Here is a 72,089-nt window from a genome sequence, read left to right as displayed (position 1 = left end):
TCAGCACGGGTACCGTCCCCAGCACCTTCAAAGAGGCCATTTTAGTGCCTCTCCTGAAGAAACCTGGTGCGGACCTGGTGGAACTCTCCAACTACCGTCCCATATCGCTCTTGCCATACTTTTCCAAACTAATGGAGGCCCACGTCACCCGGTGTCTCTCCAACTTCATCGAGACCTCCTGCCACCTGGAGCCTAACCAGGCTGGCTTCAGGCCAGCCCACTCCACCGAGGCCGTCATTCTAGCAGCCCTTGACACGCTGAGGAGGAACGCTGATACAGGGATCCCTCAGGCTCTCGTACTCCTGGATCTGTCGGCCGCGTTTGACACAGTTGACCACAACATCCTTCTTCACCGTGTCGAACAGGCTGGCATCCAGGGTCCTGCCCTCAAATGGACTCAGTCCTTTCTGACCGGCAGAACACAAGCCGTCCGCTTGGGCCCCTACACCGCGCCCAAAACTTCCACGACCTGTGAAGTCCCTCAGGGCTCCTCCCTGTCACCCCTACTATTCAACCTCTACCTTCGGCCCCTGATCCACTCGCTTCAAAACTGGGACATCACAGTGTACAACTACTCTGACGATCTGCAGATCATTTTTCCACTCAACTCCCCGAACGCTGTAGACAATTTCCATTCCGTCATGATACACATCCAGGAGTGGATGAACTGCAATCAACTAAAATTAAATTCTGGAAAAACTGAGCTCCTTCTCCCTGGATCCAGCTCCTCCTACTGGGGCTCGCAGTTCTGGCCCAACAAACTAGGTCCCCCCCCCCCGACCCCTGCAAAATCAGTAAAGAGCCTCGGTGTGACCATCGATGCCGAACTCTCCCTCAGACCTCAAGGTGGCACCGTGATCTCATCATGTACGTTCCAGATCCGTAAAATCTGCAAAGTCAGTCATTTACTACCACCAGCCGCCCAGATCCAGGTAATCATCTCCCTGGTACTATCCTGACTGGACTTCTCCAATTCCCTGTATCACGGACTCCCAAAATCACTACTTCATCGCCTCCAGGTCGTGCAGAACCAAGCAGCCCGTCTTATCTACAAAACCCCCAAATGGCAGTCGGCTAAACCCCTGCTGCACAAGCTGCACTGGCTACCTATAGAACAAAGGGCGGCCTTTAAGCTGGGCTGCCTCACGTTCAAATCCCTCCACTGCACCAGCCCCGCTTTCCTGACTTCACTCGTCAACCCACACCTCCCAACTCGCAATCTCAGCTCAGCTCACCTCAACATGCTTGCTGTCCCCAAAACCAAAACCAACAAATTTGGTGGCCGTCGGTTCGCCGTCCTGGCCCCCAAATTCTGGAATCTTCTTCCCCTGACCCTCAAATCCAGTACCTCCCTCCTTCATTTCAGGAAGCTGCTTAAAACCTTCCTCTTTCCCCCACCCTGCTAACTCTGCTTCTTCCGTCCTCAGCCCCCCCTCTGTCCTACAGCGCCAGGAAACCCATGGTGTCAGCGTGCTTCACAAATACCATTTAACATAACAACCAAAAATGTGCTTACCTTTGGCACCAGGCTGTTGCTCATTATAGTAAAGTCTATTGTTGATTTCCGCTTGCCGCTTAAGAAGGTTATTGATGCTGGTTTGTCCCCGTTTGCCTTCCCATTCAAGATTGATAGGCCTAATTCCCCGAGCTCTTGAGTTATACGATTGTCCTTAACTAAGTTGCTGTTAAAATCTCCTGAAATAATCAGGGAATACGATTCGTGTGAGGTTTTTAGTGCTTGGATCAAGGTCCTTAAGGTTATAAGTCTTTCCTTCTTCTGTTTCTTTTCTGGGTGTACATAGAAATTGAGCACTAATAAGTTATGATTGTGCAAGTTTGAGTTGGTTCTTTCTGTAATTTTTGTTGCTTGCAACCAGTTTGCCCCAATATCTATTTCTTCCACTTGCCATCCATACAACTGTGTGATATATGTTGTTAGGCCTCCTCTTGGGTGCCCAAATTTTGAGAATTTTTCGGCTAGGACGTGGAACTCTATGTAACCGGGGATGGATACTTGACTCAAATTCCAAGTTTCTTGGAGTAATATTAGGTCATGTTGTTTACAAGAATTTCGTGGTATCGTGGTCTTGCCCCATATTGTTGAAACCGTGGACGTTCCAAGAGCAAATGCTGATCGTATGTGGTTTCCACGCGTTGGAGTCCTCCCCAGCTTTTTGGATATTCCCCGGTTCCTTTTGGTCATAAAGTGTAATCTGTAGCTGTGGTTTTTTGTTCTCATGCGGCCTTTTGCGATGGCTAGGAGCTCTTATTGCTTAACACCTTTGCGACCCAAGACCAGTCTGTGCTCTTCTCCAGAATGCTTCCTTGTTCCTCTGTGGTTGCCTTGCTCCTTGCTTTTTGTGATGTTTTTTGTGGGGTTACTGAACATGCACTCTTTAGGCATGATTTCTGGGAGGTTCCGGCTTCCTTTTCCGGCCTTTCCCTTTTGATATTTTTCAAAAGGGGAAATGGGTATTTTTCCCGTTGATGCCGCCTCAGTCCAATGCCCCAAGCTTCAAAGGTTTGGCTTGTAGCGAGTATCCTTTCTACTAAGGCTTTTGAAGACCAAGTAGTTAAGGACTCTTCTGCATTTCGATTGTTTGCGTTGGTTATGAATTCTACAGACAGCAGGTCTTGTGATGATATTTCCTCTAGTTCTGGAACTTCTTTGAAAAGCCGCATTATATTGCCTCTATTCAAGTTGTCTTGTCCACTTGTTATCTGGTATTCCGGTATGAATGAGAGTTTTTCAGGGGGTTTCTTCCTGTGTTTTGGCTACTTGTTTTTCATCTTTTTCTTCTTTCCGCTGAATTGTTTTTGTTATCTCTCCCTTTGCGTTTATTATTCTGCCTGGCCCTATAATGTTTTTTGTTGTTTTATCAGTTAGGTTAGATTTTCTGTTTGACTGAAAAATGGGTGCAGTAGGCCAACCTGTATTTGACTTGTTCCCTTTGGTCATTAGATCTTCAAGTTTGTCATTCTTTGTATGTTTGGGTGTCTGTGTGTACAATAAGTGCTCATCTTTTTGTTGGAGGTTGCAGGGTCGCCCGTGTCCTTTTATCTTTATTTTTATCGGCGTTCTTGCACTTCCATCTTCGCTGTCTATTTTTATAATTTTCCTTTGGGTGTTTTTGTCGCCCTCAATCGGATGTTTTTCCTCATTCCTCGTGAATTTGGGATCTGCTTGTCTTGTTTGGCCCTTCTTACTTCAGGAGTTGGGGTTTTGTTTATCCGCTGAATCGTTACTACCTGATCTCCGTAGTCCTCTTGTTTAGCTCTTCTTTCTTTTGGAGTAGGGGTTTCGTCTTTCTGCTGTATCATTACTACTTGATCTCCATAGTCCTCTCGACATGAAAGCCTATCGTCACCTCTGGCTTGTATCCAACTTTTTTCTTGTTGATGAGTGGTTTTGTGTTTTTGTGTGGTCAGGTTTTGTCTACCTTGTGTTTGATTTGGTTTTTTGTGCTATGGGGAGATCACAGATTTGTTAAGCGAGTTGCATCCGTACTCTTCTCTTGACTGGTTCGATTGATCCTGGGTCTTGTCTGTGTGATTTTCAGCGTTTTTTTCCGTTGTTAATTCCTCTTTCTTTGAAGTTCATTGATTGAAAATAGGGTAAATGTGATCATTAGTCAGAGGTGGTTCCTTGAGCTGGGTCCTCCCCTTCCTGGCGCGTTTCCTTTGTCTTTTTGTTAGCTTTGTTTTTAAATTGTCAGTTGCGCTTTGCGTGTCATCGAATTGAGGGGCTTTCCGGTCTGGCTGTTCCTTGTTTGTCTTTTCTTTCCCGTGTTCCTGGGCGTAGTTTATAATTTGTTCCTTATTTCGTAGGGACTCCCATTTTTCTCTTCGACCTCCTCAACCCTTCTGGGGCTGCTGATTTTTTTGTTCCCTATTGATGTCTGGACTGCCCTAAGATGTCTTTTAAGATATCGGGTAGGTTTGACAATTTATCTTCCAATTTGCCGCATACACAGCTTGGCTGGGAGGTATCGGTGTAATATGCCATGTCTGCCCTCCTTGGTAGAAGGGTTGCCATGTGGTCTAGCCTAGTATTTATACCTGAAATGTGCCCTGCAATAAAATTTATTAGGCCAATTTGTACATCCATTTTATCATTGGAAATTCAGGGCCCTAATTGCCTGCTCCAAGGTGTTGATTAGTGTTTCACTCCACGGGGCTTTGTGAGCCTCTACCGCTGACACTTCTTCTGACCTGCTCACAGAGGAGATCGTGATTGGGAATGTCAGGTTTAGTTTTTTTGGCCATCTTGTTTTTTGTCCGGGCTTCTCTTTCTTTTTATCGGGATTTTTATCTGGACGTAGTGGTGTTGATTCCAGTCTTTCCTCTCCACCCAGTCCCTTTCCCTGATCTTGTGCTGGTCTATGTCCATCTTGCTGACTTTGTTTATTCGTGGAGACTTCTTGTCTGTGGTTTTGAGTCAAGTTTCCTACTTGATTGTTGGATTCCATGAGCCTATCCAAGCTTTTCTCATTGGGTAAGGAAAAGGAGGTTGACCATACGTCGTCTTATGCGGTGGTGTGCTCTACCCCGGTTTTGTTTCCCTTTATGTTGGGACTGTTGGCCTTATCCTTATTCCTATTCTCTGTTATCATGTCTTTTTCCAGAACAGGGGGACTGTGGCTGTGTATTTGGGCTAATACCGTAATTGGCTTGCGATCTTCTGTGTTGCCATTTGACTTGGCAAGAACTTGAGAAGTTTGTAACTGTGGGGTTTGCGACTGTTTGGATAGATTAATTGGGGAATTGTTCTCAATAATGTTTTTTGTGCCTTTTTGTCCTCCTTGTTATTTGTTTGTGGTTGTTCGCTGCTATTTGTCCTTGATGCGGGTGTGATTGGACTTGGTAGGTGGACTTGTTCCTGCGTTTGACCATAGATGGCCGCCATAGGGTCCTTCAAGAAGAACATTTGATTTTTTTCGGACTGATTGTCGATAGTTCTGGGGCAGACACTAGACTCTCTCTTTGCTGTGTTGTTTTCTTCTTTTTTTCCCGGTCTTTAGTGTGCCCTGGTCTTTGTTTTCCTCATTTCCCTTTATCTTGTCACTTCTCTCCTGCCGCACTTTCCCCAATCTCATGGTTTCCTGTATACTTGCGAACGTGCAAACGAACTCCCGACTCCCGGCTGCCCGGCTTTTACTCTCTGGGTTCGTGTTTTGGAATGTTGCTCCAGTCACATGGCCTTCCCACGCGTGTCCGTAACACCAATTCGGCAGTAATCCTCAGGCTGCCGCTCCGTTCCGGCGGAGCTCTGTGCGGCCCTGCTCCTCACCGCTCACTCGCTGCTTGTGCCTAGAAGCGCAAGGCCCCCAAGCCTCCCAAGCCTGTCTGCTCCCTTTGTGTCCTGCCTTGCGCCCACTACCCGCCAGGCCACCACCTCCACCTCCACTGCCTGTGACCTCAAGCAATGATACGGTACAGGATGGTGTAGGGCCGGCAGAGACGCGGCGCACAACGTTGGAGTAGCTGCCGTCACGGGGGGGGCACGTTACAACAGAGCCGCAGTGTGGCAGCCCAACTCTGGCCTGAGTTCAGTGTTCAAAAATGTTGAACGGCCGGCACGGCCACTCTCGGTTCAGTTGTTAAAAGTCAGGGATTTAATATTAATTTCAGAGTTTATGAAGGGGCCCTTCAAAACTTTTTTAGGTTTGAGTTTTAAGGTTTTGACCGTGCAGGGGGCTGTTCACAAAGCTGCAGCAGCGTTGGATTGACAGAGCCGTTGCTGCTTCCCTGCTTCCCTGCTTTAATTCACTCGCGTTCGGTGTGATCCTGCAGGTTCTCCTTTTTTTAAAAGTTTTTAGAGTTTGCTCCTGCGTCTTCTCGAGGTCTCGATCACCACTTTCCGATGCTGCGCTCTGCTGCTGCTACTGCTGCTGCTCTCTCGCAGTCCTCTGTTGCTCTCTACTGTGCAATGGAATCCGCAGGCAAGTCCAGGCAAGGCCAGCGGGCATCAGGCAGCGCAGCGCCAACAGCTTACGAGGCTCACAAGAGAACACAGGTGAGTGGACAGTGAGAGAAGTTCACAAGGAGAGCTGACCGCGAGCGGAGCGCACAGGGGGAACCTCGGCTCTTACTTCGCAGCCTCCTCTAACGGCAGCCCCGCTCGCGTCACTGACCCCCCCCCCCGCACTGCTCGCGCAACTCGGAAGCAACCTCACCTCCTTTGCCGGTGTGGTGAAGGTGAAGATGCAGCCACTTCAGCCGAGCTTTCCGGGGGAGTTTTGCGGGGGTGAAAAGTCTGCGCGGCCACGGTCGCTAGTGAAACCCGCTGGCGAGATCCCGCTGCCTCCGCTTCGGCTTTTGGTGGCTCTGTTCTCTTCGCACCCGCGCTCGCTCGGTTTAATTTTGTTTATTGTGAATTATGTATTTCAGTACAAGAAAATATCTTTTATGATGAATTCATTAAAATAATAATGTTTTTTAGCAATTGTTGATTCCTTAATGTCTTTCCCTTTGTTTCTTGTTTCCTTTTATCAATTGCCTAGGATATTATACGCATAACATGCGTTGTAATGGCATGCAATGTAATGTAACCTGCAGTGTAAAAGTTTTGTTGTAAAAAGCCTTACGATGTAGTACCTGCATTGTAATGGATGTTTCATGTTCCGAGGGGGCGGAAGGCACTGACATAGTCAAAAACACAAAGATCACATGGTACCAGCTCTCTAATCTAAAGAGAATTAACCTGTTACTGTCAGAAAGTAACTTCAGAACGGCTGTTCAAGCCCTTGGTATCTCACATCTGGATGGTGGTAACAACCTCCTGCATCGCCTTTCAGTCTGGCACCCCTTAAGGCCATCCTACAGGATACAGCACAGCACATCATCTAGGGCCTGGAGAAATAGGGTAACTTCACCCTAATCTTGATGAACTCATTGCCTCTCCTTGATGGCCAGCACCATCTTCAAAACAAGACGTACATTTAGAAAGCCAGCACAAGCAGCATCCCCACTCATCTTGCAGACAAGTTCACCATCTCTGTTGCTTTCAGCAAATCTGCAACTGGGAAACCAACCGATTGTAGAATAAGAAAAGTAATAAAGAAGAAGCAAGGCAGTAGGCCTTTTCCATCTATGCTCTCAGGATCTGCAATATCATCCCTAAATCCATCAGGATGGCCCCAATGGTGCTGCAATTTAACCATACCAGCTACCAGGGGCATAACGCAGGCCCCTGCAGCCCCTGTGGCTCAGAAGTGCCCCCAACCCTTCAAGGGTTGCCAAATGAGACCAGACACATATAATGCGATGCAGAGTATTGCATAATATTCCTAGATGCAAGATGTGTAATTTCTCAAATTTCCCAATTTACCTGCCACATCTTGAATGCTTGTCTTAAGATTGCAATTTAAGCTGGATAGGCAGCCTTGAGTACACATTTCGTGCAACACAGCAGGGGTTCACCTGTGCAGCACAATGCAACGCTTGGTGTAACGCAGATTTTTTTTTTAGTTTAAGTGAAGTCAATGATATCATCGGCATGCAACTCTTAATAAACGTAGCATTGAACAATTTTGTTTGGTATACACCTGTTACAACGCATTTTTTACTCCGCACTACCATTACAACGCGACCATTACTCCGCATACCATTACAACGCATTGCGCTGGGGGGCGCTCTAGGATAGGTAATAAGTATAATTTACTATCCAACACCTTCCCTAGGGTCCACGGGGACTGGAGTTAGAATAGTAAATTATACTTACCACTATCCAGCGCCCCAAGGCGCTATGCGTTGTAACGGTATGCGGAGTAAAAGTCGCGTTGTAATGGTCTGCGGAGTAAAAGTATGCGTTGTAACGTCATACATCCATTTTGTTTATAATTTGTGCAATGCAGCACTGTTGATTTTCCCGCGAATATAGAAAATTCTGGCTACCTTTTTTGGGAAGTATTTTGTCAAGCGTACTCAGGAGGTTATTAAACCCCCCTGGACATTGCATGTTTGGACTTGGTGGGGACTGGATAAGATTTCATACTTTACTTTACTTTTACTTTTATTTCATTTGTATAGCGCATAAATCACCCGAAGGTCTCAGAGCGCTTGCAGAGGGAAGTCCTATAGAAACCCAGACAGGTGTAGGCAGATCTAAAAAAGCCATGTTTTTAACTGTCTGCGGAATCTCAGATAGTCAGAAGAAATCATTTCTGTTTCTTCTTTCGACTCATTCAAGCGCGCTGCTAAAACTCAAATATCTGCATACGAAAAATCAATAACCACTGCCTGATATTTTTGTAACCCACAGTGATATTTTGTCATGCGCAAAGAATACCTTTACAAAACCCTTAAATTGAATTAAGTGTTGTCTTCTAGCCCTGGATATCTAGGAATGCTGCCAGATGGCAATCTCAGAAATTGAGCCATTTAGAGATGAGAGATTTTTCAGATAATGCCCAAGTGAGTCATGCTGCATAATTCCTTTAAAAGCCCCCGCGAGCCTCATTGGTAATTGAATTACAGTGCTAAGTGAGGAATACTAAATGGAAAATGACCAGCATAAACTATTTAAAGCTTGAAGGTCTTAGTTTTGTCCTTGTTTGGAAGTGCATCCAATGTTCTCAGCGGTCAACTATTTTATAACAGAGTGCATGATGGGTCATCCAAGTTGGTCAGTGTTTTTAGCGCTTGAAGTTCCGCACAGTGGGGTACCTCCGTTTCGTTATATGTCCCTTGAGCTCCTCCATCATTCATTATCATGGGACTCACATTTTTGTCTATTAAATCCCCCCCGACTCCTGTAGATAACATCAGTACACATTACACAAGTCACTACTTAAAATGCAATAAAATCAAACATGAAGAAAAAATATTTGCTAAAAATCTAGACAAAATAAGTGGTCCTGGTAAAAACCTGGAAAACTCGGAAGTGATCACACGCCTTGCAACAGGTGTAAGATTCTAAGTTGACTGATTGAGTGTTGCAAATATTGAGAAACTGAGACACATTTTGCTGATACAGTGGGAGACTTGTGTTTGTGTTACATTTTCACTCATCCACAATTCATATGGCACAGATCTGAGATATGTGTTTGCTAAGACTGCAGATTTACGCTCATATTTATCAATATTTCATTCAGCAAGCCACCTTGCTAGGCTATGCTGCGTGAAAGGGAGAGGGCAGGAATGCACTGTATTTCACATTATGTTTTTATGGCGGAAGGGACATTTTCCTGCACAAAACAGCCCTCAGAGGCATTTTTCTTTTTCTAAGTGTGCTGCAGAATGCAGCACACTTATAAAGAGTAAACAACAAAGATAAATATATTTCTTCTTGTTGCACCTCTGGTGGGGAGGTGTAAAATTCTGACGCATTTCAAGGTTTACCAGTGTTGGTAAATCTGGAAAACTGTCAGAATGCATGGGTGGATGAGTGGGAACACCCACACTCCACCCATGGCACACCTCCCCAGAGTAAAACAAGGCAATTTGTTTTGCCTTGCGTTACTCTAGATGTATCAAGCCATGCAGGGCCACGCAAGGTGGCCTTGCGTGGTTTGATAAATCTTAATTTGGTTTTGCGTCGCCCTTGCATCCACTTGTGTGATGCAAGGGTAACTCAAAACCATGATAAATGTGACCCTTTGTCACTTCATTTTACAAGTGCAGATTTATGTGTGTGTGTGTGTGTGTATGCGTGGGTGTGTGTGTGTGTGTGAGGGTGCGAGAACTCTAAATGAACAACAAATAAATTCGAGCTTGCGTTCAATTTTCTTTTTTAAAAATTACTTGATGGATAATCTCAGTAGGGTTTGGAGTTACCAGTGTTGGGTGGCAGTTTGCATATGCCTGTTGTAATATTGAATCAGTTTGCACACAAAAAAATGGTAATCATGTAGATCAATGTTTTACTAATTTCAAAAGCTATGGGACTGCCATAGGCATCTCTGAAAGAATGGTGCATTCAGCATATTATTCTCCTACTGGGCTCCACTGCACCCTCACACACTCACACACCCACGTATACAGAAAGGTACAGAAAGATTTAGAAACAGACATGCAGATACAAACACCCACCCACAAACGAGTAAGACCATTATTATTGACAAACTACACTTCTAAAGTCTCTAAATTAAAAACAAATAGAAAACATCAAAGACAAGTCTTTCAAATAACATCCCCTAGGAAAAGTTGCTCGATAAATAAATTGTTTTGAAAGGTAAAATAAGCGTATTTTGTTTAACATCAAAAATATACTTTTAAATAACAAATAATTATTATTTCATTAGAACATTTAATATTACGGTTATCTGAATATTAACATGACATTTGTTGTTTAATCCTCTGTTAAATTTAAAAATGATTTATATTAATTCTATACACAACTGTTAATACATTTTTATTCATATTACACCACACCATACATTTTACTGCAGGTAGGATTTACAAAACAAATTAAGAAACATGCACTGTAAAATTTTTGAAATAAATACAAAAAATGAATTTATATTTATATTTTCTATGAAATTATTTAATAACTTTTTAAAAAGATTAATGAGCTTTAATAATTTTCCCTTTACATTCCCATAGGGATCTCTCTGTCATGGTGTTGGTGATCTCAACCTACATGTGAAAAGTTATTAGTAGGATATAGTCACATGTAAGTCTGCACCTACACATAACATTACAGTCAGAAATGGTGAATAGCAAAAAAAAGTGCTACTAGGTGCAGTAGTAAATTTATATGTATGTAAATCTATATTTGTAAATAAGCCTCTGTGTCTCCCATTGCATAATTTAGAGCTTAATGTACTGATCCGTTTTCGTTAATCAAGATGTGCAATTTGCACAATCGCTGGTTTGCGAATAGCGATGTAATATGCCATGTGACCTATCCATAAAGAGGCTACATTGCACACTGTCCACTCGCAGATGGTTAAAAAATGACTAGCCTGCTGAATGCTAATTAGGCAGGCCGCTATTTGCGACACGGTGCAAGTAGCTGCAAATGCAGGCATGAGGGAGTGCAGCGGACAGCAAACTTTCACCCCTGCATTTGCATTGTGGAATAGGGGGAACAATTAAAAGCAGCCTGTGTCCCTCAAAGGAAGAGGTCCAATTTTTTTTTAAACCCCCTGGCTGCGGCCGGAATTCTGCGCCTGTGCGGCACATTCCGATCGCGGGCGTGGTCGTGACCACTGTGCCTGTAACAAGGCAGGGTCACCCCTCCTGCTCCTGACGTCGATTCCTGCCTGTTGCTGACCCCGAGCGACCCAGCCGCCGCTGAGCCGCCCGCCTGCCTGCACAGATTTCCCACCGCTGCCTCCCTGCGGCCCCGCCCACCACCAGCCCATTCGCCGCCCCGCTCCCGCCACCCAGCTGACCCGCCTCCCGGCTCCTTACTTAAGGGGACCGCAGTTGCCAGTGCTGGAGTGACCACTGTGCCTGTAACAAGGCCGGGTCACCCCTCCTGCTCCTGACGCCGATTCCTTGCTGTTGCTGACCCCGAGCGACCCAGCCGCCGCTGAGCCGCCCGCCTGCCTGCACAGATTTCCCGTCGCTGCCTCCCTGCGGCCCCGCCCACCACCAGCCCATTCGCCGCCCCGCTCCCGCCACCCAGCTGACCCGCCTCCCGGCTCCTTACTTATGACGCCCCCAGAGCGACCGCGCAGCGGAAGCGCGCAGCGGGAGCACCGATTGAGCGCCGAAGGTGCGCCAAAGGTAAGCCCGTCTGCGCCCGTCCGCGCCTGGACCGCGCCCAGTGCCAGATCCCCTGGCCCCTGTAGACACCTGCCTACCCGCCGGACCTACGACTCCACCGAACTCAACGCCCTCAACACCGGCCGGATCCCTGGATGCTACCGAGCCACCCTGAGACGCACCCACGGACCCTTCATCTGCCACTCCTGCAAGTTCACCTGCATCCGGACCTGCAAGGCACCAGCACCCACCAAACCGAGCACCAGCAGCAACCGCCTGGAGTGCATCCTGCTCAACACTCGCTCCGTCCACAGACACGCCGTCCAACTCTGGAACCTGATCGACACTACATCTCCAGACGTCGCCTTCCTCACGGAAACCTGGATGAACGCCTCCTCAGCACCTGACATCGCCATCGCCATCCCGGACGGATACAAGATCACCCGGAGGGACCGAGTCAACCAGACCGGAGGAGGCATCGCCATCGTCCACAAGAACACCATCCGCGTCACGACCAACACCGACGACACCCTCACAACTGCCGAACACATGCACTTCCAGATCCACACCGACCCCAAGACCACCCTCAGAGGCACCCTCATCTACAGACCCCCGGGACCACGCACACAATTCAGCGAAGCCATCGCCGACTTCATCAGCCCGCACGCCCTCCCCTCCGCTGACAACATCCTCCTCGGGGACCTCAACTTTCACCTGGAGAACAACAACGACCGCAACACCAGCATCCTGCTGGACAACCTCGACAACCTCGGTCTCAAGCAGCTGGTGACCTCCCCCACCCACTACGCCGGACACACACTCGACCCCATCTTCTCATCCAGCAAGCACATCGCCTTCAGCCACGCCACCAGACTCCACTGGACGGACCACAGCTGCGTCCACTTCAGCTTCAGAAAGAACACGATCCACCACCACCAGCAGCAGGTAGCACACAGAAAATGGAACAAGATCACAGCCGACCAGCTCGCCGCAGCCCTGAGCCAAGATCCCCCCGCCAGCTCTGCGAACCCCAGCCAGGCCGCCAACAACCTCACGAAGTGGATCAGCAACTGCGCAGACGACCTCGCCCCACTGAGGACCCCGCCCAGCAGACCCGGCAGCAAGAAAGCACCCAGGTTCACCGTCGAACTCAAGAGCTCCAAGAAGAACTGCCGTGCCCTCGAGCGAGCCTGGCGCAGAGACCCTACACCTGACAACATGACCACCCTCAAGCTCGCAACCCGAAAACACCACCAACTGATCCCTACCACCAAGAGAACCGCATTCAAGGAACGACTGGACAACAACGCACACAACAGCAAGGAACTCTTCAACATCGTCAAAGAGCTCTCCAATCCCAACGCCGGAAACAACGACATCACCCCATCACAAGACCTCTGCAACTCCCTCGCCTCCTACTTCCACAACAAGATAGCAGACATACACAACAGCTTCAGCACACAACCGACGCACCCTATGACCTCACCAACGACCCCCACCACCACCCTCCGCGCCTGGACCCCGATCACCACCGAAGACACCATCCGCACGATGAACTCCATCCACTCCGGATCCCCAACCGACCCCTGCCCTCACCACATCTTCAACAAAGCCGACGCTGTCATCGCACCCCACCTGCGGGACATCATCAACACCTCCTTCGACACCGCCAACTTCCCAGAGAGCTGGAAGCACGCCGAACTCAGCGCTCTACTGAAGAAACCATCAGCAGACCCCACCGAATGCAAAAACTACCGCCCCATCTCGCTCCTCCCGTTTCCGGCCAAAGTCATCGAGAAGACCGTCAACAAGCAGCTGGCCGCCTTCCTCGAGACGAACGGATCCCTCGACCTCTCGCAGTCCGGCTTCCGGGCCAACCACAGCACCGAGACCGCCCTCATCGCAGCCACCGATGACATCCGAGCCCTGCTCGACAACGGGGAAACTGCGGCCCTCATCCTCCTGGACCTCTCCGCGGCATTCAACACTGTCTGCCACCGCACCCTAGTGCAGCGCCTCAGCAACGTCGGAATCCAAGAAAAGGCACTAGAATGGATCATCTCCTTCCTCGCCGGAAGGACACAGAGAGTCCGCCTCCCCCGTTCAGATCAGAAGCCACCGAAGTCATCTGCGGCGTCCCTCAAGGCTCCTCGCTCAGCCCCACCCTCTTCAACATCTACATGAGCCCCCTCGCGGCCGTCGCACGCCAACACAACCTCAACATCATCTCTTACGCCGACGACACCCAGCTGATCCTCTCCCTCACCAATGACCCCGCCACCGCCAGAGCCAACCTACACAAAGGGATGACAGACGTAGCCGAGTGGATGATGAACAGCCGCCTGAATCTGAACTCAGAAAAGACGGAAGTCCTCATCCTGGGCTCCTCACCCTCCGCATGGGACGACTCCTGGTGGCCCACCGCCCTGGGCCCCGCACCCAAACCCGCAGACCACGCACGCAACCTGGGCTTCATTCTGGACTCCTCCCTCTCCATGACCAGACAAGTCAACGCCGTCTCCTCGTCGTGCTTCAACATCCTGCGCATGCTACGTAAGATCTTCCGGTGGATCCCCACCGAGACCAGGAAGCCGGTCACCCAGGCCCTCGTCACCAGCCGCCTGGACTACGGCAACTCCCTCTAAGCCGGAACCACCGCCAAACTCCAGAGGAGACTCCAGCGGATCCAGAACGCCTCAGCAAGATTCATCCTCGACATCCCCCGACACAGCCACATCTCCGGACACCTGAGAGACCTGCACTGGCTCCCGGTCAACAAGAGAATCACGTTCCGACTCCTCACCCACGCACACAAAGCCCTACACAACCAAGGCCCGAGATACCTCAACAGCTGCCTCAACTTCTAAACCCCCACACGCCAGCTTCGATCGACCAACAACGCCCTCGCCGCCGTCCCCCGCATCCGAAGAGCCACCACTGGAGGAAGGTCCTTCTCCTACCTGGCCACCAAGACCTGGAACTCCCTCCCTACCCACCTCCGACTAACCCAAGACCACCTCGCCTTCAGGAAGCAGCTCAAGACCTGGCTGTTCGAGCAGTAGCAGACCCCCCCCCCCCACCCCAAGCGCCTTGAGACCCTCCGGGTGAGTAGTGCGCTATATAAATGCTTTGATTTGATTTGATTTGATGACGGCTCCCGGCCATCATCAGCACACGCCCACCGTAACTGATGACGACCGGGAGCCGTCATCAGCACCGAAGGGGTTAAGCTTCATGTTAGGGAAGACATCAGGGGTCCCTCAGAGGCATCCTGGTGCCATTCTGAAAGGGGAGCTGTACTATGTGAACATCTCCTTTGCAAATTAGATACCCAGTCAGGTGCTGGTTTCTGATCCAGAGATGGTTTTAAACATGGCCAAAGTGGGCTCTGACCAGGGCCCCAGCCATTCAGGGGGCCGCAGATAGAGCCCGCTCTGTTCTGCAGAGTCTTGCCTGATGACCTTCAATAACTCTTAAACAGATTGTTGTAAAAACATTTTCCTTTATTTAATTTTAGTGTGTCGGATGTGTGAAAGTCTATTACACACATTTTGCAGAAATATTTTGGGTTTAAGTTTCAAGCAACATCCATAAAAAAGTTTATTTTAGATCAAAACAGGACCTGACATGAGACATGAGAGGGTGTCACTGAAATGATTTGGGGGTAATGTTAGTGAGCTGATGTTGTGTTACAATATTGAAAATACATATCACTATTCCTGAATATTAGATGTAAAGACATTTAGATTTTGGGCAAGTGTGCTTGTGCACTGTCAGTGACCTAGCCAAAGAGGGCATGAAAGAGCTGAAATTTGATCATATATTCAAAGCTGTTCTAAACAGGGGCCCCCAAAATACCTTTGGCCCAGAACCTTCCAATTACTTAAGATTTCCCTGTTCTGATCAATGGTTGGTGACCACAATTGTGGTCATAAACCATTGATAGATTTCCTTGCTAAACACAATTAGAAAGTAACGCCCGTTTCATACCCCCTCCTATTTTCAATTTGTATTAAGTGGCAGAAAGCATTTTGTAAGTCAGAAAGCATGTCCAACCCACAAAATGCCTTTGATAACAAATCCTTGCATACTTGAAATTTATTTCAAAACCAGTGATTTTGCGAATCTCAAACTTTCCAACCGCAAAATGCAATGATACATCGGATCCATAGTGGCATGTTCTTTGCTCAATGTGTACTTTTGAATTCATGGCAGAATACATTATGAACTTTAATAAACGGCAATGAAGTTTTATAACGAAATGTAGCACTCTGAACTCATGTAATTTGCTATATGAGTTGAGAAAAGAAACACAGCGTTTGTTTTCAGCGTGAACACTGAATGGGTAGACCGTAATGGAATATCTATTTTTCAGCAATTGTAAAATTCAGGAAGAACGAGGACTTCAACAGAAAAGAATCTAATCGATTCACCATAACCAGATTTATGTGTTTACCTGTCCCTTCAGCCTGACAGCTATTCATAATGTGTGATGTATGTCAGTGTCTCGACGAGAGCCAGTAAGCACTGGGATGTGAACAAATAAACAAGCTTAAGAAAAGCTTCTCTGGGTGTTTTTTCCAATTCCATTTTAAAGTGCAAGTTTGGGAGCACAGGGGAAGCTGAGAATCATACTGATAATTTAGAATTTCGTTGATAAATTCTAAAGAGCAAATGCATACAGTATTTTAAAGCACAAATATGCCTGCCCGCATTTAGGGGCATATTACCAACCAACAGCGATAATTATCGCTAAATAGTCTTAGCGCCGATTTTTTTATCGCTGCCTATCGCTGGATATGTTAGCAGAGAAAATATGCTATTAGCAACGTTTTTCTCCATTGTGCTAAAATATCCATCGATAGCGGTGAAATGCATGAAAATCACTGAGAATACAGCGATATTCACGCATTAGCGATGAAATGCTCTTAGCCATGTTATCCACCTCCCATTGGATAACATGGCTAAGAACTGGTCTGGGCAGGTGCTAGTATTTGGAGATATTCACGCTTAGCGCGAATATTTCCATCGCTACACCTGCCTTGCTAATAGGCGATAGCGATGTTAGTGACTGCTTTCAGTCGCTAACTGGTTGGGTACGCCCACTTTGCATGTCATTAGCGATAAACATTGCTGACATGCAAAGCGGGCCCCAAACCGCTCGCTATCGCCTAAAAGCTGTCGCTAACATCAGTTAGCGACAGCTTGTCTAATAGGGCAATAGAATTATCGCCGCTTAGCGGCTGAAAACGGCCGCTAAAGAGGCGATAATTGCCTATCGCCCTGCTTGATAATATGCCCCTTGCTTTGTAAGCGCCCTGTGGGCGGCAAGAAGCCTTTGACTGCTTGTCTTTGTTAATCTAGGAGCCAAGGGGCATATTATCAAGGACCGGTGTTAAAATTATCGCCGTTTTATCGGCAGGAAACTGCCGATAAAACGGCGATAATGGGCTTGATAATACGACCTTGTTAATTCCCATAGAAGCCCTTGTGTTAACATGGGCTTCTATGGGAATTAACAAGGGCGTATTATCAAGCCCTTTATCACCGTTTTATCGGCAGTTTCCTGACGATAAAACGGCGGTAATTTTAACACCGGTCCTTGATAATATGCCCCTAAGTGCGGAAATGGGCCAGTGATCACTGATCTCGCTTTCACAGTCTTAACCGGCTCTGGTGACTCAGTGGACTATGTATTCACATTTCGTAATTGGTGGGGTTCCCTGTTCTAATTGTAGCAGACTGGGATCGCTGGAGTGAACTGAAGGGGGGTTTGCACTGAGTAACTTAGTTATGGATATATCATGAATAATTAGCGATACAAATACATGACCATAGCTTTACTCGACTTACCCTTACAGAAATCGAATTTCCTGGCTAAAAGAAACCACTGTTCGGTGGATATTCACAGACCCACTCAACAGCAACCACATATGTTGGTGAGTACTCACCCATTAGATTAATATTCAGAAAGACAGATCTGCTTTCCGTATAAAGACTAACAGATGAGATTTACCACACTTAATTTTCTTTATACTTAGGCCACAAGAAGAATTTATCTCTCAAAAAAGAATACCCTATCGTCATAGAGAATCTACTTCTATTGACCACGGTGGCCCCTCCGTGCACATATATAAAAACGTGATGGTCTATCTCTAAGGTAAACTAATGTGCCTTTGGGAGAATATTTGCGATACTTTGAGCCTTAACAAGAAATAAAAGGGATATATCTATCTCTATTTCTCTTATAGAATTTTTAAACATCCGGTGATCAATTTTTATGAATTCGATATCAAACTGAATCGCAATTGATAAGCGGTCTCTACACAAGATACAGGTACATTAAGCCCTACCTTTAAGTAATAAGAACCGAAAAACCAGTAACAATATCTTGATACTATGCATATAAGATGCGAATGACAGTAATTGAGGGGAGGTAACAGCAAGGGACCTAGACAACAACTTTGAAGAAGCACGGTAGAAGAAATAAACATAACAAAATACACAATGATTCTAAAATATTGTCATTTGTTTATAGATACCAAGTCAAATGTCCTTAATGTCCTGAAGAAGGTGTCAAGACTTACAAGCACCGAAACGCCGCGTCGACTTTTTACATTTTGACTATTTTTATACACTGTACTACCGCTTTAGGTGGTTTTTAATCATTTTGCATTATGTTTTAGATTGTAACCCTTTTTGGGAGGCTTAAAATAAATTCTGCACATCCCTTTTTATATAACTCTTGTGTCCGTTAGTTACTTCCCTTTATTCATTTTGTTGTTGTCTGTGTAAGATCCTATCTAGGCCATATACAACAGAGCCCCAAACCCTACAAACCCCCCTTCAGTTCACTCCAGCGATCCCAGTCTGCTACAATTAGAACAGGGAACCCCACCAATTACGAAATCGAAATCCCCCTCCCTGACATTAATAACAGGGGATCCTCCAATTTTTTGAAGCGACTATGTATTCACTGCAGGGGCCTGTGCTCGAGGACATGGTCTTAGGTTCAAATCCTGTCGGGTCCATTCATCCTTTCATCCATTCGAGGTCGATAAAACGAGTACCGTTGGGTAACTATAAACATCTGTGAATCAGCGCCAAGATGAAAATGGGTGAACGTGCGCTTTACAAATACACGTATCATATTATGGACCTAGAGGCAGCGACCCCAATCGCCCCTGTCTGCCCTGTGCGCCCCCCCCCCCCCAACGAGGTCTGACACTAACAATTCAAAAGTATCAAAAACAGGTTTAAAGACAATGCTACAATTGATGTAGAGGTCAGGTGCAGCTAAAAACCTAACATTTTACAGAAAACCCAATAATCGAAATATTTTTCATCCTGATCGCTTTCCCCATATATCTGCATCTTTCTTAAATTTCAAACTGCACATGATTTTGCTTCGCCAGCATATATTTTAATTAAAACTATGCATCTTCCTTCTTTAAAAGCATCCCTAATTATGTGAGTGATTAATTCATAGCAACACGTATTGTTCTTTACGGCTCCAATACATGCATTGCTTATACATGGAGGATCCACGTTGACTTCTCTAAATGGATTTGGCTCTCCAGTCTATTGAAGCAGCTCGTCTGTAACGAGATGATCCGTCTTCCATTTTGTTTTGTTATGACGGGCGGAGGCGACAATTCCATCAGGCGAAGGACATAAATGCTCTATATTGATCCTGAAGGTAGTAAATCCTTGACAAACCTAAAGCCTAAAACGTAACTTTTCCTTGACTGCTATATAAAGATAGTCTGAATGTAAATACACCCTGCTGACTGAATGAAATGTGGCGCGGTTTAGAAAGAGTTCAGATTGTGAGACCTGAAAAACAGCGTGGAGAGAGAGCTGCCCTTAAAACCGTTTTAATAAATGTATGCTTCCGATTTAAGAACAGCTACCCTAAGGCAGAGGTCACCTTCCATTGACCCCGATTTTCTGAAGTGCCAGATTTATGGACATAAGAAATTACAGATGCTTAATATATTAATATCTGTCCTTTGGCTAGCTTGGTACAAGTAAATTACCTCCACGGTCACACACATATGTCTATCGAAGGGAAGCTTTTTTATTAAAGAGGCTTTGGTTGGTTACAATTTTCTGTCATGCCATTCAAAGTGTCCAATTTCCCTGAAGCTCCATTTTTTCGTCTAAAAAATCCCTACAAATGGGACACAATAGTCCCTTCCAGGGGCATATAAGAACCAGTACAAATACAGTGATTATTGTTGGTTACTGGGATTAGTTTTGGGATCTCAAGGAGACCTTTCCATGTATTACACCAGTGTCTTTGTTTTGGGGTAAATTAGTAGGAGGTAGATGTGCTCAGGCCTACACATGCATCTCCCATACACAAGGTCATGCCACATACTAGTCTACCTATCTTCATATATTGGCTTCCTGTTACTCTCATGCAATCTGTGGTCTGCATACATAACTTACTCTTACAATCACCATACCAATGAATGGTGTTACATATGGCTCTCTGGAAATCCCACAATTTACGTTTGTGCTGCAATTAGTTGATTGCTCCGTCTCATGCTTGCTGACACTGTTATCCTATTACTAACAGCGGACCTCACACCTTCTCATTTCACACCGATTTTTGTTCCATCTCCCAGGTATGAGTCCTTGCATTGTGAAGTCTCCTTTGTTTGCACTTGTATGATTACACTTTCCCAGCTTCAACATTATTCCCATAGATCTACTCACACAACCTTCCACACCTATAAACACACTTCAGACCCACCGACATCGAGATGTACGACCATTCCATTTTGCGAGTCTTAAATTGTGATTTTTTGCGACTCGCAATTTGCGACTTGCAAAAAGGAATGTACTAATGTGTCTTAGACATGTTTAGCGATTCCCAATGGGGTTGCAAATGGCCTGCCTTATCAATATTAATGACGACGGTCACACTTATTGAGAATGGGCAATAACACAGGGGTTGTGGCCTGCTGGGGACAGTAGACCACCATGACTGTGTTTGTTTTATAAATAAAGCAACTTTGTTTTTCAAATGCAGTCCGTTTTTCCTTAACCCCTTTAGTGCTGCCGTCGGCCAACGTTCGTCGTGAGCACTACCTTGCCAGTGCTGTGCACGTCCGTTGGCCGATGCGGCTGCACCCGTTTCGAAGCAAAAAACGGGTTAAAGGAAAATGGGGCACAATAAAAGAAAAAAATGAAAGATTTTGTTTTCATTTTATAAGTGCAGGCAGTGATCTGTGGGACAACTGCATGCTCTTAAAAAATGTTTTGACATACATTTACAAGGGGAAGGGGTTCCCTTGGGACCCCTTCCCATTTGCAACTGGCTTACCATCTACTTGAAGTAGGTGCTAACTGCGATTATATTGCGACCACATTTACGATAGGTGAAACAATCATACATACTTGTGCGGCTCGCTATTAGGAAGGGGCGCCCTTGGAACGCCCGTCCTTATAGCCTTTTGCAAACCCTATTTTTTGAGTTGGTAATAGGATACAGACTAGCAAAATAGGGTTTGTACATACCTCAACCCTTTTTAGCGGTCACAAATGGCCCAATTTCCATTTGCGCCCTCTAAAAACAGTCATACATCTGTCCCCACTTCTCACTTACTTGAAATGCACTGCATTTTACTTGGCCATTAATGATCCCAGGTTGCCTGCCTGTGCAATCACTAAAAATAGCAGGTTGAATTTTAAAAAACTACTCTGTTGGACAGCACCAGAAAAATAAATGTATGATGCATACAGCAGCATTAGAAAATGCATGAAACACATCAAGGTAATTTTCTGAATAACGATCACTTAGGAAAGGCATCATACCTTCCAGGGGATCTATTCTCTCAAATATAGTAGGTAAATCAGGTAGTCCACCTTCAGATTTAGTAGTCCTTGTCTACATCTCATAGGACAAAAAAGCTGTTTCCTAATCTGATATCAGTTCTGCTGTATCATTTCAGCCTCCATTAGCGCCTGCTCTTCTGGAGTATCCAGAGAGTGTTCCTTGACTGATGTTGCAATTATTGGTGGAATGTGACTTTCTAGTTCTTGATGATAGTAATAATACAATTGATGGAAGTTCAACTCAGACATACCAGATTCTGAGTCCTCCATGTTTGTTTGGATTATGTAATTGTGTTTCTTCTCATATTTGGAATAAGTGGTTTCCATTTTCGAATTTTTTAGATTGTATACTGTCTGTGATGTTTTTTCCTGATGTACTTTGTGGGCAATCAGAAATTGTACTTTCTAGCGCATGTAGTTCAAATTACCACTTATCTCCTAACAATGCAGAAGCCCTTTCCATATTGTAAGATGTATTGCTTCATTCACTTATCATATCTTGCCTTTTTTCTACTTGTAATTGTATTAGCTGCATTAATAGCACATTTATAAACCTAATCTAGTTGCTGTCTCAGATTATGTATGAATTTCATGTATGTGTCCAGAGAATTACCATCTGGGCAGGTCAAAACACAGGTCATCTGGTAGGTGAGCATCTCTTCCAAGCATGAGATGAGGAAATATGGTGAATATCTTGTTGAATTATTATTAGGGCTCCCGGTTTTATGGTATGTATTTTTTTAACGTTTCCACCCTTATTTTTTGCCCATCTTATTGGTATTTTTCAATATTTATTTTGTGTTTTGAGAATAAATGAACTCATAAAATGGTAGAGATCCACATTTATTTAACTGAAAAACATGCAAACATACTTTGCTGCCTGTCGCGTTTTAGCAAAGTAAGCAGCCAAATATAGAGAAACATAACAACCACTGGTAAATATCACCATTATAATACAAATATATGTTAACATATGCAGATATTTATGGAAATCTCAACCTCTTTTTTTAAGCTTCTGATGCTGTCTGTCTACTCAGCTATTGTCCTGGAAATCACGAAGGACAGCATGGAGAGAGAGTCACCCACAAGAAGCACAATTTTCTGCATTTTTCCGCTTTTAAAAATAAATACTTACAGGAAACACATTGTTTTCTGTCTGTATTTATCTCTTAAAAACAGTAAAAACAAAAAGGTAGAAGCCTTAATTATTATTTGTGCTGTTATATACGTGCACCGGCGTAGCTGTTGAATTTCTGTTTCTGTTATTCTTACAGATTTCCTAACAAGTCAATTAAAGTTCTACTGAGGCCTACTGGCTTTGTAAAAGGGTCACCACATTTGTAATAATCATAAACACATGTTATACTTTGTCAAGGTAACCTATTATGAGAAGTGATAATACATCTAAGGCAGGCCTAGTGGCTTTGTCAAGAGATCATCACCTTTCCATTTATATGGCAGGTCTACTGGCTATGTCAGGGTATCACATTAACAATAACATATTCACCATTAAAAATCAATGGTAATACATGCAGATTCTTTAGAATAAGCATTGCAAATTGTGGCCTAACGTATGCCCCTCTGCCCAGAAAGTGAAATATTTAATAATGCTCCAACCCCCAGTCCCTGGCCCATCCCGGGGCCCTTTGGTAGGAGGGTTTCTATTGAAATTCGACACAGCGCTATGCACTTTTTCTTCGGGTTGTTTTGTTAAAAGGCAAATCTTTCCAACAGCATATGTCAGGTCCCATTGGGCCGAATCTCTTCATCTTTGGTATCTTTGCTCATGGTGACCAGTTGTAACTACGAGGAACATTTGTAACAGGTCTCCTGGCCTCTAAAGGGGCTAATTCTTCAGGGATCTGGGTTTGCTGGGTCCCTGCGCCAACCTTCTCCTCTGCCTGGCTCCTGGTGTTGGGGGCATCTTGTGCAGCTCTTCACAACCAGCCAGCACAAAGGCCTCCTTCCTACACTCCACAAGCCCCAGAGCCTGCTGGTTGTCTTGCAAAGCACATGCGGAGGGACAGTAGAATCCAGGTATTTCCCCCAACAGGTACTCAGGGGGAATAAGGTGGTCAATGTCAATGGTCCTAGAGAGGCCCAGCCTAATTCTGAGGGTCCAGTGGTGATAAAGTCTTTAGCCTACCTTTGCAATTCATCAGGTGGCTTCCCTTTTCCCTTCTCAGCTGGACATTGTTTCCACATTAGTTGCCTCCCAGGTTCAGAATCTTCTCAACTATCTGGCACTTTTATAGGGTTTTTAAATGATGTTGGAAAGTTCTCGATACCAGGCACCATGGGCCAATCCTAGGATGCCACATCAGCCCTTTCCCCTCTGAGTTAACCCTTCTGCACAGCAGTTTGAGACAATATAACATTGCAACATGAGATTTTCTCTGGAACCAGTTTCTCTCAGGGTCTCAGCTCTGTCCCTTACTGACATCACTGCCAAGTCCCTTCTCACCAAAACTTCAAAGATGCACCTCTGCTGTGTTTGCTCCAGAGGTCTAGGCCTGCTCCTTTTGTTCTAGTGGACTTGGGCTCTCGCAGCCCAGGCTCAGTGTGAAAAGGTAATGGTCAGATGCAGATTTTCCTCCCCACCCCTTCCTTTCTCAGGAGCTACTGATGTCCACTGTTGATCACTCTTTTTGTTTGGTAGGCTTTTGTTCCCTCTCCTGGGGAGCAAAGTAATTAACGTAGCCCTGTAGGGGGCACAAAGGCCTGGAATCCAATTATGAGTTGAGCAAAAGAAATACGACAGTTAATGAAGTCCAATAAGACATGGATATGATGACTGGCATAAGGCGCGGCTTGTCTTTGCATATTTGCATAGACATTCTATAGAATTATGCTTCCTGCAGGAGCTACACCTCACAAAGGGAACTCAGGCACAGCTCCATGCTGGTGTGTTGGAGAGAAGCACATAGCCTATTATTCTAGCTACACTCGCTGAGTTGTGATCTCATCAGAAAGGGACTACCATGGTGAATGTACAAGGTCATGTGTGTCACACAAGGCAGATTTGTCTTTCTAGCCGACATTCTATATGACCACCCAGTCAAACTTCTTTCCATATACAGCCCTAATACTGACGCCCCCCAGTTTTTGTCAAGGTGAGGCGCTTGCCTGGAACATAAGGGGCTGGTGCAATTCTCTGAGACGGGACTTTAACGTGGCACTTCTGTGATGAATAGATCTGGTGATTCAAGACGCCCTCACCCCGCACAGTTGCCCAACTCCATTGGCTTATGGAAAACTTTGATCTGACAGATCTCTGACATTTCTACCACACTGGGGACAAGGAGGGAATGTGCATATCGACGACCCATGCTTTATCGTCCCGCATAGACTATTGGCTGGCATCATGGAACGCACTGGCCTGGACAGGGCGAGTCTTTTCTTTACCCCGAACGTTTTCTGATCATGCTCCAGTCTTATTGAAACTGCTGCTTCCAGACAGCCCCCCAGGTGCATTCACAGGGAGGCTCGCCACTGGTGCGCTGTAGGATCTCTGTGACATGGGGTACCCGTCAGTGCTGCCCCCTATCTCCCATTTTATTCGCAATCACAATGGAGTCGCAGGCGGGTCAGCTTTGCCAGCACCATGCACATCATGGTCTTGCATTCACTTCTCGCGTAATCTTAGTATCGCTTTATGGGGATGATATCACCCTATATGTTAGAAACCCCCACATAAATCTAAACCCCTTATCAGGGAGCTTACTAGATTTGCGGGCCTGTCTGGTATTGAGGTAAATTGAATGAACTCAGTCATTATCCCACTGACAAATGAAACAACACCTTTCCCCTCGATGTTCCCGCTGATATGGGCTGATGGCCCAGTCAAGTATCTTGGGGTCTTGCTCAGCAGCGGCCTGTGCAGGTAAGAGCGATGGGGGGGGGTTGGGCCAGGTAGGGGCATTTCGACTGATGACCACGAGGGAAAATTAAATAAATAATGCATTTTCCCTTGTCATCGTCTGGCGAAATCCCCTCCACCTGGCCTCACCACCCCACTGCTCTTACCTGCACGTCCACTGCTGGTCTGGAAAAGTAGAGATGTGGATGATATGTGGAGATCTAACTACGGGCGGTTATTTACCTAGCTGAAGGAGCACATAGACGACTGGCATCGACTCTCACTATCACTTACTGGCCATCTGGCAACTGCTAAAATGATCATTCTTCCAAAGTTTCTTTACCTTTTTATCAGCTTGCGCGAGGAAAGTAGGATCTGCTTCTTATGGTTACCCCCACTTTTTTGCTTGATGTGACCCTATTTTTGAATAGCCTGACTGGGATCCTGCTAATCAGCACCCCACCCTATCTGCTTTTCCCCTAAATTGTTGTGTTCAGCACCTAGGTACATCCCAGATTGGATACTGGGGTACCCTTGTCAGTCCCTAGTATATTGTGCCCATGTACCAAGGGCATAGTTACCTCAGAGGTCCCCCATGGGCTGAAGCATGTATTATGTGATCCAGGAGGGACCATTCAAAATGGACCTACAGGCCTGCCATTGCAGCCTGTGTAAGTCAGTGCTTGCACCACTTACTAAAGCTGTAGGTTTACTATATATAAGGGTCACTGCACTTAAAACCTATAAGCCACTCCTAAAGCAGGCCTTTACAATCCTGAAGGCAGGGTGCTTGGTCCTAAGTGAGAGGGTGCCCCTGAATGAGCAGGATACCCCTGCAGCCTACGGAGTCCATTCTCCCGGGTTGTCAGTAAAGCAGCCATATACTATATAGAGGGGCACACGTAATTACGCGATGACCATCTCAAAGCTGGCTGCAACGAATCCTATCATGTTTGGTATCAAACATGTTGGAATCAAACCCTCACACTGTAAACGGTGTGGGAGGCATGATTCCAAGCATTGGAAAAGCCCTCCGTGAGGCTCTCAGTGTTCCCGGTACCAGCCTTCTTGACCCGGACAGCAGAAAATAGTTGCTGCCGACCAGAGACACATTTCTGCCCTCCTGCTGCTGAGCCAAGCTCGAGCAGAGGAAGGTGGAGCAATAGGCATTCTGTCACAGGGAAGTGTGACCACCTCCCAGACAGGATTTAGTGTATTGGGGCTGGGTGGGTGGGCTGGCCAGCACCTGAAAGTCGGCATGAGGGGCTCATTTGGTGTCCCTGTGTATAGTCCAGTTCAAACCAGTCCTGGAAGCCCTTGGTTCCCGCTCTTGTCCGAAGCTGGAAAAAGGACATGGGAGGCAACTCCCCCCCCTGTCCAGACCTTCCCCTGGGAGGGTCCCCATAATCGTCCCAACCCTTTCCTTAGGGTACTGAAGGGCTTACCTGAGTGTATGTCCCTAGATTTGCTGTGGACAAGAGCCAGAACAGATACCACTGCACTTCTACCATCTGGGCACTCTGGACTTCGCTGGACTTCGTTCAGGCCTGACTTTGTCTCCCTTTCAGTCTGCTGCATCGTCTGTGCCTGCGCATCATACATGAACCTTCCAAGGCCTGTGAAGCATCAAGGACTACTGAAGTAATCTCCCTTGGAGTGAAGGAGTCACGCCCCTGCATTCGCAGGCACCACAACACTGCTGACCGGTCTTCTGATCCCGAGCTCCTACGGACTCCGAAGGGTTCAACAGGTTCAACAACACAGGAGGTGGGTTTCTATGTCCCGTGATGCCAGAGCTGTCCTCTCACCGATATTGAGGCCAGAAACCCTTGTGGGGGCTGCAATACCCGAACCCCTGTGCACAGAGTACTTTTGCAAGTGAAAATGCTTGTTGGCAATTCTGCAGCAAGTGCATTGGGCTCCAAGTAGCCCCAGCCTCTGGCAACTTCTCCTGCAAAGATCTTCAACCACCTTGCATCGTGTGCTCCGTGGCCTGTTGTTTTCAAAAGCTGCCAGAGGTCTTCCTGCAACTCCAATGTCTTTGACCTGTGGGTCCGGTTGGGATCAACTATGTCTTCTCTGGGCTCCCCTGATTGCTCTCAGCTTGACCTGACTCCCCCTGCTTGTGGTGAATCTCTGGACCTTGTTGGTCCGCTTCCTGCAACTTCTTGAACTCCTGCGTGGGTTGTTTTTGCCAAGGCTTATTGGTGCTCCCGCCGGACACCGACCCCTCTTTTGCTTGACATCCTTCATGGGACTGCTCGCATCCAGCTCCAGGTCATCCTCAGTATCGCCTGGTCCCCACAGCTTCAGAGCCATGGTCATTGACATCCATCCTGAAGCACAGACATTGGTGGGCATTCGTCTGCCGAGCCCCTGGTCACTCCCAAGTGACCCAGACTTTGTCTCCTCTGCTTTCAGGTGCTTTTCCTCAAAAATCCACATTTGGATTCCCACAAACACTTTCTCCTATTCCAGTAGCGGCACTTTCCTGAAGTCCACCATTGGGTTTGAGTGCAGTTTTCAACACCACTTTACACCTATGCACCTGGCTTCCCTGATGTAGGTAACGTGGGTACTAAGGTATGCATGGGTGGGGTGGCTCTCCAAACCCTTTGTCTTCAATGGGGTTTCTTCAGGGTCCACTGGGAAGGGTCCATAATCTTTAAAAATCCAACCGCAAGTTACACATAGGGTTGTATGGAGATCGCAGTTGTGTTCTCACACTGCACGCGTACTCCTTTGGGTCCCTGTCTACTTACCTTGGGTGGTTCCTTGGGTTTCCAGCGATTCTACAGCCTCTTGACCCTGACCTGACTTGAGTGTTGGTTCTTATACCACTTTCTTAGTATATGGTTTGGTGTCCCCTGGGGCCCACTCTGTATTAGTGCTATTTACTGTGATTTCTTCGCTATAGTATTATGTGCTTTGTGTATATATCCATGTGGGAGATACTGTAACGTACTAGAGAGTATTCCATAATAAATACGTATTTTTATAAATACCTCTTGCAGTTCTCTTTCATTTAATCTATACTATAAGATTGCATTCAGGTAAAACAAGCTGCTTTACACTCCTTCAAGACTAAGCCTGATGGCTGCTCTCCACATATACCACTTAGAGAGCTTTCTGTAGCTTTCCAGGACCTCCTAAATCACCATAAGAGTTGTCTGGACTGGTGCAGGGTGCCCAGTCACATTAGTGGACATCATATACCAGGCCACCTTCTCACATTGGTGTGCAGCGCGTGGGATTCAAGCCTGTATTTATTTACCAGATAAACTTTGTATTGATTAACTGAAAATCCACTAGTACTAGGCACATATAAATACAAGCTTAGAATAGTAATTTCAACTGAACTTAGGGCTGGGTAAGTCAAGGTTCTAGCATACCCTTTCTCTAACCTCAGAGAGTTTAGTTCGCACTAGGTTATGTAGGTGCAACACCGCACTACTAAAGGAGATGCCAGAGGCTCTCTACCTTCTAGATACAGTGAACTTTCGTTCCAAGAACTGAAAGCACTGTGAGCCTCTAGAAAGCTGAAGACAGGGAGAAGTGCCTAAACTCAACGCCTGGTAGAGGTGTTACTGTTATATGAGCTGAGGAAAGCCTCTGGGTCAGATGAACAGGACAGAGTGGGTGGGCAGTGGACTAAAGATAGGACAAGAGGGGGTCCCCTCTTTGACCTTGAATCTAACCCTGACCAGGTGGAGCATGATAGCTTCCACCTGGATAACTCAGACCTCCCAGAGGAAGCAGTAGAGTGCCCAGAGGGTGCCCCCTTTGTTCCTCCTGGGAGAGTGCAGAGTAGACAGAGGAGATCTAGATCCTCCTCTGGGCAATCCAATGCCTCAGGACAGTCAGTAGGGACCTCCATTTCTAGTATGGGAAGGAACTCTTTGGATAGGGAATAATAACTACTTGAACTTGAGAAAGCTAGGCTTAGGCTCAGGAACAAACAGTTAGCCCTCAACAGAGAATCCCTAGAAGTCCAGAAGGCTAGGAAGAAATTGGGACTAGAGTCCGATGGTGGCAGCAACAGTGTCCCTAGAAGTAAGGAACATTCCTCTGACCATAGAAACCTGAGCAAGATTGTCCCTCCCTACTATATTGTAGATGACATCAACAAATGTATAACTACTTTAGAGAGGGCCTGTTAAGGGCAGAACGTCCTTCAAGAGCAGTGGGCAGCTATCTTGTGGCTCTCCTTTGCTGACAAAGGTAGAGATAAGCTCCTCACTGTTAGAGAAGAGGATGCTGACAATTACTCAGTTTTGAAGTGTGCTCTCATTGATGGGTTTGGCATAACAACGGAACAACACAGGATTAAGTTCAGAGACACCCAGGAGGCACAGAATCAGGATTGGGTAGACTTTGTGGATAGTGCTAATAAGGTTCTGGAAGGCTGGTTACGTGGCAGCAAAGTGCAGAACTTTCATGGAATGTACAATTTGATTAAGAAGGAGCAGATCCTTAATAATTGCCAGATTCAGTTGTTACATCAATACCTGGTAGACTCAGATCTGGCATCTCCCCAAGAACTGGGAAAGAAGGCAGATAAGTGGGCCAGGACCAGGGTGAAGCAGAAAAACCAGAACAATAGTGGTGACCAGAAGAAGCAGGATTCTTCAAAAGCGCAAGATGAGGGTAGGAACAAGGGTAAAGACAAAAACGAGTCTTCATCAGGGCCCCAAAAACCTGCATCTGTGGGGGGAGTCACAATCCAACAAGGGAAAAGACAAAGATGAATCTTGGCGTTACGTTTGCAAGGTAAAGACCCATTGGACAAAAAATGCTGATTGTCCAAAAGCCAGGGAAACTGTTCTTAACCACCACTGTCCCTAAGGCGACTGCTCCCCTAACACAAGTAAAAGTGGTGATACAGGGAACAAGGGATTAGTGGGATTAACCGTGGGCTCTGAGGTAGGTTGTGGCTCAGTCAGAACTCCAACTCAGGCTGTTCTAGTTTGTGATGGTGGCATAGATCTTGCCACCTTACTTGTCAGTCCCAGCAGCCTGGGCAAGTACAGACAACAGCCTTTGATTAATGGAACAGTGGTGATGGCCTTCAGGGACACAGGGGCCAGTGTCACAATGGTGACAGAGAAACCTGTTTCTCCGGGGCAGATCAAACTTGGTGAGACGTACCAAGTGACCAATGCCAACAATGTCAGGACTGACCATTCTTTGGCAGTTGTTAATTTCAGTTGAGGAGCGGTAACTGGCCCTAAAAAAGGTGTGGTAAGTTTAGACCTACCAGTAGATTGTTTGTTGGGCAGTGATTTGGAGACTGCAGCTTGGGCTGATGTTGAATTTAGGTTCTCATGCAGCTAGGTTGGGCATCTCTGCAGATATGTTTGCTGTGACTACGTCACAAGCCAAACTGACATCCACTGAACAGGCCCTGGATCCTGGAACAATGGACTGGGTGCCTACCAAGAGAAGGAGCAAGAGCGTTAAGGCTGTGTCTTACCCCAAGACTCAGGGTGAGGATCAGTCTCTTGATGATCTTGGTCCCTGTGAAGGAACTCTCCCAGATGAACTTGAGCTTGATCAGGGGGACAGGGGGCCCTTCCAGGGCAGAATTAAATTTGGAGTAGCAAACCTGCCCCTCTCTTGAACCCCTCAGATAGCAAGCTGCTGCTGAGGCTGCTGGGTGGGTCCCACGGGATCTCCTGGGATGAGAAACTCCTTTACTCAGAGAGTAGAGACCCCAAGTCTGATGCTACCAAGAGGTTGGTTATACCTCTGATGTTTAGGGGCTTCCTACTCACCCTAGCACATGACATTCCCCTGGCAGGACACTTAGGCCAAAGTAAGACTTGGGACAGGCGTGTCCCTCACTTTCACTGGCCTTACATGTCTGAAGAAACAAAGGAGTTTTGTCACTCATGTTCCACTTGCCAGGCCAGTGGTAAGGCAGGTGGCACTGCAGAGGCCCCCCTGATACCACTTCAAGTGGTGGGGGTTCCCTTTGAGAGGGTTGGGATTGATATCATTGGTTCCACAAACCCTCCTACAGCATCTGGGCACAGTTACATTCTAGTGGTGGTGGACCATGCCACTAGGTACCCAGAAGCAATTCCCTTTAGACACACCATAGCTCGGCCCGAGAGGCAAGATGGCCGCCGACTGATCTCAGTGAGAGCCGCTGCAGTCTCGCTCTTCCCGAGCTGCCTATGGATGTATTGATATATGAAATGCTGTGCCACCCCACGCCTGTTTAGAAGACCCACTGGTTAAACTACACGGTCATAGCTGCCAGAGGGGACCCAGGAAGACTGTCCTTACCTTCCAGCTGCTAACCTGATACCTGCGACAGCTAGCATGGGTGCTCCGGAACTGTCACAGGTGCTGCTGGAGCTGCGGGCAGGTTATGGCTCCCAAAGCAACAAAAATAATGAAAGAGGCGAAGGAGACGGCTAGAGTTCTTCAGGTGCAGGCTCTGAGTGGCCCGGGCGATGCTGCTGTAGCTATTGTGCGGAGCTCAACTCAGTCTCGGCGTGGAGCCCCGGGAAGAAAGTCGATGATGGCGGGAGCGAGGTGAAAGACGCTAATACTGCCGGCGTCGCTGGAGGGACTCTGCTCCGTGCTGCGGCCGCCGCGGAGAGTTCTTTACAGCAGCCTATAGTTATGGAAGCTTTCTTGGCAGCCCTGGCATCCACCAGTGGACAGAACATTGTTATCCAGACGGGGGCCGGTGCTTCGGGCGGTATAGTGACTGACGCAGAGGAGTCAACCCCCGGACTGGAGCGGCCCGGACTGGAGCGGGATTTACAATTTGAGGTACAGTGGGAGCAGGATGGCGAGAAGGGGGCCCATCCATTGCTGCTCCTGCCGTTCCCAGAGGCGCTGGAAGATCAGGGAAAGACTGCAAGTGGGGACAAAAGCCCAGTGGAAAGGGATGATCGGCTCCCCCGGTCAGGTAATAATGGCCCTGCAATCCTTTTGGAATCTGATAAATCAGGCAATCATGGTCCATCTATCGCTGCTGTTATTTCACACTTGGACATACCCCAAGATAATGTTGCAAGCCAAGCCTTGATACCACTGTGGTCTGGAACAGCCACGGACTCCCCAGTGGGGGATATGTTTTTTTCACATAATGATGACTGGGGAATCTTCCACTACGCAAAAAACGCTTTATAGCAGGTACTCGGCTCCTAAACGGCAATCTAAGTCTAAAACAAGTCCCACTAAGTCTGATCAGGCTACTGCCCGTAAAAATAAATGGGATTATTCCGCCACTAGCATGTCATATGAATGTGATCTGCAGGCCGCAGTGCAAGTAAGATCCAATTACACTGAATCCTCTGTTCCTCCTAAATAGAATTATGTTACTCTACTCTCAAACAAATGGAGGGGAGGCCAGATTGGAGAGCCGGTTGTCACTGCAAGCCACCAAAAAACTATAGGGCTCTATGCACAAGGTTAATAAGCTATGTTCGGATATGGCAGTAAGGGTCACCCATATGGAGGAAAGAACGGCTGTTCTGGAGGAGGATGTTGGCAAGCTACAGGTCTTTAAGGAATCGCAGGAAAAACAATCATTTGATATGTGTTGGAAGCTCGAAGATTTTGAAAATAGGCAACGCAGAAACAGTTAATGGTTATTAGGCCTGGCTGAAAATATTGAAGGGAAAAACATCATGTCCTTTGTTGTGTCCCTGCTAAAGGGTGCCTTTCCGGACCTTGCCCATTGGAACTGGGACATGCAGGTAAAGCGGGTGCACCGCTTCCCAATGATGCAGAAGAAAGCCAACACCGTTAGGCTAGGGGAACTGCCAAGAGCAATCTTAATTTACATTGGGAACTTTCTTCTCAGACAGGCCATAATTGACAGAGCGAGGCCTGATTCTAAGCAGACTTTCTAGGGGCATTCTTTATTTGCCCGGCCAGATTTTTGCCACACCACAGTCGAGCGGAGATGGAGATTGCAGCAGCTAATTACTCCCTTTCAGGGGGTGGGCTGTGAGGCATTTTTCCCTGCTCGGCTCAAGGTCATCCTAAATGGGAGGGTGCGAATGTTCTTCTCAGAAATTAAGGAACAGGAGTGGATCTCTGACATAACCTCGAATGACCGAATATCGACTAGACAAAATATCGATGACTAATTATCGACCACAAAAATATCGACTCCCAATAGTTAACCAAGAAAACAAATAAATATCGAAACCACAATATCGTAATTAAAAAATATCGACTACAACATTATCGACCAACAATATTATCGAATTTAAAAACATCGATTTTCACATCTTAACGTGAAAGATAGCCAAAATTTCGAATATAGAATACAAAAATATCGTCATTTAAACATTATCGACTTTACAAATCACATAAGTAATATACTTTGTAATAAAATATAACTATTAAATTCTTCACAAATAAACATAAACTCTTTTATAAAATATATACTACATACAATAAATATTAATGTAAAAAATAAACATTTACATCGAACAAACATTTTTATACACATAAACAATCTTTGCTAATTATAAAACATTGCTTACCACACATTATAACAAATATTACACTTTAAATAAATAAAATGGCCTTACCTATAGATTAAAAGTCCCTTGCACTTAAAAAAAAATAGCAATTGGCGTCACCCATATCAGGAAACTAATTAGCATAAATTAAAAAATAATTCAAATTCACAAATCAGAATAAGCTATCAATTTAAACAACCACTAAACTTTCAGAAACAATTAAACTAATGCTATAAAAACAAGATTTACACCTGCTAAAATTGCTGCCAATACCTCCAAAAAAAGGAAGGAGAAACTCTGCAGGATTGCTAAAAGAAAACTGATTGACTTCAACTGAAAACCAGCTAAACCTATCTAAAGTAAGTACTACCACCTTGATATATATCCAAAACCTAACTCTAATTCCTCAAACATTTATTTAAAAAACAAATATCTTAAACATGTCTTTTATTTCTACTCTATTTCCTACAGAATTAAAGAAAATACAGAATACCTACACAACATCTGCACTTCAAATAAAAAAGATAAAAAGTAAGTATAGATTTAGAAACATGACCTAAAACCTTAATAGATAGGTAGCTAAGTACAAACTAGCTAGCAGAGCACAACCAAAGAAACATAACTGCTTTAAAAAGATTGTAAAACATGTTCTCAATGTCCACAGGTACAAAAGAAAAAAACAGTAAACAACAGTTTGAAGAAAAGCAACACATCAAAAGAAGAATTTAAAGAAAAGCAACAACTGAAATCAACATACAAATATACAGGTAAAAAATAAATGTGCAAAATTGTGTAATTATAATACAACATGCATATTTTAAATACTTTTCTAATATTTAAATTTTAATTTCTCCTAGCACCAAAAAGCAAGCATGACTGAAGGAGCTAAATTTATTTATTCTCAAAAAGGGAAAATGCTTCTTTGTTATATGGGATATGTTTACACTCAGGAGAAACAGAAAGATTTGAACGTTTTTTGGAAGTGTACAAAATATTATTCTAGCAAATGTTATGGGAGAGCTATCACTCAGGAGACCACTGTTACTTATACTAAAGAACATAATCATCCACCCAATGTAACTGAAATAGAGATAATACAAATGCTAGATTCCCTCAAAGAAGCCAGTACTAGTACTGATAAACCATCAACTACTATTTTGAAAGAACATTTAAGAACACTGCCCCAGCATGCTTCTAGCCAACTACCATCTATTGAATCCCTTAAAAGAACTATAGCTAGACAAAAAAGAGTTAAATCAACTACTCCTCCCACAACTACAACTTTTGAAGAAGTGCAAATCCCCCCTGAACTCTCTGTAACGCACAATAAAGACCCTTTTATACTATATGACAACAACTCTAATGATAAAAGAGTGATACTGTTTGCTACAGCAAACAACATGACTAAACTAAAGCTATGCCAAACTTGGATGATGGACGGTACTTTTTCAGTTTGCCCTAAACCTTTTTACCAATTGTACACTATCCACAGTCATTTTCAAAATGCAAATATTCCCTTCCTATATGCCCTCCTACCAAACAAACAACACGCTACCTACCAGGAATTACTAACCCTAGTCAAACAACATACTAATGTCTATTTTCCACAAAAAATTATCATTGACTTTGAAAAAGCAATGATAAACAGCATCCTTAAAACATACCCACAGCAATACAAGGTTGCTACTATCATTATCCATTAGGATGGCGGGTGGATTGCCCCCGCCAGGCTGGCGGTAGCCACCACCAGCCTGGCGGCGGCAATCTGCCCGCCATCCTTCCCTTTTTTTCCCCCCCTCCATATTAGAATGGCAGGGGGACCACGGCGGAGCAAAACACCGCCCGCCACTTTTCCGCCCCGGTTGCATTGCGGCCGGGACGGAAAATGATTAATATGGTGGCGGTGTCTATGAGACACCGCCAGTCATATTACATTGGCAATAGTGCAATGCCGTTCCGTGGCGGCATGCGGTGTTCATGCTGGGGGCCCCCTGTGGGCCCAAGGGGAGTGGCACACGGGGGGGTACCTGTGGTACCCCCCTGCATTTGCATAATTAAAGCGGCAGGCACCGCGCGGTGCCTGCCGCTTTGTTTATGTAAATGATGCAAAGCATTTTTAGTATTGTGGCGGGCGGAGCAGAGAGCTCCGCCCGCCACAATACTATAAATACAGGATGTGCCCGCCACTGTGGCGGGCACATCCTAATGGTGCGTGTGGGACCCCCGCCCTTAGGGCGGGCGGTACCGATTTCCGATAGGATGGCAGACAGCACTTTTGCTTATCAAATACAAAAACTAATTGCCCTAGCCTATGTACCAGTGACAGATGTTGCTGAACACTATAATTTATTATTAGACAGCCCCTACTATAAAAGAAACGAAGAAAGACTAAGCCCTATGCTTGACTACTTCGAGGATACATGGGTAGGCAGACTACACCGATCTGGCCATAGAAGACAACCAAAATATCAAATAGCCTGATGGAATGTCTACCTTAGCACACTAAACAAAGAAGCAAAAACTAACAACGCAGTTGAAGGATGGCATAATGCCTTCCAATCAACTACAGACAGAGGGAGACCTACCCTTCACAATTTACTACAATCCTTACAAAAAGTGCAGAGTTACCAAGAGCTCAGAATGGAACAATCAGTAACCCTGATAGGACCGAAAATAAGCAAGGAAACAAAAAAAATGTATAACACACTCCAAAGCCAAGTTACCCTCTATCCAACTAGCAAAGGACTGGAATATCTCTCAATGATCGCTAAAACTCTTCTATAAAATATTACATGAATATACATCCAACATTAGCCACTTTGAAATATAAAAATTCCTAAGTTTCTTATATGTAACAAATAGTAATTAAATTATCAAATACATTGTAAAAACATATATTAAATATATTATGATAATTTATTTACCAAATGTTACATATAACATAACAATATAACAAATACAGTTTTCCCACCCAAAAACATTTTTTTTAAATACTTACATTTCCGTCACCGCTTCAGAAGAAATCCAATGTCAAACAATCCATACGAAAGAGTTCAAAATGTCCATATAATCCGAGTAAGCCCAAAACAAAATGAAAAAATACAAGCAAATCCATGGCAACTCCTCTCCAATGTAATCCACAGGATGTACCCTTCAAAACCCGAAAATAGTACTTAAAAAAAATAAACGCTCCTGGAAAACCCGAAAATAAAAGTATGTGTGTAAAAATAAGAGTATATAATACTCGTCACACAACTTTTAAAAAAAAACAACCTCCTCCTAAACCTCGAACCGCGAAGAAAACCTGAAAATAGAAAAATACATACCCACCCACACAAATACACCCATACAGATATAAAAACACATAATTATACTCTAAACATATCCATTTAAATACATTTAAACATATTAGCATACCTCACACACCTAGAACTGAAACGCAGTAAAAATCAAATATCGTACACTCTAGCTAACACCTACAACACAATCTAGGATCGATAATACCATATAACTAGCCTAAACACACCACACATACACTTTAAATAACTTCATTAAGTAATAAAATATAATTAAAACAAACTTACCCTCTCCAACGCGAAGCAGCATCCAACCGCGAGCTGTTGAAGCACGAAATAAGCCTAAGTACCATTACGCGGTTAAAAAATAGTCCCTGTAAATATGAAAAGGCTAGTTAATTGCTATTTTTCAACACTTTAAATGTAAAAACACAGCCTTCCATTATATATTATTACTGATGAATGTTTTTTAATATTTATAAAATGTCCTTTATTTGTAAAAATTATTTCCACTATTATTTAACTAACTGTTAAAAAGAAACTATTATTTAGATGTACACTTTGTAATTGATTTATATGTTAAAATGTCTTCTATATGTAACTTACTGTTAAACATAATGTTTATAAATATGTTAATGTTATTTTCACAATTACCTATGTATTTTATTACCTTTTGTATTATTTACCTATGTAAAAATTAATATTATTAATATTTTCAATATTAATTTTATTAATTTCCAAATTAACCTATTGCAAATTTGTAAACAAAATAATTGTTAGTCTTGTAAAATCTTTATAAATATGTAGCTATCAATATTCTGTACATTAAAATCTAAAAAAATGTATGTACATAAATATAACAATTATTTGCAACATGTTTATTATTCAAATATTTCTATTTTGTATGTGATTTAAATAATTGTTAGTAAATAAAATGTATACTATGTTATTATGTTTATTTGTAAAATTTGCTTTTAAAATAAATGTGAATAAACATAAACATTATTTAAATATATTTTTTAAATATGTTGTTAAATGTATATTTTGACTTACTATATTTTTTGTGATAATAAACACTATCTACTTTTTAATTTGTACTGCTAATAAAATTATTTTCTCTACTTACCATTTGTTTTTCAATTTCAATAAACTGTATTTCAATTGTTCCATTTCACCCTCTGTGTGTATAATATTTTGTTATTAAAAAAGGATTAAATAAATATTATAGTTAATATTTTTAGATATGTTTTTAATTTTGTAATTATTATTATTTATGTATCAATTTATCAATAAAGTAACTTTAATTAGAATTTCTACTATAATTTTTATATTTTAAACAAATAAATATTGTAGTATTCTAGCAACCAAAAAATATTTTTCTACAAATCTTTTGCTATTCCCACTCCACCAAGTATAAATGAGAAGGTGCTGGACACTAAACCCATATAAAATACTATTCCCACTCCACCAAATATAAACTCTGGGAAGTTGCTGGACACTAAACCCATATAAATTACTATTTCCACACCACTAAGTATAAATTCTTGAAAGTTGCTGGACACTAAACCCATATAAATTACTATTCTAACTCCACCAAGTATAAACTCTGAGAAGATGCTGGATACTATAACTATATAAATTACTATTCCCACACCACCAAGTATAAACTCAGGGAAGGTGCTGGACTCTAAACCCATTTGAATTACTATTCCCACTCCACCAAGTATAAACTCTGGGAAGGTACTGGACAGTAAACCCATATAAATTACTATTCCCACTCCACCAAGTATAAACTCAGGGAAGGTGCTGGACACAAAAACCATTTAAATTACTATTCCCACTCCACCAAGTATAAACTCTGGGAAGGTACTGGACACTAAAACCATATAAATTACTATTCCCACTCCAACAAGTATAAACTCAGAGAAGGTACTGGATACTATAACAATATAAATTACTATTCCCACTCCACCAAGTATAAACTCAGGGAAGATGCTGGACACTAAACCCATATAAATTACTATTCCCACACCACTAATTATAAATTCTGGAAAAGTGCTGGACACTAAACCCATATAAATTACTATTCCCACTCCACCAAGTATAAACTCAGGGAAGGTGCTGGACACTAAACCCATTTAAATTACTATACCCACTCCACCAAGTATAAACTCAGATAGAAGGTGCTGGATATTATAACAATATAAATTACTATTCCCACTCCACCAAGTATAAACTCAAGGAAGGTGCTGGTCACTAAACCCATATACATTACTATTCCCACACCACAAAGTATAAATTCTTGAAAGGTGATGGACACTAAACCCATATAAATGACTATTCCCACTCCACCAAGTATAAACTCTGGGAAGTTGCTGGACACTAAACCCATTTAAATTACTATTCCCACTCCACCAAGTATAACATCTGGGAAGGTACTGGACACTAAACCCATATAAATTACTATTCCCACTCCACCCAGTATAAACTCAGAGAAGGTGCTGGATACTATAACAATATAAATTACTATTCCCACTCCACCAAGTATAAACTCATGGAAGGTGCTGGACACTAAACCCATATAAATTACTATTCCCACTCCACCAAGTATAAACTCAGGGAAGTTGCTGGACACTAATCCCATATACATTACTATTCCCACTCCACCAAGTATAAACTCTGAGAAGGTGCTGGACACTAAACCTATATAAATTACTATTCCAACTCCACCAAGTATAAACTCTGGGAAGGTGCTGGACACTAAATCCATATAAATTACTATTCCCACTCCGCCAAGTATAAACTCAGAGAAGGTGCTGGATACTATACCAATATAAATTACTATTCCCACTCCAGCAAGTATAAACTCATGGAAGGTGCTGGACACTAAACCCATATAAATTACTATTCCCACTCCACCAAGTATTAACTCAGGGAAGTTGCTGGACACTAATCCCATATAAATTACTATTCCCACTCCACCAAGTATAAACTCTGAGAAGGTGCTGGACACTAAACCTATATAAATTACTATTCCAACTCCACCAAGTATAAACTCTGAGAAGGTGCTGGACACTAAACCTATATAAATTACTATTCCAACTCCACCAAGTATAAACTCGGGGAAGGTGCTGAACACTAAATCCATATAAATTACTATTCCCACTCCACCAAATATAATCTCCAAGAAGATGCTGGACACTAAACCTATATAAATTTCTATTCCTACTCCACCAAGTATCAACTAATAATACATTTTACCATTTATTTACTTTTTAAAATTTATAAATATTTGCCACTATTAAAATTAAAAATTTATTTTTTATAATCTTTAACATTTAAATAAATTTAAAAAATACCCCACATATTTCTCTATAATAAAATGTATTAGATTATTACAAACAATACATACACAACATTAAATTTATAAGTTATATTTAAAAAAAATGTCTTTAACAATAGCAAATGTGTTACCATATTCTAATACTTTACAGACAAATCTGTGAAATTTGAATATAAAAAATCTTGATATTATTTTTAATTTTTTTAAATTTCAACAAATTTTTAATGCTGAATTTTAACATTCAAAGTTAACATTCTTTTTTTTAATTAAATCAATATACAAAATCCATGTTATTGCCATACCCAAACATTTTAACAAAATGTTAATAAAAAATAAAAATAAATATTTATTTTAAATTTCTAGTTGCTAATTTATTTCAATATCCAAAATATTTTATATATTTAATTATAATATTTAAATAAAATTTGAATTTATTTTAAGCTAATTTATTATGATACCCAAAATGTTTGTATATATTTATTATTAATTTAAAAAATAGGAAATATTTTTGATATTTATTTTACCTAATTTATTACAATACCCAAAATTGTGTATATATATTTTTTTTTAATTTGAAAAACATTTTGAAATTTATTCTAGCAAATTTATTATGATACCCAAAATTTTTATATATTTTTTTTAAATTGTTAAATTTGAAATTATTTTTGATTTTTATTTTACAAAATTTATAATCATACACAAATTCCTGTATATATATTTTTTTTATTTGAAATTAATTTAGAAATTTATTTTAAGAAATTTATTATGATACCCACATTTTTGTACATATTTTTTGTAAATTTTTATAATTTAAATTTATTTTGAAATTTATTTTACCAAATGTATTACAATACCCAAATTGTTGTATATATGTTTTGAATTTTTTTACATTTGAAAATATTTAGTAAATTATATTTTACAAATGTATTATAATACCCAAATTTTTGTATTTAATTTTTTTTAAATTTAAAATTTTAAATTCATTTGGAAATTGTTTTTTCTAAATTTATTAGAATACCCACATTTTAGTATGTTTTTTTTAATTTAAAATTTAAACTTAAAATTAATTTTTTTTTTTAATTTTAGAAAATTATTTAATTTTTACAAATTTAGTTTATGTAGCAAAATTTAAATTTACTAAATTTAAAAAACTTCCCACCCTATTCCCCTAAAAACCCACAACCCGCTCCTAAAAAGTATTATACATTTTTAGCTACATTACATTTTTACAGAAAAGTTTTATACAATATTAGATACATTTTAACATTTTTTAACTTTTAAATAAAAATGTTACTATATATTTTAAAACACTTCCCACCCTATTCCCCTAAAAACCCACAACCCGCTCCTAGACATTATTATACATTTGTTAATATATTTTTAAAATATAAAAAAGTAAATTTATATATTTTATAACAAGAAATTAACTACATTTATAAACATCGAAAAAAAATACTATTAAAACATTATAAACAGTCTACATAGAACATTTCGATATTATTACAATCGATATTATGACAGTCGATATTCTGACATTCTATATTTTGACTTTCGATATTTTTTACCTATACAAAGAGACGATATTATTTACAGTCGATATTAAGTACTCGATATTTTTAACTTCGATATTTTTAACAACACTTAAAAATCTATATAAATGACATCGATATTACTTACCTCGATATTACTGCCATATCGATATTCTGTAGTCGATATTCTGTCCAGTCGAAATAAAAAACTCGATATTATGACTGCACACCACAGGAGTATCTGACAGAATTAAAGGATGCTAAAGGGAGGGGAGGAGAAGGTTGATTGCTGCGTGGGGGCCAGACCGCTGATTGACTACGATCTATGAATCTCCTTACTGTGTGGGGGCTCTGGGCAGCGGGTGGCCTTAGTTTGATATAGGCTGGCTAAATCTTTCTTCTTCTTTACACATGGTTATGTCTAGGATTAAATCTGGTGTGGGGTTTGATGGTGTAGTAATAGATTGGGTGTGGGTGGGGGAAACTGCGGTGACTCGAGATGTGAGCTTGGCTGTCATACTTAGGTCATCATTGACCTATTTGCCCGTAAGGGTGGTGGGGGGGTGGGGGGGTCCACCTTTGGGGGGGTTCAAGGGGGCGTGGGGAATAAGGGAACAGCACAGGATTGCACAGCACGCAACAAGAGGGAATTTGTTTTTTTTGGCTTTCGAAAAATGAGGAAAAGGAGCTCTGGTAAATTTATTTTGGATGAACTAAAGAGGTATTAGGGCTGGTGGCTAGTAGGAACTGTTTATATTATCTGATAAATGAATCTACAAATTGCTTCCATAAATGTATGTGGGCTAAAGGACCAGGGTAAAAGGCAAAGGGCTGCAATTTTACTTAAAACGCTGCATATAGATATCTTATGTATACAAGAGACCCACAAAGCGGGCGCCAGAGGTAATATTCTGGAACAGTTAGGATTTCAACTTATAATTAACATCAAGCAAGGGACCCGAACGAGAGTGGGGCCGCTATCCTCAACCGGAGAAGGGATATTATAATTAAAAGGAAACTGGCCAATAAGTGGGGCCGCTGGGCACTGGTAGAATGGCAATGGGGAGGTGAAATATTTACAGTCTGTTCAGTTTATGGATCTACAGAGGATGATCCTGAGGTGTTTGAATTTTTGGATACCGAGTTAGCAACCTGGCCTACTCCAATAATAATGTGTAGGGATTTTAATCTTAACGGGCTGGGGGGGCTGTGGGGTAATGTAGGAGGTGGCTATGCCGGGCGCAAAAGCAAGCTTTTCAAGGCCCTTACGAATTTAGCAATGAATAATGGATTAATTGACATCTGGGCCTATTTAAAGCCTGAAGACCCCGGTAGCACGTTCTTTTCGGCCCCTCAGAAGGCTCTCTTTAGATTGGATTACTATTTTACTTCACAGTGTTTGGTGGCACGGGCTAGGATAGAGAAATATCCTCGGATACTCTCGGATCAAATCCCCTTAGTCCTTTCAGTGGGTTTCTCAGGGGAGGTGAGACCCAAGCAGGTCTGAACATTTGAAAAGGGGCTATTACAAGAGCAAGAATATAAGCTCCATATGCAAAAATGGATTAAGGAATTCTGGGATTTTAATTGGGATAGCGCCAGTGCTGGGATAGTCTGGGATGCTTTTAATTCAGAATTCAGAAGAGAGACACTAAGTTATAGTCTGCGTCGACAGAAGAAGGAGGCTCAGCATGAGGAAGCGCTATGTAAGACTGTGGCTGGGATTGAGGAGGAGCATGCAATTGCGGTAAATAGGGGCAACCCAACAGATGATATACTGCTCCGGCTGGCCATAGCCAAGGCAGAAATAGGAGATCAAACAGCTGCCAATGCAGCTAAAAGATTTTGGCTTATAAAGCACACTGTTATGAGTTTAGTGAAAGGGTGAGGCACACACTTGCTGTCAGGGAGCACGACAGGGGAAATACCCGAAATAACAGATGGCAGTGGGAAATTAATCGCTGACCCACCCGGTATTCGGGAAGTTTTTTGACAATTTTATCAGCGCTTATATAGCGATGAATCCCAGGTGGAGAAAGACTTAATCCAGGAATACTTAAGCAGAATCCCCTTGCAAGGTATGGATGCAGTAGATAGTGAATCCCTAGAGACTGTATTGACCAAGGACGAGATTTATGGTGCACTGGGAAACCTCCCTTCTGGTAAAGCTGCCTGACCAGACCAGATTCCGTTAGAATTGTATAAAACCTTTTTGGATGTGATTGGATCTGATCTGGTGATTTCATCCGTCGGGCTCAGGAGGGCAAGAGGGTACCTGAGTCATGAGCCGGAGCAGATATTATAATTTTTTTGAAAAAGGGGAAGCCACCCAGGGAACTCGGATCTTACAGGCCAATAACATTGATAAATAGCGATGTGACATTTTTTTCTAAACCCATGGCGACCCGACTAAACCTTCTATCGGGAAAACAATTCATTCTTGTCAGCATGGGTTCATAGCGGGGAGGGGAACAATGCAACACATTCGTCGGGTAATAAGTATGTTTGATGCAACGGAGGTCTCAGGGGGCCCTATGGCAGTGATGCTTTTGGATGCTGAGAAGGCATTTGATAGGGTCTCCTGGGACTACCTCTGGGAGGCTTTGAGTTGGTTTGATATTGGGAGGGGATTCAATAAAGCTATACGGATATTGTATAGAGCACCAACAGCCCAGCTAAGATTAAACGGGGGATATACAGCACCATTTATGATTAAATGTGGCACTAGGCAGGGCTGCCCCTGCTCCCCCTTCTTTTCGCCATATATATTGATTCCCTAATTCGATTCTTGGAGGCCAAGGGCTGGAAACAAAAATCCTGGCATATGCGGACGATGTAGCCATCGTTACATCCAACCCCTCAACTGCGTTAGTTGCAGTAGAGAAGTTAGCTCATGATTTTGGGAGGTTCGCTGGGTATGCCCTAAATAGGCAAAAGACTCAGATAGTTAAGAACGGTAAAGTTATATGGGCCCTGAGTTGTTGCGGATGCGGCTGGCTACGAATGCGGATTGTCGCAGAGAGTGTGGGATGACCGGAACATTTATGCATATCTTGTGGGAGTGTGCGGAGGTCTATGACTATTGGATTAAGATACATGAGAAAATGAATGAGGTGTGGGGTGTACAGATTGCGTTGGAAGCACGTCGTTGCCTGCTCAATGTTTGGGAACCTTTCGAGTCATGGTAAACTGTGGGTCACTCTAGCCTGCATGATTTCCAAGCGTAACATCGCACAACTATGGGGCGCTGGTCGAGCTCCTCAGCTTGGGAAATGGATGGAGGACCTTGACTGGTGTATGTTCCGGGAGAGGTCTGCATATGTGGCCAGGGGGAGACCCCGTAAGTGGGGGAAGATTTGGGATGTTTGGAATGCTTACCGTGGGGACATCTGTGCACCACCTGCTCTGGATCCTGTCCGTGAGGAATTGGATGTCGCCGGAGCCCTATATATATGTTCTCCACTATATTTTCTGTAATAATGGAAGTCTTTATTCTCCGCATATGGTTAGCAGTCACCCATGGCACACTGGTCATTTTTTTAGTTTGTGTATTGTTGTTTTTGTGTTCAATAAAAATAATTTTAAAAAAAAGAATGGTAAAGTTTGTCTGGACGATGCTCGGGTGACAGAGTCAGCGGTATATCTGGGTATTGATATAACGTCTGATTTGGGGAAGTTAGTCGCAATAAACATTGAGTCCGTAATCAGCAAGGCTAAATTAGATTTTGATAGATTTAATATTTTACGTATGTCTCTGGTGGGCCGCTGTAATGTGGTTAAAATGGTGTTTCTGCCCAAAATACTCTTTCTATTTCGGGCAATACCCTTAGAATTAGAAAAACACTGGTTTGCTGCACTTTAGAGCATAGTAAATAGGTTTATATGGGCACACGGCAAAACTAGGAGGGCTTTCAGGTTTATGTCACTAATGAGAGAAAGAGGAGGCTTTGCAGTTCCTGATTTTAAAGCCTACTATTGGGCTGCTGCCATCCAATATATGGGTTACTTAATTGGTGGGTGTATATGGACCCCCGGGTTGAAGATGGGTCACCAGATGTGTATAGTCTACTGCTAGGTGATGATGCGTCTAGCTGCTTTATGAAGTTTAGTGAGCCCAGAAATGGCAAGAAAACAAGATTTAAGACCTTGATGGCTGCCTTTAAAATCTGGGCAGCACTTAAAAAGAAGACGGGCCTTGGAAGAATAAACTGTTACATGTAGCTCTATAAAAATCCTGTGCTGTCCGGAATTTTCTCAGATACGATTATGGCAGAGTGGGCGAGGCGGGGTGTCAGGACAGTCGGGGATTTAATACGGCAAGATGGAATTCGCCAGTTTAGTGATTTAAAGGGCGAGTTTGGAATTGAGAAGACAACTTGTTTTAAATATTTGCAGCTGCGAAGCTTTCTCAGCGGGAGTGTCGATTGGTTTTAGCAAAGTTAAAATCATTGACGCGGTTAGAGAAGGGAGGAATTGCACCGTAAGGAGACTGTATGCCAAACTTGTAATGCTGAAGCAGAAAGATATGGAAAAACATGGGAAGAAATGGGCTGAACAACTGGGCATTGAACCAGATAGATTGCTGGATTCATTGGAACTGGGATAGACAGTGGTGTGCTCTGCGGGGATTCAAGCTCAGCACTTCAAGACAGTCTTTTCACTTTATTACACCCCGTCTAGGATCGCACAGTGGGGGGGCAGGTGGGAGTTAGATGCCCTCGGTGTGACTCTTCGGAGGCCGATTTAATCCATATGTTCGCGTCCTGGCCATACCTGGAGATTTTATTAAATTCAATAGAGAAATTTATGGATCTGACATTGGTTGTGAAAGCTGTGCTAACCCCTGCTTTAATACTCCTTGGTGTTGACAGCAACGGAGAGCAAGATCAATTTTACCGATTCCTTTTCTTGGCTATGGCTGTTGTACGGATTTGCATAGCCTCGGCTTGGCTAGATCCAGAAGCCCCAACATTTCAGCACTTGTTCGTTCGGCTGCTCTCTATGTTTAACTTGGAAAGAGGTATTTATGAGAGAAAGGGCAGAAGAGGGAGACTGGTTGGCAGGCGTATCTGGGCTCCTGTTCTAAACTGGAAGGAGGCTCAGGAAACAAATGGTCCCTGATTTATCGTAGCTTCTGTCTGTAACTATGTTTCTTACCTGATCTGGTGTTACTGCCCGCCTTGGCTAAGACTGATGGGGGGTTGTTTTTTTCAGAATTTAACTGAATTAATTTGTAAATGTGTCACCTGTGTTCCTCTTTACTATTTAATTTATAGCTCAATGTTCCTGTAAATATGTATGAAATCTTTATTATTAGCTAGAACTGCGCATCCGTCATGTCTAAAGTATCTGTATAACTGTGTGCTGGTATCTATAAAAGCATAATAACAATATTATTTAATATTTTTTTTTATAAAGAACCACCACAGCTCCTGTTGTGGCCAGGGCCCACCTGGGATTTTTTTCCAGAGTAGGTTTCCCTAAGGAGGTTTTAACTGACAGAGATACAAACTTCATGTCAAGTTATATTACTGCACTGTGGAAGGAATGTGGTGTGAATTACAAATTCATCCCACCCTATCATCCACAGTGCAATCGGTTAGTTGAAAGGTTCAACAAAACCCTCAAGGGCATGATCATGGGCGTCCCAGAAAAGCTTAGGTGAAAATGGGATGTTCTTCTGCTCTGCCTTCTCTTTGCCTACAAAGAGGTCCCGCAGAAGGGCGTTGGCTACAACCCTTTTGAACTTCTGTTTGGGCACCCAGTTAGGGGACTCTTTCATTCTCCACTGCGGATGGTGGTATCTGCATTAATTGTGTCCCGTCTGGACTACGGCAATGCTCTGTATATTGGACTTCCTGGAAAGCTGCTAGGCAAACTGCTAGTAGCTATAAATGATGCAGCTAAGCTGATCTTCAAGCTCCCAAGATGCGCACGGTCCACACCTCTGTTGCAGCAGCTGCACTGGCTCCCCGTCAAATAGTGAGCCAGGTTCAAGGGACTTTGCATTGCTCACAAAGCACTTCATGGATATGCTCCTGTATATATTAAGGAACGTCTGGGGAGATTTGTCCAGTTAACCTGACGGTGATTATGTGCTCTACAAATCACAATTAACATAACATAACATAACATAACCTTGTGTTTGGTAAAGGAGGGATGGGCGTTACCTCTTACACCTCCCAAACAAGACATAGTGGACGATGTACTTGGTCGCTGCTCCAGGATGGCTGAGTACATGAAGAAGGCAAGTACAAACCTGGAGGCCAGTCAAGAATTGCAAAATGCTTGCCATGACCAAAAGGCTGTCCTGACTGTTTACCAGCCAGGCCAGAAGGTGAGGGTGTTGGAGCCTGTGGCCCCAACAGCTCTCCAGGATAAATGAAGTGGACTAAACTCTATCATTGAGCAAAAAGGTGAGGTCACCTACCTGGTAGACCGTGGCACTCCCAGGGGGCCCCATAGGGTGCTCCATGTGAACAGGCTCAAACCTTTTGTGGACAGGGCTGACATGGGCTTGCTCACGGCAACTGACGGGCAGGAGGAAGAGAGGGACCCTCTCCCTGATCTCCTCTAACAAAACCCTGATGATGGGTCAGTAGATGGGGTAGCCATGGCAGGCAGCATCACTGACCAACAGCAGATTGATTGCAGGAAGGTCCTCAATCAATACAGGCATGTTTTCTTTGACACCCAGTCAAACCATCTGGTGTACCCATGAAGTGAATATTCACTAGTATGCAGGGTTACACACTCCAAGGTGTTCTATAAAGTATCAATTGTAGTACAATTTAAAGCGTGCAGGAGGGTACACTCTCTGATCCTTGAGTGTAGAGTCATTGAACTAAGATAAGCGTTCCCCCACTGGCGTTCGTCCCCTTCCACACTGCCGGATGCCCCTCTACACTGAGGGTTCTTTATTCATAATAAATCCTAAAGTCATCCAATGGTTGAGAATTTTGCTTTTTAAATAATCAAATCTGTGGTATTTCAGTGTGTGACACCACTTTAACCAGAGAATGAATTCATTCTTTGTTCATCATTAATAACATTCACTGTCATGTTATCTCATCTCATCACAATGCATTTCAGGCTATAAGAAGCCCTTCATCAGGGGAAAATGTTCTGAAAACCAATTAATAGTACATGAGGAAATAACGAAAGATACATCTTCAGATTTCATTCACTTAGAACATTACAGATGTCTCTTCAAGTGACTACGTACAAAAACCATGCCAAATTCTAAACACATCCGTGATAAACAATACTTTCTTATTGATATTTAAAACCAAAACAATGATAACAAAATATTAGAAATAATATTAAAAACAATCACCACTTCCCTGTGCCATATTTAAAGTGAACGTGCCAGATTTCAACAAAAAAAACACGTGTCTCTAGTGACCCTCCTTTTAAAAATACCACAACCTTCATGGTGCTCCAATTACGCAGACAATATAGTTCGTTGTGTGCCAACCGGAGTTATACTGTTACACAGCAATCTCAACTTGGGGGTCATGCGATGTGTATCATGCTGTCTAAATAATCGATGTAGCACGTAAAACATAGTGGTACATGGTATCACACACTGAAATGCCACGGATTTGATTAATTAAAAAGCAAAATTCTCAACCATTGGATGACTTTGGGATTTATTATGAAAGAAGAACCCTCAGTGTAGAGAGGCATCCAGCTTTGCGGAAGGGGAAGAACCTCAATGGGGGAACACTCATCTTAGGACTCATGAAGTGGACACAGGTGAGAGTCTACCTGTTAAGAATAAAATCTACAGGCAACCTGACCATGTCAGAGATTGCATCAGGACAGAGATCCAAAAGGTGCTGGAATTAGGAGTGATTGAGTCCTCAGATAGCCCTTGGGGTAGTCCAGTGGTCCTGGTACCAAAACCCCATACCCAGGGTGGTAAGAGAGAGAAGAGGTTTTGTGTGGACTACAGAGTACTCGATGCAGTCACCAGGCCTGATGCTCATCCTATTTCTAGGGCAGATGAGATTATTGACACTTTGGCCTCAGTCAAATTCTTAAGCACATTTGACCTTATTGCTAGCTATTGGCAAATCAGACTAGCTGAGAATGCCAACCCCAAAACAGCATTTTCAACTCCTAATCTCCATTATCAATTCATTGTGATGCCCTTTGGTTTGAAGAATGCATCTGCCACATTCCAAAGGCTGGAGAACACAGTTCTCACAGGTCTGGAAGCCTATAGTGCAGCATATCTTGATAATATAGTTGTCTTTAGCTCCACCTGAAAGGCTCATCTGGTCCACTTGAAGAATGTTTTAAAGGCTCTTCAGAAAACAGGACTCACTACCAATGCTACCAATTGCCAGATAGGGCAGAGCAAGGTTGTGTACCTAAGCCACCTTGTGGGTGGGGGCCAAGTTCAACCACTTCAGAGCAAAATGCAGACCATAATTTACTGGGTTGTTCCAACTATGCAGACTCAGGTCAGAGCTTTCTTGGCCCTGACTGGGTATTACAGGAGATTTGTAAGAGAATATGGGTCTATAGTGACTTCCTTGAATGATCTCATCTCCAAGAAAATGCTCAAGAAAGTTCAGTGGACAGTTAGCTGTTGATCTCATGCAGGCCATGTGCACTGCTCCCATTCTGCAGAGTCCTGACTACTCTAAACAATGTATTGCCCAAACAGATGCATCTGAGTTGGGGGTACAGGCTTGTCACAACTTAATGCAGAGGGCCAGGATCAACCATTAGCTTTTATTAGCAGAAGGTTGACCCCCAGAGAGAAATGTTGGTCAGCTATATAGAGGGAAGCCTTTGCTGTGGTCTGTGCCCTGAAGAAGGTGAGGCCATAATTGTTTGGCACTCACTTCATTGTTCAGACAGACCATTAGCCCCTCTTCTGGCTTAAACAGATGAAGGGTGAAAACCTCAAACTTTTGAGGTGGTCCATTCCCTACAGGAGATGGACTATACAGTGGAACATAGACCTGGGAGTAACCATGCTAATGCAGATTGACTCTCCATTTCTACTTAGAAAATGAAGACTCAACTGGGCAAGGTTAGTCTCTTCTCCTTACCTTTGGGGGGCTTGTGGAGAAAAGTAGGATCTGCTTCTTATGGTTAACCCCAATTTTTTGCTTGATGTGACACTGTTTTTAACTAGTCTGACTGGGATCCTGCTAATCAGGACCCCTGTCTATTGGCTTTATCCCTAAACTGTTGTGTTCAGTACCTAGCTACATCCCAGATTCGATACGGGAGTACCCTTGTCAGTCCCTAGTATATGGTACCCATGTACCTCAGGTATAGGTACCCCAGAGGCCCGCCATGGGCTGAAGCATGTATTATGCCACCCAGGAAGGACCATTCAAAATGGACCTACAGGCCTGTTGTTGCAGCCTGTGTAAGTCGGTGCTTGCTCCACTTACTAAAGATATAGGTTTACTATATCTAAGGGCCACTGCACTCAAAAACATATAAATCACCCCTATAGCAGGCCTTTATAATCCTGAAGGCAGGGTGCTTGGTTCTAAGTGAGAGGGCGACCCTGCATGAGAAGGACACCCCTGCAGCCATTGGAGTCAAACTCCCGGGTTGTCAGTAAAGCAGCCATATACTATATAGAGGGACACCGCGTAATGTCATTTGAGATATCATCAGTGATGTCATCAGTGATGTCACTGACCATATCATAAGTGATGTAATATGTGACATCATCAGCAGTGCATTGCGGTGGCGCGTGTTATAATTAGCAGAAGTAACTATAACAGAGGAATTTCTATGGTTTTGTACGAGTGAAATGTCCAGCTGACTATAACTCCTCTGAAACCTATGTTTTTTTCAGTGAATTTCTAAGGTTTTTTAAATACTAATTTCTAACTATAACGTACCTGAAACCTATGGGTTTTTCAATGAATTTCTAAGGTTTTTTTAAATGCTAATTTCTAACTATAACGTACCTGAAACCTATGGTTTTTTCAGTGAATTTCAAAGGTTTTTCAAAAGCTAGTTTCTAACTATGCCTACAGAGGTAGGACATGTGAAGAAAGAAGAAAAAATGCACAGAAAGAAGAAAAAGAAATGCAGAAAGAAGCAACTGAATTCCACAAAGACAAAGAAAAGTGCAGGAAGAAGCAAGACATGTGCAGAAAGAACCAACAGAGGAGCAGGAAGAGGCCTAGTTCCAAAATCATCCTGTGCCCACAACTTTTTCAGACAGGTACTGGTGGTAACTGACTCTGACTAACCAGGCCTAGAGCCAGTGCTATGCTAAAAGACACTTAGAATACAGTAAAAACACCTACATACACTAGGGAACACTATGGGTTGGGGTACCCTATGATTAGCATGACCTCCTCTGTAAGGCCCTAGTACATAATAGGTCAGGGGAATTAAAACTACCTCTTAAAACGCGCTACAGTGGTGAACGGAGGGGGGTGTTGTATAACTCCTATATATCCCTATATCGTGTTAAGTTAGCATAGGTACGTTTGAGATTTAAACGCCATTTTTCCTTTCTTGCAACTTCTGCACACGACCCTCATTTGTTGACTTAGCTTTCAACCTAGTAGTTTGCCGTGGTGAATGTGAGAATAATATGTTATTGCTCTGATATCTGCTTTGTTTAATAAAACATGTCTGCACGGAGAGTGCTGAAGTTTCAGGAGCAACACGATATGGAATTGTTATGAGGTCTGATCTCCACGCCTTCATAGTCATAACACAAGTGCAGCCTTTGCCAACTTGGGCTTGAGGCGGGATTGATATTGCTTTGCACGAGAATTGTTAACACACTTGATGCGGTGCACATGCAGAGAGAGCTGGTGTATGCTGATGTGATTCCTTCATGCTAGGACACTAAGGTATGGGCCCGCCCTAAAACAACCCAAAGAGACCTTCTTAGCTAATAATATAATATATGTGTCAGGGAGGGTGAGATATAAGTGTTGTTAACTCTTATTCATTACAGCATGTTAACATGCTGTCACCATTCGCTTTTTATGTCTTAGTAACTATGCTGATAATTTTGCTACTGATAATAAGTATACTTGTATTATCAAAGATACTGCGCCTGAGAAGACGGCATTAGTAAATAAACATTTCAAATGCACATGTGTCTTCTTTACTCCATGTTCTGGTTTGTAATGATAATATAACGAAAGAGTGTTCATGAGTCCCACGTACCCTGAGGTACTGTAAGTTCATGTTCTGGTTTGTCTAAACATTGGGTGTTTGATATGTCCAATGAGACACTGTAGCTAGCTCGGTAAGGGGTGAGTTGGTTGCTAAGGTAAGTTTTGGGACATCCTAATTTGCCGAGGTTCCACTCCTCTGTGCACAGTTCTGTGTGAGTACAGAAACCCTGCAACATGGCGCCCAACGGTTTCGGTGGTCTTATATCATGACACTCGAGTAGTTTATCGTTCATGCCTTAACCCCTTCACGTCCGTTTCCGGAAAACGGGGTGTTGGTGAAACCTGCCTATTTTTTCAAATAGGTCTTTATTCAAGCTTGATTCTTACTTAAACGGTTTCTTTGAATTACTACCCAGTTGTGCTACAAAGTATTCTTTGTGTTTTCTTGTTTCCAATTCTGTAATGGCGGCAGCGGTGGCTATTGCGCAGCATAGTCGCGTTGCGGTGCGCAACCATCTTCAGACGTACCAGGTCCCAGTAGTTGGGATGGCTGTGATTTTCGTGGTAAGTGCAGATCCGGCGTTTCCTTACGAGTTGTTTTACTCTTGGGTTACGTTTCCGGCTGTGGACGCTAATTCTGGTTTGTACCACTCCTACACCGCCTCGGATGTCCCGGCTGAATATACGCCATACAGGGCATTGGAAATACCTATTGATCATTGGCAGCATCGTGTTTGGTTTGATGGCGCCCTCCCCCACTCTTTGTCCCGTGCGAGGTTAGGTCCACTCTCAATTCCAGGTACTAATTGGCCTGCGTTGGGTGGCTTTACCCCGCACCCGAATCACGGGGCTTGTACCCTGGCAGAAATTCGCAGGCTACATGTAGTTTCCATTTCCGTGATTCGTGCTTTAGTGCAATACATCGGTCGACATCTTCCTGGTGGTCCCCAGGGGGGTGCGGCCGCTCCCATGGAACGAGGCGGAATGCGTCTCAATCCAGTGATGGTAAATTCGGTTTTTGGTGCGCGTCCTGTTGACAACGATGACTTCCCATTCTGGCTAGCAGAGAAGTTTGATCAACTGGAAGCGGTTTTTCCGAATTCCACTCCTGCTGATAAACATAGAATGTTGACGATTACTCTCCCGAAGGATATTACTCCTGAACTTGCTGACTGTGACAGCTGGGGAAAAACATTTGCGGCAGTTTATACAAGGTGCTTCGGCACCCCGTCTATGACTGCCCTGCCTGAAATCGTTCGACGTGTTCAGAATGATCACGGTCCAGAGGCAGCGGTTGAATTGGGTATGCGCCTGTGTGGTTCTTTTGAGATTGTAAGTGATCTCATTCTCTCCAATGTTAAAGGAGATGCAGTTAACTTTCAGGTGTCGAATGCTTTGGCTGCTCTGCCCGATGCCGACAAACCCCGCCAGTTAGCAAAGATTGTGGTGGCCGCTTATAAAACGATTGGCCGCACAAGTAGAGGTCTGAAATATTTTCCAGTGAAGGAGAAAAAACAACCACAGGGGCAATCTGCAGTGACAGATGCCCAGCCAAAGTCCAAGAAACAAAATTGGCCTAAGAAACAGACACAGGGGAAGCAGACAATGCAGACTCAGGGTTCTTTTCCTGCAATACAAGCTCCTGCGCCATCCGAAAAAGTTTATGATTTGCGCGACCGCGCGATGATTAAATCACCTGATCGTTTTCAGGGTTCTGATCAACGCTCTCCTCGTTCCTTTCAGGACACATCGGCCCAGAAAACCGGTGGAGGAGGAGGGGGTGGACGTGGACGTGGTGGCCAACAAGGACGTGGTCAGACCCGCCAGACGGACGGCGCAGTGAAGCAGGAGGATTCTACGCCTCGGCGTCCGCAGTTTGCGAAAAAGAAAGTCGCAGCCTTAACAGCGCATCGATATGCCACAGATAGTGAGAACGCGGCTTCGGAATCTGACGTGGGCTCTGACCTTGCTGGACAGCGCGGCGGAGATAACCATAGTCAGAGAGGCGCTGCGTCCACTACTGAGGGTGACAGCGACTGATGTCTACGTTGTGATAGAAACAGCGGATACGAGACTTGCTCCCCCTGAAAGACTATATGAAATTGTCCTGTTAATTGAAGGTGACATACAGCGTACCGTTAAAGGTGTATTTTGGGAGAATCTGTCTTCTACATATGATATTTTACTTTCGGAGGCTGACTGGCCCCCACCTTTTGTGCTCGCGGCGCCGCGAGGGGAGGAGGTAATCCTACCCAGTTTCGCGAACACTGTCTCGAAAGAGCATGCGCAGCATTTTGCAGAAGAGTGGGCTCGGGCTCTCGCGCCGGCTCTGTACCGTAACCAATGTGGTTGGGATAAATTGTCGCCTTGCCACGAAATTCCGTTGCGGTCTCAGCCGCAGCCTCAACCTCAATATCCCATTCGGCGTGAAGCAAAATCTTCCGTCGCGGAAATCCTTGAACAATTGGAATATCAGGGAGTTATTGAAACGTGTGTGTCACCGATGAATAATCCACTTTTTACTGTGAATAAACCTGACGGATCATATCGTTTGGTTTTGGATTACCGGCATTTAAACTCGCATTGCCGTAACTGTGCTGTACAGAATACCCACGGCTCTGCCCTAGTGGATAGTCTCGTGCGTAAGCGTTTCAAGACAACGCTTGACATATCCAATGGTTTTTATGCCCACAGATTGGACAGCTTTAGCTCCCAATGGACCAGTTTTACAAGCGCTGGAGTCCAAAAGCAATTCCGGCGTCTTCCAATGGGCTACAAGAATAGTCCTGGTGTATTTACCGCTCGAATTGTCTCTATTCTGGAGGCACTCGACCCTGATGCGTTTTCGTATGTGGATGACATATATCTCACAGACGACGATATTTGGGAGCATCTGTGTCGTGTAAATTCTCTTGTTTGCAACTTCGCAGACATGGGTTACAAATTCAACTTTGCAAAATCGCACATTGCTGAACACACAGTGTTGTTTTTGGGCTATGAGCTCAACAATGAAGGTAGAGGTTTGGCTCCTCACTTCTAAGAGAAGTGCGCACAATTGCGCGCTCCAACAACACTGAAACAATTACAGTCTTTACTGGGCTTTTTGAATTTCGGTAGGACTTACATTCCGGAATATGCCCAGCGTATCAAGCCTTTGTATGCTTTGATACAACCAACTTTCTCAAAATCATGCTGGCTGCCTGAGCATTCAGCCATTTTGCAATCCTTGCAGGCTGATCTGCTCGCTTCTAAATATTTACTGACTCGTGATAACCACACCAACCTGGTAATAAGAATAATTCCTGGGACGGTGGGTTTCACCTACCTCACTTTTAATGAAGGTGACACAGTACCTATTGCTTACAAGTCACACTTGTACACCTCGGCTGAGATGCGGTTTCCCACCGTAGAAAAGGTTTTAACTGCTGTACAGATGGCTATTCTAAAGGAACGAGCTCTGTCACAGGGGAAACGCATGCTAGTGGTAACACCCTGTCCTCATTTGGAGGCAGTCACGAAAGCCAGTGTACCAAATTCAAAGGCTTTGCACCCTCGGTGGATTCAGTGGGCTGCGTCATTGTCATCCTCGGATGTCATGTTTATTTTTGACGCTTCATTACGGTCGCAGGAGTACTTGCAGTATGAATTCGTTCATCCTGCTCCTCTGGCGATGCGACCTTTGGAGGACTTCCATTGCATCATTTACACTGATGGGTCGGCGCAGGTTGCGCATGGCTCTAAACATGCCTACGTTTCCGCATGCGCCATTGTGGTCGGTGCTATGTTGAATGATGAGTTCATTTCCAGGGAGGTACTCACGTTGCCCCTGGGCGATTGCACCGCACAATTGGCAGAGCTTCGTGCTCTCTTACTAGCTTTGGAGTACGCAGATCCAAGTGTTACTACTCTAATTGTAAGTGATTCATACTACTGTGTCCAGTCTTACAATGAAAACTTGTTCTTTTGGATTCAAAATGATTTTCATGATTCCAAGGGTGGCACAATAAAACATAAAATGATCTGGGTTCGAGTGGCAGAGCTTAAGGCTATGTTGCCACTCGTTTATGTGATTCATACTCTCGGTCATCAGCGCGTGGGAGTTCACGCTGTTGGCAACTCGCTTGCTGATGAAGCGGCGAAATCAGCAGTATCTACATACTTAGTTGCAGCAGTTACTAGGTCTAAAACCAAGATTGATAGCGACATCTTGGCAGCGATTGCTGCCTCTGAGAAGGGAAGTAAACATCCTGCTGGATTCCCTTCGAAGTATAAATACCACTTAAGTCCCGAAAAAGTTCCTTTTGTGACAATTCCTGATGTTGGGGAACGGCTGATTCCCAACTCGGATCGCAGAGCAGACTTGATTACAGCGGCTCATGAGGGTGTGGCGTCTGCGCATGCGGGCGTCTCGGCCACTGTAACTCAATTACAATTACGTTTCTGGTGGCGGGGACTGTACAAACAGACGCGTGATTATGTCCTTCTGTGTGACATATGCCAGCAGATTAAACCTTCAACTGCTACGCGTCCGCCTCAGACACAGTTGTACATTTCTAATAAACCACTAGGCTGTGTTTATTTAGATCACTGCGGTCCATTTTCATCTGATACTGCGTATAAATACATCTTAGTAGCAGTTGACTCATGCACACGCTTTGTGTGGTTATGGCCACATCGCAGCGCTGATTCCCGGACTGTCATCAGAGATTTGCGTATCTTTATAGGGATTTTTGCCTGTGGTACCTTCCATTCGGATCAGGGTCCGGCTTTCGCCTCTAAGGCGTATAAGGATGCCATGACTTCGATGGGGGTCCAAGTCAAGTTTTCGTCACCCTACAGACCCGAGGGTAATAGTGTAGTTGAACGAATGAACCGTGATTTAAAGCAATCTTTGACAGCCCGAGTTATAGGCACTGGCAGAAACTGGCTGGCTCACCTCTATGGCGTGCAGCGTGCTCTTAATAATCTCCCTAGAAGGTCTCTGGGTGGGCGGACCCCATACGAAATGCTCTTTGGCATCAAGATGTACGTCCCTGACCTTGACGGTCTAGACTCAGTGGTTCGCGCCACTTCCTTTGACGCAGATGAACATTGCAATGTTTTACAGAATCTACAAAAGACCAGAGACACTCTTGCAAAGGAACATTTGCCCTCCACATCGGATGATGCGTTGCAGATCCCGGTAGTTGGCTGGCTACCCCAAGTTGGAGAACTGGTTCGAGAGAAGATCGACAACAAGAAAGAGTTTGGTCCCTCCTATCGAGCTCCAGTCCCAGTGCTTGGAGTGAAGGGCACAAGAACAGTCATTTTACCACCACTTCCAGGTCGTAAGGAAAACAGGTTTATTTCTATTGACAATGTCAAGATACACAGAGTGGCCGATTCTTCTTAGCATGACACCGGCTGTTTCCTGTCCTTCCATTGTGAGAAATTCAATTATGCCCACTGCTTCTAATAATGAACCTGAGGTGGCCATCGAATTACCTGCTGTTTCCAGTCCATTATTGAATGATTTACCAGGAACTAACCTTGATGAGACAGACTATACATACCCCACTGATTTGTCCATGCCTGACCTACAAGCTCGTTTAGCCACGGAATCCAGATTTTCATTTGACTCTGCTTCCCTTGCCTCGAAAAAACCCTCTAAAATTGCAGTATATGCCAGCCTGTTTAAAAAACATTTTTTGATACCTCCTTGGATTTACATTTGGCTGGTCCTTTTTTCAGTTTACCTTTTTATGTCAATTGGTTTTGTGTTTTATTTTTTTCGGATTATGAATGGACACTATGTCGAGAAGAGAACTTGCATTACTCATTTAAATGGAACTTTGGCCCCACTTTCCTCTTCACATTCTACACATAGATTAAAAAGAGACTTGACTTTGGTTAACATCACAGCGTGGCCTGTTCTGGATGGAATCGCGTGGGATGCAGTTCGTTTTCAGATTCATGGCCCAACGGAAGTCGTTAATGTTCCTAATGTACTGAGAGTTAATATGGGGGATGTGGTGAAACAAAACATTCGTTCTGATGATTGGGATGTTAATGCTGTGGAGAGTTTGTTTTCTGATTTGAAATATTATGCTGCTTTTGATGCTGAGGATTTATATTTAGAATCTGCTAATTATGGGGAATTGTTCTGTTACCAACAGTATGGCAATCACTTCTTACACAAGACATCTTCCCGAAGGGATGCGGTTAATTTTACTCAGTGGGAACATTGCCCAGCACCAACACAAGGGAGTTCAGAAACGTTTCTTAATAAGTATACTTATTTCACTGACTTTAATCAGTCCAATCCCGAGTCCTTTTATTTTAAATTTCACAAACAGCCACAGTCCAAGGTTCGACTTACAAATACAAAATTGTTATATTCAAAAGCCTTCCTGGATCAATTAGTTACTGGAGGGTATGAGTTATGGAAGGATACCATAGACCTTAAATCAGTTTGGGGCTCAAGGGCCTGGCAGGTACAAGGCACTGAGGCTTTGCACCGTGCATGTCTCATCCCAAATCATATGTGGTTTTTAAATGAAACCATTTCCCAGACCACATGCTTTGGATTGGCTACATCTAAAAGGTTGAACACCCCGTCTTTCCCGGAGTTGGAGGAATATGAGAATTGGAGTAATTTTACTAAATTGTCCATTAGAGAAATACAGGCTCTGCTTCTGAATTCCTCCTTTAACATTTCCAGTATGAATCCCAAGGGTTGGCTGCTTTGGCACCGTAGTGCTGATTCTTGCCAAAAAAGATTTTTAAATATAACTGACGGTTTTAAGACTGTTAGATCTGATCCCCGTTTTGATTTGAGTCATACTGTCACCTCTTACTCTGTTGGCAAGTTGTGTCAAGCTTGGCTGAAACATTCAACTTTACCTGCGGTTAAGTATCACCTTTCCAAACTGAATGCAGACGTGGATTTGAATGATTTCATTAAGGGCCCAGCTAGTGGCAGGTCGAAAAGGTGGTTATATGGTGTTTACAATGAAATTTGGAAACTCTCACAGATTGAGGCTGCTTCACGCCTTAGGGCTATTGATCAGGCGAATCTTGAGAAAGTGCTTGCAGTTGTTGACAATAGCATTAACGTGCTTTCCTCTAGAATTTACACATTAGATAATATTGTGTCGTCTGTTGTTGATATTGTACATGATGAAGTATCTGTATTATACCATGGTCAAAATCAATTACGTTCGATCATGCAGTTTGCATGGACACTTCAGACTCTGAAAATGGGTAAAGTTCCCTGGGGATACATGAACGTTTCTTCTTTATTTGCACCGTTTAATTTGACAGACAAACAACGCTTGCTTTCAATGCGTGATGCTTCCTTTTCTATGATACATATTGAAAGGTTGGAATCTTTACCTTTTTCTGTGGCAGAATCCACTGCTGCTACGTGGCTTATCCACGGTTTAATAACACTGCCTTTTGCTTTATATAAGTTTTCAAATTGTATGAAATATGTGCCAATAGGTCGTTTTGAACCCTTAGGTAGCGGTTTTCTTCATGAGGTCTGGTCACTCCCATACACATACAGATGTTTCAAGGATGACCAAGAGGTTTATCTAACAGGGGATGAGTGTACTGAGACGCCAGATCATTCTTTAATGTGCAGACACATACAGTTACACGGTTCATGTAACAAGGACCGCCCGAATATGGCTTGCGTTTTACAGGGCACGCCAGTTCCTGCTATCATCCCCACGTTTAAATTGTTAGAGAATGGTAGTTATTTAATGCTCAATAATGAAAAATTTTGTGGTTTAATTAAAGGTATAGCTTTCATAGTAACAGTTAGTGAGCGAGTTATTTGCTGCAGAAATGTTCTTTATCCTCCCACACGTGAACATAGGGAGTCTTCCATTTGGCCACAGATACCGACCTTGGGAGCAGAATTCAGCGGCATGGCTAGAATAAGAGCTCTATTGTCCCAGAAAGAGGTGGCCTTGAGCTCGGCCCGTGAAACTTTCGTGCTTCACATTGCTAACACCCGCACGGAGGTTCAGGCTCTTTTAAACACTGATTTGCCCTTGCATTTCGGAGCCATGGTCCGTTCTATCTTTAACGCATCCTCCACAACGGGCCTAGCACATTTTTTTAAAGTTGTTAGCGGTGGTCTCGTGACTTCCTTTGAGAAGATTTTTGGAGTCATCCCTGCTTTCTTCCATTCTATTTTTTCATCCTTATTTGGAGGGTTCCCGTTTTTACTTGTTTTAGCGGCTGGCGCATTGGTGGTTTTCTGCCTTTTTAAATATGGATGCCCTTCCTGTGCAAGTCCACGCACAGCTACTACTGACGCGGTTTCGCAACCGCATGCTTGATTATTATGGCACACTGCCGTTGGCGACTCTAAGCACGGCTTTTGGATTATCTTTTCGGTTCTCCTATTTCACCTGTGTCCAGCCTGTATTTCGCTGCCTGACCTGTGATTTCCTTTGGGCCATTGATTTGTGTCTCTGCGGACCAATATCTGCTGACGTCGATTTTGATCAACTGATGAGTCCTATCATTGCTCACGAGTTGGTTTGTTCTGACGAAAGGATTATGGCCTTGGCGGTGGCACATGGACTAATGGGTCCCTGGGATGTGTTGTCGGCAGCGCAAAGTTTCTTGGAACGAAGTTTTCTTGAAAACCCACCGAGCTGTCCTCTGATGGTTATAGAGGATCCGGTGCTGGAAGATCACGTATGTTCCTTTCATCTTTTAAATTGGATGGCTGAACTGTTTTCGGATGAGGACAGTGACTTCCTCCTGGAGGCTGTTGCAGCTTACTTTTCATATACAGTCTTATCATAGACACTGCCTCAAATTGGCATGCTGATTGATAGCATTTCCTTGATTTTATTGACTTTTGGTCAAAACATTTTATTTTTGCTTGCCTATTGGCTTGAGCCACATTATATTTGTGGGCTATTTTTTAGCATTAGTTTTTATTATTGAATTTTTATTCATGCTCGTTTATAAATGGATTCTGCTCTCATGTGATGGCACTTCTGTTACCTTATTTAGTCCGTTCTCGGATCATGGGGGGGTGTTGTATAACTCCTATATATCCCTATATCGTGTTAAGTTAGCATAGGTACGTTTGAGATTTAAACGCCATTTTTCCTTTCTTGCAACTTCTGCACACGACCCTCATTTGTTGACTTAGCTTTCAACCTAGTAGTTTGCCGTGGTGAATGTGAGAATAATATGTTATTGCTCTGATATCTGCTTTGTTTAATAAAACATGTCTGCACGGAGAGTGCTGAAGTTTCAGGAGCAACACGATATGGAATTGTTATGAGGTCTGATCTCCACGCCTTCATAGTCATAACACAAGTGCAGCCTTTGCCAACTTGGGCTTGAGGCGGGATTGATATTGCTTTGCACGAGAATTGTTAACACACTTGATGCGGTGCACATGCAGAGAGAGCTGGTGTATGCTGATGTGATTCCTTCATGCTAGGACACTAAGGTATGGGCCCGCCCTAAAACAACCCAAAGAGACCTTCTTAGCTAATAATATAATATATGTGTCAGGGAGGGTGAGATATAAGTGTTGTTAACTCTTATTCATTACAGCATGTTAACATGCTGTCACCATTCGCTTTTTATGTCTTAGTAACTATGCTGATAATTTTGCTACTGATAATAAGTATACTTGTATTATCAAAGATACTGCGCCTGAGAAGACGGCATTAGTAAATAAACATTTCAAATGCACATGTGTCTTCTTTACTCCATGTTCTGGTTTGTAATGATAATATAACGAAAGAGTGTTCATGAGTCCCACGTACCCTGAGGTACTGTAAGTTCATGTTCTGGTTTGTCTAAACATTGGGTGTTTGATATGTCCAATGAGACACTGTAGCTAGCTCGGTAAGGGGTGAGTTGGTTGCTAAGGTAAGTTTTGGGACATCCTAATTTGCCGAGGTTCCACTCCTCTGTGCACAGTTCTGTGTGAGTACAGAAACCCTGCAACAGGGGTCTGAGGTGACATGTGAGCAAACACGCCCTGTGGCCGTTTTAAGTTGGGAGATTAAGTCCCCTGGAATCCTGTTGGTCCCTGGGGTCCAACTAGCCAACCAGGTACCGCCAGTAAGTGCCACAGAGTTGCAGAGATGTTTAATAAGGGGCGTGGCCTGGCCCACCTCTCTGCAATACAGCTTTGTAGCGCTTACTGTAGGTACCTGGTGGGGTTGTTGGCCCCCAGGGACCCTCAGAATTGAAGAGGAATTAATTGCTCAACTTAAAACGCACCACAGGGCGTGTTTGTGATGGAGCGAGATTTGGAAATAATTTTATTTCAACTCGTGAAGTCACACTTCCATAATAAGAATTAAAATTACTAACGTTTGGTGCTGTGTGTGTATTAATTCAACTTAGTTTAAAATTACATTTCATGAATAGAACACATGGGATTCTAACACATGTGCTCATAAATGTGCATTATTGTTGCATCTTTTTGTTCGTGCAAAATAATAAATTAATTCTGTCCATTTGTCATGTTATAATTAATTGCGGCTGATTTAAAAGTGACATGTGCTTATTTTGCTATCCTTGTCTATGTGGTGTCACTCTATTCTCTACAGGTGCATAAAGAACTTCGTTGGATTTCATGAAGGATGGTAGATATAATTGCTGCTTTATTTGTATGCCTCAGCTAGGTAATTTAGACTAATGGGTTAATCATTAGCAATGGAGGGTGGCAACAGAACAAATTATATTTCTTGCATTAATCGTTCTTTTCTGTTTGTTTATATGTTAGTTTTCGTTAACTTGGCTGCTTTGGGCCTAACTTACTCGAGTCTGCATAAAAATTCTGCACGGAGCAAGAGAGAGTCCTTACAAAGAAAGTTTTCCGTTGATGTAACAACATTGGCAAAGGGAAATATGTCTCTGACTGTTTCTTAGTCAGACAAGGCCAAGGCCAGGAACCAGCGAAAGAACATTTGATTATTTTGCATCCGAGGAAGCGAATGATTTAATGCCGAATAATGTTTCAACTTGAGGAAGCCTCGGAGCTCGAATACTAGAGACAATGGACTCTAAGAAAGTGACGGAACTGATGTTTTGAAAAATGTGGTGACATGTCACTTGTCACTCGTGGACCAATGGGACTCCGACTTTTGCAGAAAAGATTTACTTTTACTTAGATTAGCTTAGCGCAGAAAGGTATAAAAATCCATTCCCCGTGAAAGGGTCAAGCTGCTGCTTTTGCTGACCTTTGGATGAGGGTGTTATGCTGACGGACTTTACTTGGAGCACGTAAGCGCCCTCAAAGACTTTACTTTAATTTTCCCTTTATTTAGTTTAGTTAGGGACTTAGGTTTTGAAAATGCCAAACTAATAATTTCATTTGCAATAATAAATTTCAAATATTATGATGCTATCAGTTTTACTTGCAATGATTTTAATAAAAATGCATTAATAAAGATTTTTAATTACAATTCCAAAATAAATAGCTAATAAAATTCTTACTTTTGAAAACAAGCTGGTCTTGTTATTTCATGAGTTTAGGTTACCATTAGCTAGATTCTATCGCCATAAGTGGCTTAATAGTTAGTGAGGTTTGTTAAAATGATGATTTTCAATTACCGCGGTTGTATATAAATGTATATAAGTTGTGATTTGGTTAATTAGGCCACATGATTCAGTTGGTCATATTATGTCATGTTTGATTAATGGGCCTTATGTTTGATTAGTGATTTATAGTGTAAATTGTGGAGTTGGGTAGCGTAGTTTATGACATATTTCCTATAGGCCGCTGGATCAATTTCCCTGGTAGCAGAGGATGGTTGCTATGGTAACCAACATGTTATATGGTATTGATATAGGATCGATGTCTAACATAAGTTGAGTTTGTTCTCGTGTTATACGTGTGCTGTACCGGTGCAAATAGTGTGATGAGAAGGTAGTCACACAGCACATTTGATCTGTTTCAGAATAGTGGTATCGTCGTGTATCACAAGTGTTGTCGTTGTGCAACACAAGTTAGGGCATAGGTGCGAATGTATGCATAGTGAGGATTATCTAAGAAATTTGAGCAGCATGAGCATAGGGACAATGAGCCTGTTATAAAACTCACTGTGAAAAGAGTAATAGTATATATTCGAGCTTGAGTGAAGGGTAAGATAACATCGCTTATTTTACTAACGGTACATGATTATCTATAAACAGGTGAGAGTCCTGTAGGGATTTCATGTGTGTATGGTTAGGGATACTTTCCGTTTGAAAGTGCGTAGTTGTTTTTTGTAATTTTGTTCGAGTCAAACTTTGAATTGCTACTTTAAATGTGCATTCAGAGGGAAACGCGTTCGATTTTACCTGTTTGAAGGGTAGAGTAAAGGGATTACTTTATCGGCGAATGTATATTCTGTGAGAATAGCGTCGTCTATTCCACGCAAAGAATTCTTGTACGTTTGAAATTCTGTCACTTATTTAGAGAAACAGACAGATGAGTCTTTCTTGTCGTTGCTGAATTAATTTTCAATTGAAAAAGGTGTTCCTAAAATGGCGCTGTGAAAAGTTTTTGTGAAGGAGGGGTAAGTGCTGAGAGGGAGACCGAGAAACCGCAGCAGCTGTGTACGTCACACAGGTTCGCGCAGTGATTGGGTAGCATACGTCACAGGCTGTGTTCTGATTAAGCATGGGCGGATCTAGCGGATCTCGCGTACGCGAATTTGCGTATTTACGGATTCGCAATCCGCAAAATCCGCGAACTCTCGCGGATTAGCGGATTTTTATGTTTTTTGTGTTGGCGAGCGTTCGTGAGGATTTGTGGACCATTTCGCAATTGCGAACTTACTTTTCGGCTCGCAACGGCCGCGACTATGTTGTTTCTACGTCTGGTTTATCATCACAGGTTCACAGCACCCTCTGTTTCACCACTGCCACCCTCTGGTACACCCATGCCACCCTCTGGTACATCCTCACTGCCACCCATTAGGTTTGTTTATCACTGTAGATTATGGGGGTGAAAAAAAGCAAGCACACCTGCCCTGCTTCAACTGCCATGAATTAATTTGGGGTTGATTAATGTGTCAGTGATTTTGAAAATTCCAGTCTGGCTGGCACCTGCTTCCTTCCTTATCTGTAATTTGCTTTCTGTTGCAGTGAAAGCAAGCACACCTGCCCTTCTTCAACTGCCATGAATTAATTTGGGGGTGATTAATGTGTCAGTAATTTTGAAACTTCCAGTCTGGCTGGCACCTGCTTCCTTCCTTATCTGTAATTTGCTTTCTGTTGCAGTGCAATTTTTTTTCACAGGACCTTTATGGTCTACTTGTAGCTATTCTATGAGCCTGCTGTTTGGGTCATAGCAGGGTCATGGAATAGTTGCAAATAGGCAACTGAACTCTGGAGGGGCCCCTCAGGAAGCACTAGAGTGAATGGTTACTAATGTTAAGTTTGAACTTTTGCACCTGCTGATTGCTTTCAGTTTAGCAAAAATTGTTTTTCTGCAATTTCGCGCGATTTGCGGGGCGCGAATCCGTGCGAGATCGATTTCGGAAGCCGCGAATGCGTGCGAATACACAAATTTTTTTTTTGCAGGGTGTATGTTCGCGTGATTTTTTGCGTGTTCGCAAGGCGCTTGTAGCTATACGTTTGCGAAGTTACCCTAGCGGTCGTACACGGGCACGGCCATCTTGTTTGCGTGACGTAATTCCGTTTCCGGCCGCTATGTGTAATCTCGCAAAGTGTGCTGCTCGCTAGTACAATTTCGCGCGTGATCGCGAGGAAAATCTCGCGCGAACTTACCCACGCAGTCGTGAATGGGCGCGGCCATCTTGTTTCTCATTCATTGCTATGGTTCTGGGCATGCTTTCTGTATCCTCTCTGAATCTCTGCCATCCTTTGCTTGTTTGAAGTTTATTTGATCTATTTTACTTATTATCTATCCCTCTATTTTTCTAGCTCTATATTTTTGTGTTTTCTGTTACTTTTTGTTAATTTTAAACTACTTTTTTAAACTCTTTTATTTTCTTCTTCCCTATTCTATTTCTTCTTTATTATTTAACTCATTTCTGCCCAGACCATGGTAAAGGGAGCAGGGAAGCACCCTGAGAAGGGGAAGGGTCCCGCGCCCTGTGCCCGGCTCCCGTGCGGGCGTTTGAGGGGGGAGCAAGTGATGCCACGGGAGATCTTTAGCGCGGAGGAGGTGGCCGCACTCATCTTCCACGTCCAGCGCCGCCTCCCCAAGACGATCCTGGGAGGCGGCAAGATCGCAACCGGCTATGGCATCCGGGAGCGCCGGAAGCGGTGGGAGAAGGTGTGCCGGGCCATGTTTAAGCTCTCTGGGGTCCGGCGCACCTATAACCAGGCCACCCACCGCTGGACGGATGTCATGGACCAGGAACGGGACTTGCTGGACGCGCTCGGCGTAGAGGTCCCCGGGCTTGGTGAGTAGTAGTAGCTATTTCTAGCTATTTCATCACTAATCTGTTTTATCCGGCTCTGTTATTTGCAAATCTTTGTTCTTTACCAAGAGTAATAATGCTGCCGATTACATTGTAGGTAAATTATATTTCAAAATCTTCTATGCATTTCAGGTGCACTGCTCTCCTTCTCAGTAGCCTTGCTTGCTACTATGCTTATTTGTTTTGTATTTTGTGTTCATTTCATTGGCCTGAGAAATTATGTATGAGTGTAGTGTAAAGAACTGCGTAATGCTAGACACTAAGGGTCATATTTTCAATTACCGGCGCATCCCTGCAAAGTAGCAGGGATGCGGCAGTAATTGTGCGCCATGCCACCACCACCACCCATGGGCCCAAAACGTCACAGAAGCCTTACGCATCTGTGCCGTAAAGGCGGCGCATTGCTGGAGTTGCGTGCCAACGATGGCGCAGCTCCAGCAATGCTCTGGGGTGCCCTATCTCCCCAATGCTGCTTGAAGCCGCACGTCGGCTTCAAGCAGGCGCAGGGTTTGAGTCACGCATCATTGTCCTAAAAGTGACTGATTGACATCTTGTAGATTTCCCTCAGCCACTTTTAGGATTCGTTCCTGCGCAGGAACGCCCTTCCTTGCGCCGGAACGCCCCCTGATGGTGCAGGGCTTTACAACGTGATGCATCTCCCATATGCGTTTTTTTTTAATATATACGCCGCACCATGGCGACTATTTTGTTCTGCCGCTGCGTCACAAAAGTCACGCAACAATGGAGGAAAATGAGCCGCAAGGGACTTCTAAATCAGCCCCAACAGACTGAAGTCCAGTCCTTCCTTTAGACACATGGCTATAGGAAGAAATAGTGGTGGTGGTCGGTGGATTGATAGTTTGAGTATTCACTGATCTGCAAGGAGGATGGACTTTGTCTGTCACTTCGCGTGCTGCGGACTGCTGCCTGCCAGGCCTAGGCAAACCTTTTTAGTAGTCTGTTTATTGAGTTACATAGGAACTTTGAAAGTCAACGGTCCGCAAATCAGGCAATACGAATAACGTAGTATACCACATGAGATAGGCCAATATATCCCGTGGAATAGTTGTCTATCTATTTGCTATTTCTCCAAAATATTTTGTTATTGTTCTTTTGAAATGTTTGATTTGGTTGACAAATCTCATCCATGTTTTCTGGTCTTTCTTTCTTTCATGTTGTACATCAGCTCCCCCCAAGGGCAAGAGGACACAGGAGGAGGAGGAGGAGGGTGCTGTTCAGGAGGATGCAGGCCAGGATCGGGCAGGCGAGGGCTCCTTTGCTGGCCCCAGTAAGTTTTAATTTTAATAAAGAGTACCTATTTTTTCCTAGCGTTCCTCATTCGATTTTTTCTAAATCGTCTTTGATCTTCTTGTAGACTGGATCTAAATTCTTATCCTGCCTCGACTATGACTCCCTGTGGTATTACTAGATTATTCTTATTAGTCTGTGTGTGTAGCTAACTAAGATTGCACATTTGGCAATTCCATTGGACTCCCATTCTAGTCAGTCCTCTGGGATTGTCCATAATGTCTTTTCAAGTCTTCTAAATGTTATATATGCTTTGACAATTGCCAACAATAAAAGGTGAATGACCACCAAGAAAGAATAAGATACTACTTTACTTTTGGTTTGGATAGGAGGACAATCCATTCTACTACTGTTGCAGGGACAAATCTGCACAAACCGAACTATGAACACTAAATAGTGCATTGTTTATCAATTATAATAGGCGCAGGTAGACTTTCTTTCCACATACCTCAGTGATATCAGCCTTTGAAGAACCCCCAATCTCCTTACTGACTAGATAGTGTGGCAGAGTCATTTAGCTCCCTAAGTCACCGATGATTGATCCCCAATGATCATTAGATTATCCTACGCAGGACAAGAGTACGGAGTCACAGTCAAGAAGTGTCAGAGGCACTCATGCTTGCAAAAATTCCAAAACCTTTAGCTCATCCACTCTAGTCTGGAGGACCAAAAACCACAGAGTCTATTTAAGTTTAAAAGCTTTATTAAAACTAAACACATTTATTAAAATCAACTTTGTCATAAAAGTAAACGTTTAACTGAAAATGGAAAAGTGCTTAGTGCTAACGATTAATTGGACACATTTCTTGTGGTCGAGCTGAGCTCTCACCTGGTTTGAACTTGAGCTTGACCCTTATCGTGTTCTTAGAAGTCAAGCTTCTGTTAGGAGAAAAAGTGTTGTGTGTTAAAAATAAAAAGCAAGCATTCATCAGTTGTGCCAAAAAGTGCAGCAAGACAACAGCCTTCCCTGGAAAAAGGGACATTTTTACTGTAGAGTATACAGTTACAAATTATTACATTGTATTTCGTTTTTTTTAAATTTCTTTATTCCTCCTAGACCAAATATTATATAGTAGTGAGTGGTGTATTCTAACATTCTTAAATGTACTTTGTAGGTGGAACATCTGGTGGCGGGGCCAGCGCGGAGGTGGTGGTGGTGGATGAGGAGGACAACACTTCTGGGGAGGAGGCGGTGCGAGTGCCGGACGACACCAATGTGCCTGTGAGGGTTCACACGGTGGTGGCGGGCAGAAGTAAGCTATATATTCCTTAATTATTGAGATTGAAGACTGCATAGTGTGCTTTCTGCACGGGTGTATTATAAATCAACCAGGTAGTAGCCTCCTCTAAATGTACTTCGACTTAGCTGTGAAGTTTTTGGTGAGAAGAATCCCAATAAGATCTTAGATGAACTTGATGGATGGGATGAACGAAAAGCGAAAGAAGGGTGTAAGTAAGTGTGGAAGGACGAGAAATTTTATGATGGCTGGCAAAGAAGAATGATATGTGTTTGCTTGGCCCCCGAGGTGGCTGGGAAGGAAAGAATATGGTATGGTGCATGGCTGGGTCAATGATGAAGCAAGGATGGGTGGAAGGACAACAGCCTGGGTGGGTGAAACAGAAACTGTATGTGTGCATATACTTTGAATGGATGGATGCCTGGAGCGTGGTATTATCTGACTCTTAGATAGAACATGTGTATCTAGAGAGAGTAGATGGTCACTGGATGAACTAAGTGTTACCTTGAAGAGCATGTAACACCGCACCCGCACGTCCGTTCCAGTGTAGGGAAGGCAAGGAAAAGAAATTGTAAAATTGTCCAATACTACCATGAATAGTAGCAATAGTTTGTATTGCAACTGCAAACACAGCATATATCCGGTTATTACGGTGGACACTCCGTACCTCTCTTAATAACTTTAGTTTAGTAGTAGTACGTCCTTCATGTGTGGGTGTATCACTGTTCACTCAATAATAAGCAAAGCACCTAAAGTCATCCCATATGTCATCAAATACATCCCATGTGAAGTGATAGATAATCAAATTATTTAGCTTCTTCATTTTCCTTTTCTAGTACTCATTTGCACTGTAGGGTGAAAGGTAAATTAATTAAGCAGTAGCCCTTGTAACAGAGTATTCTCAGTGCCACCCGTAATAGAAAAGTAATAGCTTCACCACCTGCATGTACTGGACCGGTACAGTAACGCAAGTCTGTCTCACTCATCATGGTGTGCGTCTGTTTTTCTCGGGTGCAAGTTCACTGCGCTGGCATTCTGCCGGCTTGCATAAGATAACGTACCAATTTTCCTAAACAAGAGAGAAGAAGAAGAATAAGACTGGTGTACTGTCATAGTCGACTGTAATGGAAGTCCATAGTGGTCGTAGAATTTGTTCATTAAACTACCACTAATGTTAGAGCAAGGATGCAGAAGTGGGAGGTTAGATAGATACTGTCCTCAATAGTTATGTACTGTGCTTTCAATTTGCTACTTGTACTGTGACACAACTTTCGGCTCAATCACTTTGTGTTATTAATGTTAAGGAGCATTGGTTACAGACTATGTCTTTCTTTCTTCATATAGTTGCTCCTTCCAAATCGACATCACGGAGGGAGCAGGCTCGAATGGCCCGGCAATGGAGGCTGGATGCCACTGTCGCCGAATATCGGCGGCTGGTGGCCCTGGAGGAGGAGGAGGACACGCAGTCGACCGGTGCAACCACAACATCCTCGACTGGGACAGCTGCATCCTCCTCCGTGACCCCACAGGCTGCCAGCCAGCGCAGTGCTCCAGCGGTACGGAGCCGGGCTAACAAAGCCAACCGCCACCGCCAAGCAGCAAAAAGACCAGCTGCCCCCCACAGGAGCTGCAAGGCACGCCAGCGCCGCCTAGGAGTCAGAATGTCCTACCTGGAGCAGGAGGTCCTTAGGTACAAGAACTTGGTGGAGGGCCTCCGCTCCGACCATGCCACCCTCCGCAAGGAGTATGATGCCCTGGCCGCAAAATTCACCAGCACCCTCCAGTAGTGGAGTGTCCCTTGCCCTTTTTTTAGAGACTTTTGGGGTGTGGGATTTGGGAGTTGGGTTCTTTTTGGGACTTTTCAAAGACAATCGTTGGGGTTAGGGAGGGTCTTGAGGGAGATTATTTTGTTAGGGCTACATAAATATACTTTTTTAAACTTTATCTGACCATACCTGTTTTTTACTGCTTTTCAGTCTGGTG

Source organism: Lissotriton helveticus, chromosome 8 (assembly GCF_964261635.1).
Source record: "Lissotriton helveticus chromosome 8, aLisHel1.1, whole genome shotgun sequence".
In the NCBI taxonomy this organism is placed as follows: Eukaryota; Metazoa; Chordata; class Amphibia; order Caudata; family Salamandridae; genus Lissotriton; species Lissotriton helveticus.
The sequence above is the reverse complement of the archived record's forward strand: the minus strand, read 5'-3'. Positions refer to the sequence as shown.